General features: G+C 39.8%; 1 protein-coding gene across 1 annotated transcript; it reads left to right on the top strand.

Moving 5' to 3' along the window:
* Nucleotides 1–14843: 14843 nt before the first annotated feature.
* LOC132868777 (alpha-2,8-sialyltransferase 8F-like) lies at nucleotides 14844–44311 on the top strand. Its single transcript, XM_060901947.1, has 8 exons — nucleotides 14844–15043; nucleotides 23178–23210; nucleotides 31050–31106; nucleotides 32848–32928; nucleotides 38269–38413; nucleotides 38499–38611; nucleotides 38754–38846; nucleotides 41651–44311. The coding sequence occupies exons 1-8, from the start codon at nucleotides 14949–14951 to the stop codon at nucleotides 42120–42122; spliced, it is 1089 nt and encodes a 362-aa protein (XP_060757930.1). The 5' UTR covers nucleotides 14844–14948; the 3' UTR covers nucleotides 42123–44311.
* The last annotated feature ends 27778 nt before the right edge of the window (nucleotides 44312–72089 follow it).

The raw sequence follows: 72089 nt of genomic DNA, 5'->3' as shown, positions 1-72089 counted from the left end.
TAAAATTTTCAGAGTAGGAGTGACGTCACTCACTGTAGCTCTGAACATTCTGCTCCATACAGTCACATTGTTTAAAAAGAAACAGTCCAAAAAAAAGGATAAAACTTAAACTGTGATTTTGTAGAAACTGTAATAGCTACCAAAACACCGAGTTAACCCAAAAAAGTCTCAAGTCTTATGACCCTTTTAAAGTTTCAGCCACATCTTTTTGTTGAGTCATGACGCCACAGTGTGGCTCCAAACAGGGATGGGTTTGATCAATTTTGATGACGACTCCCCATTCATTCCTCTAGGAAATTAATTTTTGTGCTTTTTTTTGCCATTTACGTCAACATGGTTACTCGAAACGCTGGCATGGCACACCATTTCCGATCAAAGTGCACGTTTTGATATATAATTTGTGGGGGTTCTCTCAGCTGCGGGACTAGTTATGCGCTGAAATGCTGGCGGAAGGAAAAATCAGAAAAAGAAGACTGCAGAGCAGACACTTACTAATAAACCCGAGCGATTATAATATATGCCTTGCTTTGTATTGCAAAGCTGGGTGCATGCCTCTTTGAGAATATGACCAAAGTAGGCAACAAGATGTTATCTTTTCTAATACATCACAAAACCAACATTGTTTTCATGTTGTTTCTTCCTTCTTCTTTTTCTATTCATCAAAGGTAGTGCTGTAGTCAAGGCCAAGTCATGACCGAGACCAGAGTGTATCGAGACCAAGGCAAGACCACGACTTTAAGGGGTTGCGATCAAGTCAAGACCAGGACCAAGGCAGGGCGAGAGCGAGTTAAGACTAGGACCAGATCAGTGTGTGTGTGTGTGTGTGTGTGTGTGTGCGCGTGTGTGTGTGTGTGAGAGAGAAGTGGAATGAGGGAGAGGTGACGGCCATTAAAAGGGAACTGAAGGCAAGTTTTTTAAGATCAAAATTCTATTTCTCACATTTTATTAAATATTGGAATGCATTTTTGATCACTTTTATGTCACTGCTATGGCAAGTTATGAGTATATGAAATATGCTCTGTAATATACAACCCCGAGTCCAAAAAAGTTGGGACAAAGTACAAATTGTAAATAAAAATGGAATGCAATAATTTACAAATCTCAAAAACTGATATTGTATTCACAATAGATCATAGACAACATATCAAATGTCGAAAGTGAGACATTTTGAAATTTCATGCCAAATATTGGCTCATTTGAAATTTCATGACAGCAACACATCTCAAAAAAGTTGGAACAGGGGCAATAAGAGGCTGGAAAAGTTAAAGGTACAAAAAAGGAACAACTGGAGGACCAAATTACAACACATTAGGTCAATTGGCAATAGGTCATTAACATGACTGGGTATAAAAAGAGCATCTTGGAGTGGCAGTGGCTCTCAGAAGTAAAGATGGGAAGACGATCACCAATCCCCCTAATTCTGCACCGACAAATAGTGGAGCAATATCAGAAAGGAGTTCGACAGTGTAAAATTGCAAAGAGTTTGAACACATCATCATCTACAGTGCATAATATCATCAAAAGATTCAGAGAATCTGGAAGAATCTCTGTGCGTAAGGGTCAAGGCCGGAAAACCATACTGGGTGCCCGTGATCTTCGGGCCCTTAGACGGCACTGCATCACATACAGGCATGCTTCTGTATTGGAAATCACAAAATGGGCTCAGGAATATTTCCAGAGAACATTATCTGTGAACACAATTCACCGTGCCATCCACCGTTGCCAGCTAAAACTCTATAGTTCAAAGAAGAAGCCGTATCTAAACACGATCCAGAAGCGCAGACATCTTCTCTGGGCCAAGGCTCATTTAAAATGGACTGTGGCAAAGTGGAAAACTGTTCTGTGGTCAGACGAATCAAAATTTGAAGTTATTTATGGAAATCAGGGAAGCTGTGTCATTCGGACTAAAGAGGAGAAGGACGACCCAAGTTGTTATCAGTGCTCAGTTCAGAAGCCTGCATCTCTGATGGTACGGGGTTGCATTAGTGCGTGTGGCATGGGCAGCTGACACATCTGGAAAGACACCATCAATGCAACATATGCTCCCATCCAGACGACGTCTCTTTCAGGGAAGAACCTGCATTTTCCAACATGACAATGCCAAACCACATACTGCATCGATTACAGCATCATGGCTGCGTAGAAGAAGGGTCCGGGTACTGAACTGGCCAGCCTGCAGTCCAGATCTTTCACCCATAGAAAATATTTGGCGCATCATAAAACGGAAGATATGACAAAAAAGACCTAAGACAGTTGAGCAACTAGAATCCTACATTAGAGAAGGATGGGTTAATATTCCTATCCCTAAACTTGAGCAACTTGTCTCCTCAGTCCCCAGACGTTTACAGACTGTTGTAAAGAGAAAAGGGGATGTCTCACAGTGGTAAACATGGCCTTGTCCCAACTTTTTTGAGATGCGTTGTCATGAAATTTAAAATCACCTAATTTTTCTCTTTAAATGATACATTTTCTCAGTTTAAACATTTGATATGTCATCTATGTTCTATTCTGAATAAAATATGGAATTTTGAAACTTCCATATCATTGCATTCTGTTTTTATTTACAATTTGTACTTTGTCCCAACTTTTTTGGAATCGGGCTTGTATCAGTCCATATGTCAAAGTGATGGCTGTACACAAGATTCGCTGAGACCTGTGTGAGACATCGTAGGACGGAAGTAAAACGTACAGCGGAAATCAAAGTGACTGACATCTGCCAACGTTGTCAAAAAACGCACGCACCCTCTTTCGAATGCTGACGGAATCAAGCCGGAAGTTTTGTTTGTTTTGATAGCAATCAGGAAAGTTTGAAAAAAGTAGGCAGTAATCATCATTTAAACTTGTGTTTGTGCAATACTTCATTTGGAAAACAGTTTTCAAAATGACAGCACTGACACCTGGCTGACACTTCATGCTTCGAAGTCTCGCACAAGTCTCGTGAAGATCGTGCAGAAAAGCGACGCCTGCCGTGGACCAAACAAACTAAATTCAACATGGCTAAAAACCAAATAGGCCGATAAGTTATATTTAACTGGAATTAGTTCCCAATACGAGTCACGATATAAGGTTACTAAAATCGAAAACGTAATTGAATAACACGTTAATTAAGAAATAAAGCAAGTTTAAAAATGACTTCAGTTCTCCTTTAACAGGAAGAAAAATTTCAAATTAGGAACGAGTCACGTTACTGGTTGCATTTGAAGCAGGAAATTTTACATCCAGATCACAGTAACGATGTTAAGAAATAAATCAGACAATGCACAGGCAGTTTAGTGAAATCCCTACAGTTGTGGTCTTGACTGGACTTGAAATAAAATCCCACGTCTCTACGTCTGAGACTGAGACAAGACCGAGTAAAAATGCGGTCGATTCCGAGATGAGCCCAAGACCTTCAAAAAGTGGTCCGGAGACCAGTCTCAAGTACTACAACCGTAGCCAAAGGTATGGTTAAGGTTTTGGATATATTAGGAAAAGCTTTAAGTAATGTGAACATTTAGAAACTGTAGCACAAACTGCGGAAAAAGTTAAACAGAAAGGTGTCAGCAGTACTTTTTTCCGCAGTTTGTGCTACAGTAAGTCTTCTGTGAGATTGGACCATATGGACTAGCCTTCGTGCCCTATGCAAACCAATGAGCCTTCGACACCCATGACCTTGTCCTTCCTTGGACCGCTTTTGTTCGGTACGAGCCGCTGCATACCGGGAACCCCCTACAAGATGTGCCATTTTGGAGATGCTCAGTCGCAGTCATCTCGCCATCACAATTTGTCCCTTGTCAAAGTCGTTCACTTACACTTGCCCATTTTTCCTGCTTCCAACATATCAACTTCAAAAACTGACTGTTCTCTTGCTGCCTAATATATCCCACCCGTCAACGTGTGCCATTGTAATAAGACACTCAACGTTATCCACTTCACCTGTCAGTGTTTTTAATGTTATGTCTCATCAGCGTAGGTGAACATGAATAAATAAACAAACCCCTTCTGAATAAAAAACAAACCCCTCAGCTCGATTTTAACTTAACTACAATAAACTCTAAAAATGTTCTCACTCAGTTTGTGTTTTAATTCTTGCTTCTATGAATCTATATTTTTATACTACCGTTCAAAAGTTTGGGGTCACCCAGACAATTTTGTGTCTTCCATGAAAAGTCACACTTTTATTTACCACCATAAGTTGTAAAATGAATAGAAAATATAGTCAAGACATTTTTCTGGCCATTTTGAGCATTTAATCGACCCCACAAATGTGATGCTCCAGAAACTCAATCTGCTCAAAGGAAGGTCAGTTTTATAGCTTCTCTAAAGAGCTCAACTGTTTTAAGCTGTGCTAACATGATTGTACAAGGGTTTTCTAATCATCCATTAGCCTTCTGAGGCAATGAGCAAACACATTGTACCATTAGAACACTGGAGTGAGAGTTGCTGGAAATGGGCCTCTATACACCTATGGAGATATTGCACCAAAAACCAGACATTTGCAGCTAGAATAGTCATTTACCACATTAGCAATGTATAGAGTGGATTTCTGATTAGTTTAAAGTGATCTTCATTGAAAAGAACAAATGCTTTTCTTTCAAAAATAAGGACATTTCAAAGTGACCCCAAACTTTTGAACGGTAGTGTAAATGTAGATTACTGTAGTTAATCACAAAAATAGAAAGGTAAGCAAAAGCCATGACTCACGTGTCTGTCGATCTTCTTGCCGTCTCGGTAGCGTGTGAGCAACCTGCGCAGAACCCGCATCCGTCTCATCCAGCACAGCTTCTCTAGCATGCAAGCGTTTGCTGTGCCCTTCCTCTTACCTGTTCATTCCGCATCAAATCATATAGAAATATGCATTGTCAGACAAAGAGATACAATTCTTGGGTTTCAATCACGTGACGTTTCTTAGCTGGTGGTCGAGCAAACCAAAACAGCTGCCGTAGTGCAAAAACTAGCGATAACTTATCAGAGTACGCTTGTAATCTAGAAGCCACTGCTCATTTTAGATCTACTCAGAAGATCGCTATGTGCAATGGAATCAACCCCTACAGTCTGGGAAAGAAGGATCTCGAAAACTACCCTTCAGTCAAGTTCCCCGACATCTCAAACTATTTGGTGTTGCAGATGTCCTTCTACACCGCAAAACAGATGGAAGCGTGGAAGAGTATGGAGGCTTACAACTCTTTTTTTTTTTTTGCATGTGGCTGGGTAAGGCGACTCATTTTAGATTTTTCGGATCACGGATCCGCCAACGGCAGTTAAATACTACCGCTGAAAAAATAAAAAGTTTTTATTTGAACCGCCGAAACGTACAAAAAGAAATGACAACATTTTGGGGTCACATATTTTTCTTGTAACAGCATTGTATCCCCAGTACTAGATCCTATTTGTCACAAGTAAAAAGGAAAAATCGTAAATACAAACGACGTGTGTTGTATATATCCACTGCAGCCAAGTCAGAAAACGAAACTATTTACGACATTGCGTATTCACTTGAATGTTAGATTTGAATGTTGTAAATTCTACGGGGTGATTTATGACCGCTTTACAACAGTATAAACCTCGTGGCTGATGCTGACAGCATGGCTTCCGAGCCATCGACTCAACTCTATGCAAGCATAATGTGGTAAACAAAAATCTTTTCATTGTCTCACCGACCAAAACGTGGGGGATTTCGTCTCTCAAGTGTTGAAGATAAACAATGAAAAGATCAAAACGATCTTTGGTTCACAGAGAGAAGGTAGCGATTCAACCAGGGCCGTGCTGAACATGCCTGCAGTAACGTTAGTTCGAGATTTTGGCTGCAGGTATCTGACTGTAGAATTAGAAGAGGACGGTGCCGGAGAGAGTCCTATCGAACCGAGTATCACGAAGGTATCAGCCCTCGATGTGCTAATGAGAGCTCAACGGTCATATGACCACACACCTTCAGAGAAGTAAGTACTGGAATACTTATATATTACACACACACACACACACACACGTGTTGTGTGCCTACTTAGGATTTGCGCATTCTTAAGAATTGTCATTGGGAATGCCACGCTAGCACTAGGATTTCAAATTGATTAGCCACATTACAGTAAATCAAAAGAAGAAATATATTTTTGGTGAATTTGTATTATATTTTTCAAGATTTTCTTTAAGTGGCTGATGGCTAGCGATAGCCTCATGAGCATATGTATGGTACTTGTACAGGTATAAGTTGATGGTGTATAGAAAAATAGCTCTGATATATGTGGATCAATGTTTTTGAGATCAGACAAGTACATGTATCTGTGGTACAAAATATCTCTTGCTGTACGGTTAAGAAATGTTGAAACTGATTTTTTTGAAGGTGTTCGTTTAAAAAATATATAAATATACTATTCATGATAAATATTGATATGTAGGAAAACAGAAATTGGACAATATGGTCAGGTAGGTTTATTTTTTCTTGTATTGGTGATGGTAGCATTTCTATTTTGTGCTGGTAGCATGCAAGCTTGCCTGCAGATAGAATGAACTGATGATTTTGATTTTTTTTATGTCTATATAGAATGATGTGAACACGTATTTTATTCAAACAAATACATCTGATATAATGATAAGGCCATTGAAATTTTGCCATGCAAAAAAAAAGAAAAAATAGACAAGGACACTTTTATTTTTATTTCGACCGACATTATCAGAAATATGTTGAAAAAAATCCGTGAACCTAAAAATAAAAAATGGGTGGCGTAAAGGACCTAGGTATCAAGTCGCTGCCAAATGAATCCTGTATTGTTTTTGCCCGTGTAAGTCTGTTTTTTCGTTCGCGTCTTTACAACGAAGCGCTGCGAGTTGAAGTGTAAACAAACAACAGTTCACTTAATTCTCACTTGTGTTGGCTCTTACCTCTCGGGTAAATCATTCACAAAGATCATCAGAAACCCCTTTAAAGACCTGGATCTTAGTTAAACAAGACGGAGAAGTGATCACGGAGCATTGTAACTGTATGGCTGGGTAAGAATTTTGTCGTGACCGTCATGCATATGGACTTTGTGAGGAGTGAGGAGTAAACAAAGAAACAGCTGAGGACTTTAGCGCTTCGTGACTAAAAAAAAAAAGGACCGTAAAATAACGACACGTAGCAAGAAAAGTACTTGGAAAACACTAAGGACAGAGCTGAGAGGGAGAAGTGATGACTGCAAACTCGAGCATGCTTCGACTCGACTCCCTTCGATTTCACTGAGAGGTTCAAAAGCCACCTTTCTCGATGTCTTTTTGTGAAATCCTGTGTTCGTTCACCCTTTTTTATTCGTTCACAGGGAACCCTGAAGAAACTTTTATCAGTTTCATGGTTTGATCGATTCGAACAACCTAAGGCATTTTTCATGACAGCAATGCACCTTCTCCGTACAAACGCTTTGTCAACTGAGTTTTGGTAGACCACCAGCTAAAGCTTTGAATAACTAATGAGGCGGACGTGACGTCACGTGAAACCCAAGAATACAGACGAGACCGTCTTAAAATTGCAACAGCAACCATAATATGTTTACATTGTCAATAATATTCCTAATAATCCACTGGAATGCACTTGTGTGTGTTTTTCTGAACTATAAGGCCAATTGTATATAAGGTAGTTAAATATATCTGCATCTGACCCACATGGTCACCTGGTGATCTGCTTTCGCTTCCCAACAGTACAGGTGCTATAAAATGTCACCTGTACTTGCAGTTAATGACCACTAGATGGAGCACTGTGCTCTGAAGTTACGTAGCACGAAAGGCTACAACAAATGACAAAATCTGACGCGTATTTAATATGGAATTTTATTTATATTTTATGTCAAATACTGTCTACACCTTCCCATTTTGTTTTGGATCATCAATATGGAGGTACCACACTTACCGGCCACTTTATTCGGAACACCTGTACACTCTGTACGCTCAGATTCCACATCTATCAACCAAGAACAAGAATCTGACGCTATCATGAGCACAGAGTCACCCAAACTGAGTAGCTGAAGATTCGAAAAAAGAAAAAAAAAACCAAGGTCCAGTCCTCAGCTTGTCCAGGTCGGGTGAGTCCGTGCCGACGAGAGCCTCGTATTCTTGTTCTTGATTGATAGACGTGGAACCTGATGCGGTTCTGCTGTTGTAGCTCATCCGCCTCAAGGTTTGATGTAATGTGAGATGCTTTTCTGTTCATTACGGTTGTAAAGAGTGATTATTTGAGTTACTATCGATGTCCTGTCAGCTCGGACCAGTCTGGTAATTCTACTCTGCTCTCTTATATCAATCTCAAGACCCTCTGCTCACAGGATGTTTGTTTTTCGCACCATGTGTAATAGGGTGGTTCATAAAATTGACTTTCACCAAATTTTGCCAGATCACTTTTTGCCTTGTTCCAACTGATATTCTAAGCATCTGTACCAAAAATGGTCAATTGCTGCACATTTAGGGGTGGCACACTTTTTCACAATTTTGAAATTGTTAACGTTTTTTTCTATTTTCAGGAATAATGACATCAAGAAAGAAATGTAACTTGCTTGAGAAGCCCCCTCTACCTTCCGTTTTAGGAGCACACCTTCCCTCAAAGGAGCAAGTGCTTCTCCACCTCATCTGTCATATTGAAGAGGGGAAGGCTTTATCAGAGGCCACAACAGCAACTATGGTTGAAGTAAAGAAGATATGGGATAAAAGCATTGCAGATGCTGCACTGAAGAGCATTGCACAACATTTGTGGTATCTGTCAGAAGATCTCGTCGCCCTAGCATTTTTTGATGTTCGCATTGATGAAAAGGAGGCAATGCTGAGAAATCTTGAAAGACGCCCTGGGAAGATGCTCAAAAGACTTGATGCCAAGTCTTTCTTCCGCAAGAACAGTACAACTACCATCTCTAGCCTCGTCACTCGCCACTCAATCCACTTCTTTGAAGTTCTCACTGAAGGCCAAATTAACAGCACAAGTAACCCTGATGATGTGAGGTCCATTCTCACAGATGAGAATCTGCGACAAAAAGTTCATGCCTTGAAGGTCATCAATGACAGTGCAGAGAGAGGCATTGCCCTTATTAAACGCTGTCAACAATCTGTGCGAAATGAAGACCAAAAGCAGTTTTTGCTCCGCATTGTGCAAGGACACAGAGACAAAGTATCAAAGAGAACAAGGTCATCATATATGGAATATAGTGTTTGAACTGTTCTAATGTTCTAATATATGTAGCATAAGTACAGGGAGATTGGGAGAGATTATTATTGAGCACACTTATCGAGCATTCTGTTGAATAAAGGTGAGCAATGGGCCAAGGAACAATTGTTTAGATTTTGATGCAAATCTGAATATGTGGCTTGGTGGAGGTATGCACTCTACCGAATGTCCTTCTAGTTATTTATGTTAACGCTGGAGACACTTACATAATTTGCTTTAATAGGAATGACTAAAGAACCTAACCCTAACCTTTACCTCAGTAACAAAAAGGAAACATTTAGGCTGTTTTATTTGTTTGTTTGTTTGTTTGGTTGGTTGGTTGGTTGGTTGGTTGGTTGGTTGGTTGGTTGGTTGGTTGTCTGTTTGTCTGTTTGTTTGTTTATTCAATTTTTGTTAAAAAAAACACAACAGGAATTTCCTTGTGGGGACCATGCAAATGTCCCCACAAGGTCGAAATGGTCAGATTTTACTGTCCTTGTGGGGACATTTGGTCCTCGGTAGTATATAAAAACATGTGGGCGCTCACACACACACACACACACACACACACACACACACACACACACACACACAGTCACTTTGTATGAATTCATGCTCAGTATAATTGTGCCTGCACAATAAGAAGTTGTCCATAAACATAAAGAGGGGCAACCTTTCTGTTTGTCTTGTGTGTGTGTGTGTGTGTGTGTGTGTGTGTGTGTGTGTGTGAGAGAGAGAGAGAGACAGACTGAGTTCTGATGCAGCTGGAACCACGGAGTAACATTTTGAGGAACCTTTATTGATTTTTGTTCAGGAAGAGATTTATTTTCCTTGTGTTTGTATTGAGGCAGTTCCTTTTCTCACACACTCAGGATGAAACAGTGATGTGAACCAAACACCCGAGGCCTCGTCTGTCGTCAGTCACTTGGTTTTCTGCTAAGCAATACACGCTTCGAAGTGGGGCTTCATCTGACACGCCCCCTTTTACTCGATACACACTTCAGACCCTCGGCTTCAGAGAGACCATCACTACCTCCCATTCGAGAGTGTCTTCCATGAGCTAATTCAGATACAGTGGTGCTTGAAAGTTTGTGAATCCTTTAGAATTTTCTATATTTCTGCATAAATATGACCTAAAACATCATGAGATTTTCACACTTGTCCTAAAAGTAGATCAAGAGAACCCAGTTAAACAAATGAGACAAAAATATTATACTCTGTCCTTTATTTATTGAGGAAAATGATCCAATATTACATATCTGTGAGTGGCAAAAGTATGTGAACCTCTAGGATTAGCAGTTAATTTGAAGGTCAAATTAGAGTCAGGTGTTTTCAATCAATGGGATGACAATCAGGTGTGAGTGGGCACCCTGTTTTATTTAAAGAACAGGGATCTATCTAAGTCTGATCTTCACAACACATGTTTGTGGAAGTGTATCATGGCACGAACAAAGGACATTTCCGAGGACCTCATAAAAAGCATTGTTGATGCTTATCAGGCTGGAAAAGGTTACAAAACCATCTCTAAAGAGTTTGGACTCCACCAATCCACAGTCAGACAGATTGTGTACAAATGGAGGAAATTCAAGACCATTGTTACCCTCCCCAGGAGTGGTTGACCAACAAAGATCACTCAAAGAGCAAGGCGTGTAACAGTCAGTGAGGTCACAAAAGACCCCAGGATAACTTCTAAGCAACTGAAGGCCTCGCTCACATTGGATAATGTTAATGTTCATGAGTCCACCATCAGTAGAACACTGAACAACAATGGTGTGCATGGCAGGGTTGCAAGGAGAAAGCCACTGCTCTCCAAAAAGAACATTGCTGCTTATCCGCAGTTTGCTAAAAATCATGTGGACAAGCCAGAAGACTACTGGAAAAATGTTTTGTGGACAGATGAGACCAAAATAGAACTTTTTGGTTTAAATGAGAAGCGTTATGTTTGGAGAAAGGAAAACACTGCATTCCAGCATAAGAACCTTATCCCATCTGTGAAACATGTTGGTGGTAGTGTCATGGTTTGGGCCTGTTTTGCTGCATCTGGGCCAGGACGGTTTGCCGTCATTGATGGAACAATGAATTCTGATTTATACCAGCGAATTCTAAAGGAAAATGTCAGGACATCTGTCCATGAACTGAATCTCAAGAGAAGGTGGGTCAAGCAGCAAGACAACGACCCTAAGCACACAAGTCGTTCTACCAAAGAATGGTTAAAGAAGAATAAAGTTCATGTTTTGGAATGGCCAAGTCAAAGTCCTGACCTTAATCCAATCAAAATGTTGTGGAAGGACCTGAAGCGAGCAGTTTATGTGAGGAAACCCACCAACATCCCAGAGTTGAAGCTGTTCTGTACGGAGGAATGGGCTAAAATTCCTCCAAGCCGGTGTGCAGGACTGATCAATAGTTACCGGAAACGTTTCATTGCAGTTATTGCTGCACAAGGGGGTCACACCAGATACTGAAAGCAAAGGTTCACATACTGTACTTTTGCCACTCACAGATATGTAATATTGGATCATTTTCCTCAATAAATAAATTACTAAGTATAATATTTTTGTCTCATTTGTTTAACTGTGTTCTCTTTATCTACTTTTAGGACTTGTGTGAAAATCTGATGATGTTTTAGGTCATATTTATGCAGAAATATAGAAAATTCTAAAGGGTTCACAAACTTTCAAGCACCACTGTAATTGACGACGGACAACACATGGTGGCATAAGCGCATCACCTGTTGGCTGGATAAGCTAAAAATAATGCAATGTGGCAGAACACTGACATGATGTAGAAATTAAAACATGCTGTACATTTCTCTTAGCAGTAGGTGTTGCTAGTGAACTGTGTTGAGTGTGACTCTGACCCTCAAGCCTGAAAGACCTTAAGATTAGATTTAGATTAGATTAGATCGAACTTTATTGATCCCTTTGGCAGGTTCCTTCAGGGAAATTAAAATTCCAGTAGCATCATTATAGGATAAACAGAGAATAGAAATAGAGAAAAACTTCTAGATAAATTAAATTAAATTAAATTAGGCATTTGCATATACAAATATAAAAAAGAATAAGATATGGGGAAGAGGAAGGAGGGAAAAAAGGCCAACAGAAGAGGTATTGCATATTATATTGCATATTGTCCAGTATTCCTTTTTGTCGGGCTAGGCTACTGCTCCTTCCTATCTTCTGTCCTCCTGTTACCCCTCCTCCCCCCCAGAGAGGAGTTGTACAGTCTGATGGCGTGAGGGTCAAAGGAGTTTTTGAGTCTGTTCGTCCTGCACTTGGGAAGGAGCATTCTGTCACTGAACAGGCTCCTCTGGTTGCTGATGACGGTGTGCAGAGGGTGACTGGCATCTTCCATGATGTTCAGTAGTTTGTCCATAGTCTTCTCTGCCACCGTCACCAGAGAGTCCAGCTTCACGCCGACCACAGAGCCAGCCCGCCTGATCAGTTTGACCTTATTTATCTCTTAAAGAGATAAATAAGGAACAGTTCTGGTATGAAAAAGCTGGATATGTTGTGTACTATCCCATTTCCTGGTTGTCAAACTGTATTTCTAGATGACACTAAGAACATGCTAAGTGGCAGTCTTATGCAATTCTGACAAGCCTTCATAACTGGTTTTTAAACATTGCTATTATTTCACACTTCTGACATCTTGATACCATCTTCTACATGCATGAATAGCAAGAACGCACATCTCAGCTCATTTCATCTCATTATCTCTAGCCACTTTATCCTGTTCTACATGGTCACAGGTAAGCTGGAGCCTATCCCAGCTGACTACGGGCGAACGGCGGGGTACACCCTGGACAAGTCGCCAGGTCATCACAGGGCTGACACAAAGACACAGACAACCATTCACACTCACATTCACACCTACGGTCAATTTAGAGTCACCAGTTAACCTAACCTGCATGTCTTTGGACTGTGGGGGAAACCGGAGCACCCGGAGGAAACCCACGCGGACACGGGGAGAACATAAAAATTCCACACAGAAAGGCCCTCGCCAGTCATGGGGCTCGAACCCGGACCTTCTTGCTGTGAGGCGACAGCACTAACCACTGCACCACCGTGCTGCCTGAACACACAACAAAGTCACAAAAACAGTTCTCATGTAGTACTTGCAATAAATACCATCATGATTTCCCTTACGGTCAGCATGGTGGTGTAGTGGTTCGCGCTATCACCTTACAGCAAGAAGGTCTGGGTTCGAGCCCCGTGGCCGGTGAGGGCCTTTCTGTGTGGAGTTTGAATGTGTACCCTGCCTTTCGCCCATAGTCAGCTGGGAGAGGCTCCTGCGACCCTGTAGAACAGGATAAAGCAGCTAGAGATGATGAGATGAGAATTTCCCTTACTTCTTAAATTTGCATTTAGCAGATGCCCTTATGCAGAGCAATTTTTACCTCCGCCAGATTTGTTGGAGGAGGTTTTCACCTCTGTTTGTTTGTTTGTTTGTTTGTTTGTTTGTTCATCTGTTCCCAATGTAACTCAAAAAGTAGTCAACGGATTTTGATGGAATTTTGAATAAAAGTGGGCAATGGGCCAAGGAACAATTGTTTAGATTTTGATGCAAATCCGAATATGTGGCTTGGTGGAGGTATGCACTCTACCGAGTGTCCTTCTAGTTATTTATGTTAACGCTGGAGACACTTACGTAATTTGCTTTAATAGGAATGACTGAAGAACCTAACCCTAACCTTTACCTCAGTAACAAAAAGGAAACATTTAGGCTCTTCTGTTTGTTTGTTTGTTTGTTTGTTTGTTTAATTGGTTGTCTGTCTGTTTGTTTGTTCAATTTTTGTAAAAAAAAAAACACAACAGCAATTTCCTTGTGGGGACCATGCGAGTGTCGAAATTGTCAGATTTTACTGTCCTTGTGGGGACGTTTTGTCTTAGGTAGTATATAAAATCATGCGCGCACACACACGCACAGTCACTTTGTATGAATTCATGCTCAGTATAATTGTGTCTGCACAACAAAAAGGTGTCTATAAACATAAAGGGGGCAACCTTTCTGTTTGTCTTCAGTGTGTGTGTGTCATATTGTGAGTTCTGCTGCAGCCGGAACCACGGAGTAACATTTTGAGGAACCTTTATTGATTTTTGTTCAGGAAGAGATTTATTTTCCTTGTATTTGTATTGAGGCAGTTCCTTTTCTCACACTCAGGACAAAACAATGATGTGAACCAAACGCCCGAGGCCTCGTCTGTCGTCAGTCACTTGGTTTTCTGCTAAACGATACATGCTTCGAAATGGGGCTTCATCTGACACACCCCCTTTTACTTGATATGTGCTTCAGAACCTTGGCTTCAGAGAGACCATCACTACCTCCCAGTCGAGAGTGTCTTCCATGAGCTAATTCAGTCCCAAGCACTCATGTTACTGAAGTGAGAGATGGAGCAGTGGGCTAAAATGGGGTCAGGGGGTGCAACAGCTTGCTATTTCAACAGGAATAGACCAACACAGTACGGCAGGCCAAGCCATAAAAGAGGAAGAATAGAGACACTGTCAGAGAATAAAGGAAGAATGAGAGAGAGAGTGAGAGAAAGAAACAGAGAATAGATTAGGCTGGCAAGCTGAAAAGGAGTTTGCCTGAACATGAGGGTACACAGTGGACAGTTGGACAGAACTGTACAAAGAAGTAAACAGAGAGAGAGAGAGAGCGCTTCAGATATGAAAGACAGGTTGAAACTAATGAAAGCGAGAAAAGGGGGTGGTGTTAAAGAAAGAATTAATGGAATGAGCAAAAGGAAGACTGTCAATATAAGGGTGTGCAATTATATGCTGAGAACAAGTGATTTCAAGACCGTGCCGGTACAGATATGAAGTTGCTTTTCATCAGGCTCGTATACCTGCTATCTATCATCTTATTCGTGTCCTTCAGCAGTGTGCTGCTTTGGGACAACTTTTCCAAGAGGTGAGTGTCTGATCCTGATCTTTTTTAAAAGATTAAAACACACACACACACACAATGGCTGCTAACATTGAGTAGTTTATTTTTTGCAGTAATGCCTTAACACAGAAATTAAAATGAATAAATCAAAACATGGAGTGGCACGGTGGTGTAGTGGTTAGCATTGTCGCCTCACAGCAAGAAGGTTCTGGGTTCGAGCCCAGTGGCCAACAGGGGCCTTTCTGTGTGGAGTTTGCATGTTCTCCCCGTGTCCGTGTGGGTTTCCTCCAGGTGCTCTGGTTTCCCCCACAGTCCAAAGACATGCAGGTTAGGTTAACTGGTGACTCTAAATTGACTGTAGGTGTGAATGGTTGTCTGTGTCTATGTGTCAGCCCTGTGATGACCTGGCGGCTTGTCCAGGGTGTACCCCGCCTTTCGCCCGTAGTCAGCTGGGATAGGCTCCAGCTTGCCTGTGACCCTGTAGAACAGGATAAGTGGTTACAGATAATGGATGGATGAGTGTTTTGCTGGGAAATACACCACTCGTATTTTTCATATGAGCTCCACGTGGGACATGGAGAACCAAAATGGTGAAATAAATCTCTTTATTTTTTTTGCGGTCAAAATCCTGCTCTCTGATTGGCTGGCGAGCGGGTCCATATCCTACGATACGGACCCTGGTTACAGACCCCGGTTACGGACCTCTGGCGACTCGCTCGTTCACCATAACAATAAACATAGTAGCATTTTTTGTCAACATTTATCTTTTTTTATAAGATTTATTTATAAGATTATCAAAAATCTTATAAATATTTGCCAGCATTTCTCAGGAGAATAGCATTAATTTTACAGCATGGATAGTGATAATGACATTCTTCACAGCGAAAGCGAGTTTTACTACCCTGAGGGAGAAGAAATAAAAGAAAACATTTCAGGAGGAAGCTAAAAACCTGTAACTGTTGCTAACACAGAGCCAAAACATGGCTGAATCCTGAATGATTCTTATTTGTATAAATAGGGGACTACATAGGTGGCAAAATGTAGTTTTTTTCTGCCATGGAAGTGCACTTGTATACTGAGGAGGAAGCAATGTGCATTACAGCCGTGAATGAGAATTCAAAATGGCAGCTCGGCTCCGTTTTCCCTTTCGGGCGCTCTCGTTTTCTGTTAGAATTTGGCAAAGAAAAAAATATATATATTATTTACCAGCTTCAGGTCGGCCCATATGGTGAAATACCGTGACCTCGGCCTTAAATACTGACCTCGGCCCAGAGGGCCTCGCTCAGTACTTTCAAGACCTCGGTCACGGTATTTCACGATACGGACCTCCCAGCTGGTAAATAACATATATATGTATGTATGTTACTCATGAAGAAATCGATGAATTATTTTGATAAATTTGGGGAGTTTTTGTTTGTAAATGTGTCTATATAATCAAAAGAAAATCACACACTGGCCTGAAGATATGAAGTTTGTCTTCTAATGTTGAAAAAGTTGAGTTTTTCATATGAAATAAATCCTGGACCTGAGTAACATTCCTGATATTTCACTCTGATGATGTCACCGTTGGTGTTTTCCCACTGACTTGATCTACATTGTCAAAATGGCAAACAGGCTCAAAATTAAAATTCTTTTGATTAGCTTGCGTTTTTTGTGGGGGGTTTTGTGGATATGTCTATATAATAAAAGGAATATTACACAGTGATGCAAAGATATGAAGTTTATCTTCTGATGTTGAAAAATATTTCACTACACTCACTCGTGATATATCCATTCACCACTCGAAGATAAACTTCATATCTTTGTGCCACCATGTAATATATATCCCATTTCCAGTATCATGAACCTTGATTGGAAAAGTCCACCTTGAATTGAAAATCAGTTGTAAATGAATATGATGAATGTTGATGGAAGGGACCGGAGTGACCTGCTTAAGGGACATAATCATCTGCCAATTTATGATGTGTTTGTCTTGTCCCCTTCTCAAGGCTGCATCCCAGTCGTGCGTCCTAACCACTTTTCCTTGACCTTGATGGAAAACATCATGAGGTCAAGGAAAGATGTGAAGGAGAATTCATAAGGTTGTAGGTGGTATTAAGAGAATCTGACTGCACAGGATGGTCCGGTGTATCCGATGGTAAAGGAGATAGGAAAGGAAGCACTGAAGCACTTAACATAGCGCACTGGTTCTTAATCATGCTCATGGGGTCTCCTGCTCTGCATGTTTTCCAACTTTCCCTGCTCTACCTACACAGTTAGAAATAGGGGTACAGCAGGAGTCCATTTCTGTTCCCCGAGGTACAATCTACACTAATGTACCCCTACGGCTCATTATTGGACTTCAGGGTTACTATGTGTACCTTTTTAGGGCCAAAAAGGTACATATACTGTATGTTCTCAATCAGTATATAAAGAGTATAAATAAGTACCCGAGAGAGTACTGTGCTGGTGACAAGCCATTGTACCCATATGATGTGGTTTGTTTTTTGAGTGTACCTGACTGAACTCCTCAGTGGCATTTTCAATTTGGCATTTCAAAGAAAAATAAATCTTAAAGCGCTCATGGGTGGATTAATAACGTCTAGAGACATGAAAGAATGTGCTCACATGCATGACTTTGGTTCTTTTGTACGGTCTATTATTGAGCTAGTATCATATCATATCACCTTGGCACGGAACATGTTCATATGTACGTCCAAGGTACACTCACATGACTCATGGTTTAGTTCCTTCTCTTCCATTTACACAAGTATTTCCATTACAGGCATTCTGGTATGTTATTAAGACTAAACCTGCATGTCTTATTGTGCTTGTACTTTAAAACAGCTGACATTTAGCTTTGTAGTGTCATTATTTTATCAGTTTGTCTTGAAGTATTGAGTTGCAATAAGAGCATGCTATTGCAATATTCATTATTATGTGGCTCCTTAATGTTATTTATTCTATCAAGATTGCATCTTCAGGTGAATCTAGAAGTTGATCTAAATTTTATCGATGAAAATACATGCAAAGTCAAAACTGACCTGAATAAATTAAGTAAATAAAAAAATAATCATGTATTTCTTATGATATAACAGTTAGATGTAGAATAACAGATAAGCTTCTTATCTTTTCTATTCTTATCATTGAAATCAAATAGATAAAACCAGCCCAGCTTGGCAGGTTACCAAGAAAGTGGAAAGTGCAATGTCGTTCGTCCTGTAGATCTTCTTGTTTTGGAAAATCTACTGTTGTCATTGTTGTTTTACAAAGCTGACACTCTTTCATAAATGTTAAATGTCTCCTGACAGAAAGCTTCACCATTTCGAGAATGCTTCTTTGTTTAATAATAATGCATTATTTAATCCCTTTATTATTAATCTTCGATTACATGGCGCATCAACCACACCATGTAAATTAATTGTTGTTTCTAAAGAAATGATAATATACTGGAATGAGCACATTAATATAAACTTGTCATTTGAATCAGATCAGGAACGACAGTCAAAATCTGCTGTTATAGAAAATTAATCAACACCACCTGAATCAGAGTCGAGATTACAACAGTGCTGTGGCATAAAACACTTTTTATACTGCAGCAACTGTAGGTAATTTAGGTCAGTAAATAATTTATTCAGAAATATAACGGTAATTATTTTTAATTATTTCTAATTACGTTAACACACCACTGCGGAAAAACATAATGGAATAACATGGAACTGGAAAAAGAAACTTTTTCCCCTCAGGTAAGGCTGTATTGTAAGGTTTGCCTGTCGACATGGGGGAAAAATGTTTCATCATGTACGTAAAGAATAAAAATTTTATAGACTCCTTTTGAGATATGCCTTTGTTGTTTTACATCAAAAACATATAACTCTTACCACTGCTTTTTTTTTTGTCTTTCCTTGTTGCACCTACAGTGTATGGATTCATAACTTTGCAAAGCACATCTGTGGTGGCAAATAAGACAAAGCTCTGACACGTTTTCATTAGCAGCACTAAAGATTTTTATTTTTCACATTTCTTCTGCGTTTGAATGATTTGTCGTCTAAAAAAAAAATCATGTCAATAAAGCAAATAAATAATAAATTCACCAGGGGATATTTCCGCCTGTAAATATGTATACACTATAGAGGTAAATGAATATGAACACATTATTCAGAATGAACAGATCATGTGTTTGAATCAGATGGATGCGAATAGGGTGTGCACATGATTTTTTTTTTAATTATTATTAAAGAAAGCTTGCCATGGCATTTGGTTATTTGGTTGTGACTTTAGGTGTGGTTAGGGACTGGGATCCCACAGCATGCAACAAAAAAGTGAGGTAAGCAATAGGTTTTTGCTTTCTTGTAGTCAAAGTCTATATTTATGGTTATGTTTATTGGCATGTGTTTAGAGTATTCATTTATTCATCCCAGGTTACCGTTTGGTCAGGATGGTTTAAATTCAGCTACTGGTTTGTTCATAGATAGATAGACTGGGAAATTGTTTTGTTGCAGTAGATATTCAAAAAGAAAAAGACACACTGTACAACATAAAATAGAATTTAAAAAAAGATCCCAAGAACAAGCTGACGATTCAATATACAGATAAAAATGTAATGATAAAAAATATATATCTATATAGGTACTTTGAACATGTGAATGTGCATTAATAGAGCTAAAAACAAGAATTGTGATAAATGAAATAAAAACTGCAAAAGTGGCAATATTAAATGGAAGATAGATAGATAGATAGATAGATAGATAGATAGATAGATAGATAGATAGATAGATAGATAGATAGATAGATAGATAAAAATTAACTCTAACAGTGCAAATGACAGTAAATAAATAAGCTCTGGTGGTGCAAAAGTTACGGAGGACCAGGGTCATAAACAGGACTATACAGCAGAGAGGTCAGAGTTATTGTACAGGATGATGGCTTGGGGCAGGAAAGATTTCATGTTCGTATTTTGGAAAGTAGGCGTCATGGTGGTGTAGTGGTTAGCACTGTTGTCTCACAGCAAGAAGGTTCTGGGTTTCCTCCGGGTGCTCCGGTTTCCCCCACAATCCAAAGACATGCAGGTTAGGCTAATTGGTGGCTCTAAACTGACTGTAGGTGTGAATGTGAGTGTGAATGGTTGTTTGTCTCCATGTGTCAGCCCTGCGATGACCTGGCAGCTTGTCCAGGGTGTACCCCGCCCCTCACCCATAGTCAGCTGGGATAGGCTCCAGCTTACCTGACACCCTGCACAGGATAAGTGGCTAGAGATAATGGATGGATTTTGGAAAATAGAACCAACTAAATATCGCAAGTACGTACAAGCAAGGATCTCCTTGTGGTTCACGTTAGATTTACAGATCAATATTCTCCATACCACCATCTCATTTAATCTGTCTCTAATTGATGCTTCCCCTACCTATTATACGTTTTCTCATTTCTCTCTGTCCTCACTGAATTGCTTTGGGTCCAACACAGAACACAGTGTTATTTATGTCTTCAGAAACCTACTTATAGATCAGATATCCCCTCCATAAACCATCCATCCATCCATTATCTGTAGCCGCTTATCCTGTGCAGGGTCACAGGCAAGCTGGAGCCTATCCCAGCTGACTATGGGTGAGAGGCGGGGCACACCCTGGACAAGTCGCCAGATCATCACAGGGCTGCACATAGACACACACAACCATTCACACTCACATTCACACCTACGGTCAATTTAGAGTCACCAATTAGCCTAACCTGCAATGTCTTCGGACCGTGGTTATGTTTGGACTATGTGTTAATGTTAGCCGTGGACAAGGCTACGGCAACTTGGCAAGCAAATCCATAGAAAGTTATTTGACTAACCAGATTGTGTCGCTATCGCAATGTTATCACTAGCTCTAAAAGCACAGATAACTTTGTTGCAAGCTTTCTCTTGGAATAAAATGTTTGCAGACCTCAATATGCTTCCGCCGGTTGGATGGCGAGTTTTTGTAGGCCGTGATGTGGTTCGTTTTCGGCAGCATTTTGGCTGGCTTCATCCTGTTTAACCCTAAACATTAAAAAGACAAATTCTGTGTGTTTCTCTATAAAGAAACAACCAATAAACACCTTGGATATAAGAATTAACGGTGAGCCCATTGAGCAAGTCCCCGAAGTGAAATATCTGGGTATAATCATGGATTATCAGTTGAACTTTAAAAGTCATGTAAAGAAAATGTGTAAGACTATTAAGGCAAATCTAGGATGTTTTAAGATGATAAGAAATTGCTTAACTCTAAATTGTGCCTTTGTTTTTATGAATTCTATGATTTTCTCACATATATCTTACGGTTTGACCACATGGTCTCAGGCTCACCAGACAACAATAAAATGCATAGAATGCCTCTATAACCAAACCCTCAAAGTTTTAGACAAGAAAAGAATAAGGCATCATCATTGCCAAATTTTAAACAAATATAAGATTCTCAGTTTTACTAATTTTATTTCATTATACACAGTTAAATTGGTTTTTAAATGCCTCAATAATACTGCTCCTCAACTGCTCTGTGAGTCAATAACAAGACTGCAAAGTGGTACTAGATCCACCACCCGAGCAATGTCAAAAGGCAATTGCACTGTTCCATTCCGTAGAACTTCATTTGCACAAACCTCTTTTTCAATAAAAGGAACACAATTATGGAATTCTCTACCAGACAGTTTAAAATCCATAGCTACACTTCTCTCTTTCAAAAAACAAACAAAACAATGGCTAGTTCAACAGCAATCCTGCTCTCATATTTAGTTTGAATCACTAGTTTAGATACTTAGCTTGCTATTTGTCTTTTTATTTTTACTATTGCTATTGTTATTTTTAATTTTGTTATTATTATGACCATTATTTCTTATTTTATTTTATTTTATTTTTATGTATATATATTTTTTCTCATAGATTTTAAATATTCATTTTCTCTCTTTTTGTTTTGTTTAATTAAAAGCCCAACTAGGGACAAGTGTTGTGAATTAGCTTTGGCTACAAATACTGTGATGCATACATCAGATAACTGTTCCAGATATCTGTGTCTTTGTATCTGTCCCTATTCAAAAATAAACAATACAATACATGCAAACTCCACACAGAAAGGCCCTCGCCGGCCCCGGGGCTCGAACCCAGGACCTTCTTGCTGTGAGGCGACAGCGCTAACCACTACACCACCGTGCCGCCTACTTAAGTACAGTACTCAAGTAAATGTACTTCGTTACTGTCCACCTCTGGCTATAAGCTATGTACGACGAGATTGAGTGGAATAACTGTTTTATTCTATCCACATTCACTGGATTTTTATTTTTTTATTTTTTTGCAAATTCAATAAATAAATAAAAACTTTATACAAAACATTAGACGAAATAATTTCCGCTTAGAATGTAAACAAACCGGCGAAATGACAGTAGAAATCTGTGAAAAATGTGATAATAATAATTCTTGAAAAATAAATAAATAAAAAGATACATTTTTACCATCAAATACTTTTATTCCATTTTTTGTTGCTTTTTTAATTTTTATTTTTTGGGGTTTTGTTTTCGAGTCAAGTTTTTATTTCGTCCTCAGTTGGTTCAGCAACACGCTCCGCCATTTTGTTTCTCTACTCACGGTATACAAGCGGATATCGTAGTAGTAGAGTAGCCAATCAGAGCGCATGATTGCTCATATCCAGTGAACGTGGATAGAATAATAGTGATTACACTTTAACTTAAAAAAAATGAAACTGAGATTTTTAACAACGTAGACCCTATTACTGTTGCTTGATATTTCATTATTATTGCCGAATCTTCAAGTGATTTGGAAATAATAATGAAAGTTAAATGAAAGTGTCTCATATCCTCTTCTTCCATCGATCTTGTTACACCTCCAGCTCATTTGATTACCATGGGGTTTAGAGCCTTCAGTCATGTTACTACTCGCCTCTGGAACTCCCTCCCACTTTGTAATACTGATTCTCATCCAACCTTCAAATCTCACCTTAAACACACCTTTTCAGACTTTCCTATTCTGTCTGACTTCAGCGCAAATGACTTTTGCCATTTTATTTTATTATTTTGCATTGTATGCCTTGTTGCATTGTTGCTACTGTATGTTTGATTTTTATCATGTGTTGTAATGTGTCCTTGAGTGCCTTGAAAGGTGCCTATAAATAAAATGCATTATTATTATTTTTCTGTCTCCTCACAGTGCTTTGACTCTCAGCGGTCCACGCACCATACGGTAAGCAGGTCACCCAACTCAAATCCTACAAAGGACAAGTGAGAATGTAATACAGTTCATATATACAGTACATCACACCAACTGATGTTATACGAAACGTTCTTGAACATCCATTCCAACATTTTTCTGCTTATTTTATTAGTTAATTATAAAATATTTAATGAATTGAGAAATGAGAGAAATTACTTTTTTCTAATGGCACGTGAAAGTTCATTTCTGTCAGGCACAAAGGTAAAACTGGCATAATGTTTGTTTGTTTGTTTGTTTGTTTGTGTTTGCAGCAACTGTATCATTTTAACGTATTATCTAAAAAATTGACATCACAAATTTTGATTTATTGTCTCAAAACCTTAACTTATTGTCTCAATTTGTTTACTGATCTCAAGTGGGTTTCCAAAAAGCCTCTTAACACTAAAAGTATCTTAATTAGGAGAGGGAGTGTTCATTGTGATGGTCGCTGTCATTTAACGATGATCTTTGTGCTTCGATGCTTTTGGGAAACCCACCCCTCATCTTTTAGATACATAATGAGTTGACATTGCAGGTAATTAAAATCTTATGTATCTTGGTCTTAGTCAAATCCAGTGCATAACTAAGCTGTTTAGCAGGATAGTCTTTTCAGTTAGCTTTAAAGGTAGGAACTACTTATGGTTTATGGTTATTTAGCACAAGTCTTTTAGCACAAATCCGAAGTCATTTTAGGACAAATCCAAAGTGTTTTGGCACAAATCCAAAGTCTTTTGGCACAAATCCAAAGTCTTTTAGCACAAATCCAAAGTGTTTTGGCACAAATCCAAAGTCTTTTGGCACAAATCCAAAGTCTTTTGGCACAAACCTAAAGTGTTTTGGCACAAATCCAAAGTCTTTTAGCACAAATCCAAAGTGTTTTGGCACAAATCCAAAGTCTTTTAGCACAAATCCAAAGTCTTTTGGCACAAACCTAAAGTGTTTTAGCACAAATCCAAAGTCTTTTCGCACAAATCCAAAATCTTTTCGCACAAATCCAAAGTCTTTTGGCACAAATCCAAAGTCTCACACCATCTTGAAACTACCATGTTTGATGATACTTTTAGTGGAAGTTTCTTTCGTTTGTTTACATATCACAACTGTTAGTTACTAAGGAGACATGATTCTCATTTTTCTCATTGAATTTTTTTCAGTTAAAGACTCTGTAGCATTATTTGTCAAATACATATGAAAACACTAATCTTTGATATCAAATGGACTTTTAATAATTTGAGTACGTTTTTAGGAATAGATTCCGCTCTTAGTCGGCAAAACACATGTTGGCAAGCAGGGCAAGAGACATAATTTCTCGGTTAATTAATTAGGCAAGCACGTAATTATTGACAGTCAGTTGAATTTGTAATATGATCAGAAGTGACTGAAGTTATCTATGAAGGTGCCCACAATTCAAGGTTTGCTATGGCTTAACTACAAATATCCAAAAACACCAAAGAATCAGATTTTCAGTCTACGTTTCAGGGATCAACAACTGATCCTTAATATGCACAGCAGCAGAAATTCCGGCTTCCAGTCCCTAAGCAATTAATAATAAACCCCTTCATATATCAAAATGAGTAGGTTTTTTTTATTATTGTGACCATAATCCAGAGTTGTGCAAAAGAGCATAGAGTTATGCTAAGAGACTTCAGAACTTGTGCTAAAAGACTTTAGATTTGTGCTTAAAGACTTGTGCTAAAAGGATATGAACCTATATTGAACTGACAAAAGTATGAAGAAAAAATTTTCAGTAATTTTACTGGCCAACTTAATTGTATTTTGTAAATATAAACAAACTTAGAAATTGATGCCTGCAACAAGCTCAAAAAAGTTCAGACAGAGTCATTATTACCATTGTATTGCATCACCTTTCCTTTAATAAGACTTTTTAATTCTCTGGGAACTGAGGACACTAATAGTTACAGTTTTGCAATTGGAATTTTTGTCCATTCTTGCTTGGTACCAGACTTCAGCTGCTCAACAGTCCGTGGTCGCCGTTGTCCGATTCTCTTCTTCATGCTGCCACATATATTCTTAATAGGAGACAGAGCTGGACTGGCAGCAGGCCAGTCAAGCATGTGCACTCTGCATCTACGAAGTCACTCTGTTGTACCCCATGCAGAATAAGGCCTGGCATTGTCCTGCTCAAATAAGCATGAATTTCCCAGGAAGAGACATCGCCTTGACAAAAATGTCTCTCTAAAATCTGAATATATGCCCCAATATATCAATGGTATCTTCACATACACATGAAACTCACCCATTCTGCGGGCACTGATGCCCCATATCATCACAGATGCTGGCTTTTACACCTTTCTCTCATAACAAACTGGATAGTTGTGTTCACCTTTGGCATGGAGAACTCAACATCCGGTTTTCCCAAAAACAAGCTGAAATGTGGAGTCATTTGACTGCAGCATGTTTCTAAGGGGGCAGCACGGCGGTGTAGTGGTTAGCAGTGTTGCCTCACAGCAAGAAGGCCCAGGTTCAAGCCCCATGGCCAGCGAGGGCCTTTCTGTGTGGAGTTTGCATGTTCTTCTCATGTCCGCGTGGGTTTCCTCCGGGTGCTCCGGTTTCCCCCACAGTCCAAAGACATGCAGCTTAGGTTAACTGGTGACTCTAAATTGACCGTAGGTGTGAATGTGAGTGTGAATGGTTGTCTGTGTCTATGTGTCAGCCCTGTGATGACCTGGCGACTTGTCCAGGGTGTACCCCGCCTTTCGCCCGTAGTCAGCTGGGATAGGCTCCAGCTTGCCTGTGACCCTGTAAAACAGGATAAAGTGGCTTGAGATGAGATGAGATGAGATGAGATGAGATGTTTCTACTGTCTTCCAGTCTGAGATGAGTTCAGGCCCAGAGGAATCATCAGAGTTTCTGCATCGATTTGGTGAATTGCTTCCTGCTTGCGTAATACCGTTTCATGTTGCATTTCTGGATGCAGCAGTGGGCTGTGTTGAGTGATGACAGTTTTCCAAAGTACTCCCGAGTCCCTGTGGCTATATTTGTCACATTAGAATGACGGTTTCTCAGGCAGTGCCACCTGAGGGCTCAAAGGTCACGCACATTTAACAGTGGTTTCCAACCTTGCCCTTTATGCACTCAGATGTCTCCAAATTCCCTGAATCTTTTCACAATATTATGTACTGTAGATTTTGAAAGACCAAATTCTCTTCAACCTTGTATTGAGAAATGTTCTTTTTGAATTGACTAAAAATTCTCACGAATTTTGGCACAAAGGGGTGAGCCACATTCCATCCTTGCTTGCAAAGACTGAGCCTTTGGTGCATGCTCGTTTTATACCCAATCATGTTACTAATTAACCTTCTTATTGTGGAATCTTCCAAAATGGTGTTACTTGAATATCCTATAAACGTTTCAATATTATTTTGCCTCTGTCCCAACTTTTTTTGAGTGTGTTGCAGGCATCAAATTCTAACTTCATTTATATTTACAAAATATAATTAAATTGGTCAGCAAAACTATTGAAAAATCTTTTCTTTGTACTTTTGTCAGTTAAAAAAGGTTCACATGAATTAACAAAATCAAAGATTTTTGTTTTTACTGCATTTTGGAGAATATCCCAACTTTTCTGGAAATGGGGTTAGTAGAGAGGATCAAAAATTAGCAGATAGCACTGATTCACAACTATTCACAAATGTTTCTTTATGGAAAAAACCTGACTGTAAATCTGAATTTTGAGAAAATAAGCCAAAATTTTTAAAATAAAAAAAATCTGACACACTGCTGCTGCCATACATAAACTGAAAAACTGGTTTGCATTTTTCCTTTTTCTACCTAGTATAAATGGTCTTCCATTCAATCTGGATCTAATTTAATCTTTTTTTAATAATCATTTTTAAATCTCTCATCTCATCTCATTATCTCTAGCCGCTTTATCCTGTTCTACAGGGTCGCAGGCAAGCTGGAGCCTATCCCAGCTGACTACGGGCGAAAGGCGGGGTACACCCTGGACAAGTCGCCAGGTCATCACAGGGCTGACACATAGACACAGACAACCATTCACACTCACATTCACACCTATGGTCAATTTAGAGTCACCAGTTAACCTAACCTGCATGTCTTTGGACTGTGGGGGAAACCGGAGCACCCGGAGGAAACCCACGCGGACACGGGGAGAACATGCAAACTCCACACAGAAAGGCCCTCGCCGGCCCTGGGGCTCGAACCCAGGACCTTCTTGCTGTGAGGCGACAGCGCTAACCACTACACCACCGTGCCGCCATTTTTAAATCATTTATAGTAATTTTTTTTACTTACATTGAATTTAATACTGAGATTGTAGATTTGAAGATATGAGTTTTACCTAGAATGTATATTAAACATTTTAGTACAGAATTAACATTTTATCATGTATATATTTAATATTATAGATTTGAGTATATAGTTATTTGATATTTCCTTCATATCTATTTATATTCCATTCTAATCAAGGATCTTTTTTTTTTTTTTGGTCGAGAATAACAATTAAGACTATTCTTTAAATTCGTTTCTTAAGACAAGGATTTTTTAAGATGTTACCTTGACAGTTTCGGCGATAAACTTCCGCCTTCTTCAAAACAGTCACCAGATATCGAGTGGTGACGTGCCTTATCAGCTGATGTTACTCTAAGGAGGTGTGAACGTCCCGCCCAATTTGACAGGTAGTTCACGCCTCCTGCTGTCAGGTCGCTCCTCCAGGACGGCGCTCCAGGTGTGTGACAGCATGTATGCTCCCTCATCCTGGTTCATCGTTCTCTGCGCATGCTTTTGTATCTCCACTGCCTCTAAAATCCAACGCTGGAATCTATTTTCTTCAGCGCGAATGACTCTGGCCTCTTCCCAACATCAGCTGATGTTACTCTAAGGAGGCGTGAACTACCTGTCAAATTGGGCGGGACGTTCACGCCTCCTTAGAGTCTGTCAAGGTAATATCTTAAAAAATCATTCCAGCAAGCCTCTACATAAAAAATCCAATTCCAACAAGAAATGCGGAAAGGGCCATCGAAAAAGCGCAAATGACTCTGGTAAGAGAAAGAATTAGATGCACGACAAACAAAATCAACAACTAAGAATCAACACAAAGAACACAAGATTTCAAACGCCGGTACAAACTCAGCAGGGACATGGAAAAAAATATGGAAGAACATCTGAATATAATACAAGAACAAGAATTCTCAAAAACAAAAACACGCCATATTAAAAAACTAAATAGACACCAAAAAGAAACAAAATAAATGCAAGGACAAGCAAATAAATGAAAAATGGATTTGCAGCTGTCTAAACACACACTAACAACAGCAGAACACACTATACTCTCACGGGGACTAAACTATGCCATCACACCAAATAAAATCCCGAATGAAGAATTCATATTAGCCAAGGAACTAGCATGCAACATGTTACAGGACCAAGGACAGAAGGCCGCATTAAGAAACGAAATAGTAGGCATCCTCACCTCAGCTAAACCGCCACCCAGAAACACAACTAAACAGGAAATGGAAGCCATCAGAACACTCACAAAGAACAAGAAAATAACAATATTACCGGCTGATAAAGGGAGGACCACGGTCATGGACACTAATCAATACGAAAAACAAATGAATGAAATGCTCACGGACCCAAACACATATGAAATACTCAAAAAAGACCCGACGGAGGAAAAGAAAAAAGACTAAAACTATTACTCAAACCGTTAATGGACAACAATAAAATCGATAAACAAACATACAACCACCTCATCCCCACAGCAGACATCACCCCCCGGGTATACGGCACACCGAAAATTCATAAACCCGGAGCACCACTAAGACCCATAGTAGACAGTATAGGATCAGTTACTTACAACCTTTCCAAGACGCTGGCATACATAATTAAACCACTCCTCGGACTCACGGAATACCACTGCAAAAACTCAAAACAACTGGCGAAAGAACTAAAGGAAATCAAGATTAAAAAGGATGGAATTTTCGTATCACATGACGTCATATCCCTCTTTACAAAACACTGGTCACAAACACTCTCAACATAGTAGAAAACCGGTTAAAAGCAGACAGAACCCTGAAAAAACGTACAAAACTTACAGCACAGGACATAACAAAACTATTACATTTCATTTCCACTTCCACATATTTCCAATTCAGAGGAACAATTTACAGACAAAAAGAGGGATTTGCAATGGGGGACCCGCTATCTGCCACTCTATGCAACTTTTTTATGGAGGATCTGGAAACCCGAGCCATAGAAACAGCACCGGATGACTGCAAACCTATCTTCTGGAAAAGATACGTTGATGACATTCTTGAAATAACCAAAACAGGTCACACACAACAATTCACGGATCATCTAAACTCCATAGACAAGACAGGCAACATCAAATTCACACACGAAGAGGAAACGGACAAGACAATAGCTTTTCTGGACCTAAAAATACACCACACAGAAGAAGGGAACATTAAAATCACAACATACAGAAAACCTACACATACCGACCAATATCTACTCTGGACATCTGAACATCCCATCGCACACAAAATGTCAGTAATCAGAACACTATACGACAGAGCACAGAGCATCACGGAGGAGAAAAACAGACAGGAGGAGGAACAACACATCCAAAAGGCATTAAAAAAACTGCCAATATCCACCGTGGGCAATCCGAAAAGGGAAATTACAGACACAAACAAAGGAAAAAAAAACAAACAAACAAGGAAAAACACAGAAAAAACAAACCGAGGCTTTGTCACACTACCATACATAAAAGGAGTTACAGAACGCATCCAACGATCCATGAAGAAATACCACATCAACACCCCGGTCAAATCATACAAGAACCTCCGACAGCTGCTAGTTCACCCCAAAGATAAAATACAACTGGACAATAAATGCAACGTCATATATGAAATCCCTTGCCGTTCATGTAATAAAGTTTATATTGGCGAAACGGGCAAATGCTTCCATACTCGCAAAAAAGAACACCAAATAGAATGTGAAAAAGAAACAACAAAAAGACTCACAAGATCCGAAAAAGAAAAAGCACACCAAGAAAACTTAAAGTCAGCCATTTCAGACCACTGTAAACGGCAAAATCATATAATGAATTGGGAAGAGGCCAGAGTCATTCGTGCTGAAGAAAATAGATTCCAGCGTTGGATTTTGGAGGCAGTGGAGATACGAAAGCGTGCGCAGAGAACGATGAACCGGGATGAGGGAGCGTACGCGCTGTCGCACACCTGGAGCGCCGTCCTGGAGGAGCGACCTGACAGCAGGAGGCGTGAACTACCTGTCAAATTGGGCGGGATGTTCACGCCTCCTTAGAGTAACATCAGCTGATAAGGTATGTCACCACTCGACATCTGGTGACTGTTTTGAAGAAGGCGGAAGTTTATTGCCGAAACTGTCAAGGTAACATCTTAAAAAATCCTTGTCTTAAGAAACGAATTTAAAGAATAGTTTCAATAGGTAGACATAATGAACTTTCACTACATAATAACAATTAAGATTTTCTTCCTAAGTTTTATAATATACATTTAAGATTTAAAATTCATCATTTATATTTAAGATTATAGATACGTATAAGTATATATTTCAGATTTCATTAATATTTATTTATTTATAGCTAGTGTCCCCAATTAGTAGGCTACTTGTGTCCAGCTATAAGTTTGACACTTGAATAAAGTTGATTGTTGACTGATTGATTGATTGATTTTAATCCTAAAATGTCAAAATTGTTATCATCGTAATTAAGTTATTAATGTACTGTTAATACCAGCACTGTCTAAGTGCTTTATTTTTGGTCTTGGCATGCCTTCAAGTGATTCTTTGGATGTTCCTTCACAGTGATGCAGCTGCCACCAGCAAACAACTCAAAGTTAAGCAAAATCCTGCAAACAAAAAGTAAGAATGCAACATGGTTCAAAGAAACATCGCAACATTTGCTATTATATACAGTAGTGCTTGAAAGTTTGTGAACCCTTTAGAATTTTCTATATTTCTGCATAAACATGACCTAAAACATCATGAGATTTTCACACTTGTCCTAAAAGTAGACAAAGAGAACCCAGTTAAACAAATGAAACAAAATATTATACTTGGTCATTTATTTATTGAGGAAAATGATCCAATAGTACATACCTGTGAGTGGCAAAAGTATGTGAACCTCTAGGATTAGCAGTTAATTTGAAGGTGAAATTAGAGTCAGGTGTTTTCAATCAATGGGATGACAATCAGGTGTGAGTGGGCACCCTGTTTTATTTAAAGAACAGGGATCTATCAAAGTCTGATCTTCACAGCACGTTTGTGGAAGTGCACGAACAAAGGAGATTTCCAAGGACCTCAGAAAAAGCGTTATTGATGCTCATCAGTCTGGAAAAGGTTACAAAACCATCTCTAAAGAGTTTGGACTCCACCAATCCACAGTCAGACAGATTGTGTACAAATGGAGGAAATTCAAGACCATTGTTACCCTCCCCAGGAGTGGTCGACCAACAAAGATCACTCCAAGAGCAAAGTGTGTAATAGTCGGTGAGGTCACAAAAGACCCCAGGGTAACTTCTAAGCAACTGAAGGCCTCTCTCACATTGGCTAATGTTAATGTTCATGAGTCCACCATCAGGAGAACACTGAACAACAATGGTGTGCATGGCAGGGTTGCAAGGAGAAAGCCACTGCTCTCCAAAAAGAACATTGCTGCTCATCTGCAGTTTGCTAAAGATCATGTGGACAAGCCAGAAGGCTATTGGAAAAATGTTTTGTGGACAGATGAGACCAAAATACAATTTTTTGGTTTAAATGAGAAGCGTTATGTTTGGAGAAAGGAGAACACTGCATTCCAGCATAAGAACCTTATCCCATCTGTGAAACATGTTGGTGGTAGTATCATGGTTTGGGCCTGTTTTGCTGCATCTGGGCCAGGACAGCTTGTCATCATTGATGGAACAATGAATTCTGAATTATACCAGCGAATTCTAAGGGAAAATGTCAGGACATCTGTCCATGAACTGAATCTCAAGAGAAGGTGGGTCAAGCAGCAAGACAACGACCCTAAGCACACAAGTCATTCTACCAAAGAATGGTTAGAGAAGAATAAAGTTAATGTTTTGGAATGGCCAAGTCAAAGTACTGACCTTAATCCAATCGAAATGTTGTGGAAGGACCTGAAGCAAGCAGTTCATGTGAGGAAACCCACCAACATCCCAGAGTTGAAGCTGTTCTGTACGGAGGAATGGGCTAAAATTCCTCCAAGCCGGTGTGCAGGACTGATCAACAGTTACCAGAAACGTTTAGTTGCAGTTATTGCTGAACAAGGGGGTCACACCAGATACTGAAAGCAAAGGTTCACATACTTTTGCCACTCACAGATATGTAATAAATAAATGACCAAGTGTAATATTTTTGTCTCATTTGTTTAACTGGGTTCTCTTTATCTACTTTTAGGACTTGTGTGAAAATCTGATGTTTTAGGTCATATTTATGCAGAAATATAGAAAATTCTAAAGGGTTTACAAACTTTCAAGCACCACTGTAGAAACCTTAGAACTACCCAACAATCAGACTTCAGAGGCAGTAATATAAGGATTTTATACTACTGTAACATATCACTGCTTTCTTATTGTGCATTTGTGGATTTATGTTCCAGGAAAAATGCCGTTATTGATAAACTGCTGGCAAGTTACTCAACCAGCTGGGAAAAGCAGAAGGATACCTTTAAAAAATATAGGTAACAAAATCACAGGTCATAATACATGCATACTTGACAACCTCCAGAGAATGAAAAGCAGCTGATCAGACTGCATGACACATCCGTGCCCTACTGTGGGGGTCTGGGGGAAATTTAAAAAAAAAAAAGGTATAAAATGGTGGACTCTCCTGCATTTTGAGTGCCATTTTTGAAAAAAAATTGATTGAGAAATCGGACCGACGTACTTCACAAAATGCTGCCCTCGATGCTTTGATGATCCGATTACCAAGTCACCTTAAACTTGCTGGCATCACAAATCTTTTTTCCTTTGGAGTTTTCATTGGTCGCGATCACCAGAGCGTGCTTGGTTTTTACAAATGCTGGTGTGATTTTTTTGTAGTATGCGAGTTCTTTGCAAACTGGCTACAAGCCCAATTCCAAAAAAGTTACGATTATGTGACAATTTACAAACTATGGAAACCCTATATTCCATTTTACAATAGTATATTTAAAAAAAAATAAATAAAAATTCTCAGTTTCAACATTTGATATATTGTTTTTGTCCTATTTTCAATGAAAAATAGGGTTTCCATGATTTGCAAATTATTGTATTTTGTTTTTATTTACCGTTTACACAGCATCCCAACTTTTTTGGAATTGGGGTTGTAGAACTATAACGAGAACCATTGGAATGATACGATAGAGCGATACAATTTAGATTCAACATCATTATCGCACGGGGCGGCATGGTGGTGTAGTGGTTAGCGCTGTCGCCTCACAGCAAGAAGGTCCTGGGTTCGAGCCCCGGGGCCGGCGAGGGCCTTTCTGTGTGGAGTTTGCATGTTCTCCCCGTGTCCGCGTGGGTTTCCTCCGGGTGCTCCGGTTTCCCCCACAGTCCAAAGACATGCAGCTTAGGTTAACTGGTGACTCTAAATTGACCGTAGGTGTGAATGTGAGTGTGAATGGTTGTCTGTGTCTATGTGTCAGCCCTGTGATGACCTGGCGACTTGTCCAGGGTGTACCCCGCCTTTCGCCCGTAGTCAGCTGGGATAGGCTCCAGCTTGCCTGCGACCCTGTAGAAGGATAAAGCGGCTAGAGATAATGAGATGAGATCATTATCGCACCATTCCATTGGTTCTCAGCTTCACTTAATATGATTATTTGACACTATGTACTTGTATCCCCTGTGCTAAAAATAGCTGAAACGAGGTCAGAAGAGCGAATCCAACAGTGTTCACTGATTATTTTGTAATGCGGTAGTTTTTAGAACTAAAATCAACAGGTGGTTTTCACCTGTGGAAATGGGTAGACTACCGCATGAATCTGTAGAGTTGGCAAGTATGCACACGACAGCGATATCTGATAAATCGGGGTGGAAAAGTACTGAGAAATTACACTTAAGTGAACGTACGGTATAAATAATGTCAGGCTTTCTCAATTAAAAGTGAAAATAAAGAAGTCGCTCATTAAATGTACTCAAGTAGTATTGGAGTAAAAAGTAAATGTTTTTAAGTGATGAATTTTAGTTCATGTCATATTTTCATGTAAAAAGTTTTATTACTTATGCAAAACTGTTATAAGCAAGCTGTTTTGTCTTAAAACATAATTCAGTCTTTGTAGATTTGCTGGTCATATGCATAACTTGACACTTATACTGTATTAGCTTTCTAATGAATTGATTGGAAGTAAAATATCCTGTAAGTAATCAATATTTACCATTCAGTGAAATTTGGCATGCTGCCTAACCAACTTTGTTAGTTAATAGAGTTGATGCTAGTCTAACCAATTAGCAAAGAAAACAGGCTAACTTACTTCAACAGAGCCAGTTAACCAGTGTTGTAGTCGAGTCACTAAACCTCGAGCCCAAGTCCAGTCTTGAGTCCCCAGTGTTCAAGTCCAAGTCATTAAAGAAAATTTCAAGTCAAGTCCAAGTTGAGTCCACTATTGAGCCAAGGCAAGCCTGAGAACAAGACCCCAACCGCACCATTTGATGGTGGCTGTTACTGCCTTTATGTGAAACAGTCTCTGCTACTGTGTTAGACTAACGTTCCTGCTCGACTGCCCCATTTTAGTTGATAGGCTACAGATAAAAAGCTTGTTCATCGCTCAGCAAGCCCCGCCCACTATCAACAGGGCAAATAACATGAGAGAGGGTTAACACTAGCTAGTTCATCGCTCAGCAAGCAAGCCCCGCTATCAACAGAGCAATTAACATAGCATGTCTCTTCCTTCTCTGGGTGGAGTCTTACCAAATGACGATTGAAGTTTGAGGTTGTCCCCGTCGTCTCCTCGATAGTTCTTCTACATATGGAACACATAGCAGTGTATTTTTCCCCACTGCACGAAAAGTCGGTATAAGCAAAGCAGACAATCCTAGGGGCTTCTCTCCAGGCATTTTAGCGCCATTAACGTTAGTTTGTTCCTGAACATGATGTATGAACAGGTGAATATGCATTCTCTTGCACAAAATTAGTATACAAATTAATGTAGATATAAATATCTTATGCCAAATTATTATGGCATGTTACAAAAAATAAAGAAAAAAATCCAAATCCTCGTGTCTAGTTTACAAGTCCGAATGCAGTTCATGCACAAGTCCGAGTCATCAGTGCTCAAGTCCAAGTCAAGTCACAAGTCCTTAAAATTAGGACATGAGTCGGACTCGAGTCCGAGTCCTGGACTTACCATTAGCAAAACTAGTTAACATTAGCAAAACTTGCCTCAGCTTGCTTTTTCAAATTAGATGGAGTTCCTGCCTCCAAGGGAAGCAAAGGAGACGCTGCATTTTCTATGAGTCTTTGCTTACTTGACCAAAATGAAACATTACTGAGGGCCAGGGGCACTCACACTGCAGTCCAGTGGCTTATCCATATTCAGATGCACACAAATGGCTATAGCATTAATGAATACACTGCAGCCCATGCAATTGATGTATAGTACAAAGACCTATGGCCTAGTGGTTAGCGTGTCTGCCTCTGTATCAGGAGATTGCGAGTTCTACTCCCAGTCGGATCATACCAAAGACCGTTGTAAAAATGGTACCTTCTGGCAAGGTATGCTGCAATACAGATCAAACCCTCATGGTTACCAAAGGACTAGCCTCCCACTGTAATTTTAGCTGTATAGGCAAGAGGCCGAGGGCTACAGAAATCGGCACCGCACCCATACACCTCAAAGAGCTGGTTAGTACTGGGACAGGAGACTACCTAGGAAGATCAGATCCTGGCGTGGGAGGGACTTTGACTTGACTTGACTTGACACAGTCCTATACATAGCAGGATGAGAGAAAAGACCTTTGAGGTTATTTAATGAGTACTGATGTTCAAAATAAAAACATAGAAGTGAACACACCCCGCTAAAATGATAGGTTTTTTTGATGAAAAAAAAAGAGATCACAATAAATAACTTCAAAACATTTCCCACCTTTAATGTAATCTATAACCTCATCTCATCTCATTATCTCTAGCCGCTTTATCCTTCTACAGGGTCGCAGGCAAGCTGGAGCCTATCCCAGCTGACTACAGGCGAAAGGCGGGGTACACCCTGGACAAGTCGCCAGGTCATCACAGGGCTGACACATAGACACAGACAACCATTCACACTCACACCTACGGTCAATTTAGAGTCACCAGTTAACCTAACCTGCATGTCTTTGGACTGTGGGGGAAACCAGAGCACCCGGAGGAAACCCACACAGACACGGGGAGAACATGCAAACTCCACACAGAAAGGCCCTCGCCGGCCCCGGGGCTCGAACCCAGGACCTTCTTGCTGTGAGGCGACAGCGCTAACCACTACACCACCATGCCACCACACAAACAAATCTGTTAGGGGGGAAAAAAATAAAAACCTACAATAAGCTGGTTGCATAAGTGTGCACACCCTTAAACTAATACTTTGTTGAAACACCTTTTGATTTAATTACAGCATTCAGTCTTTTTGGGTTGGTGTCTATCAGCCTGCCACATCTAGACGTGGCAATATTTGCCCCCTCTTCCTTGCAAAAGCGCTCCAAATCTGTCAGATTGCAAGGGCATCATTTGTGCACAGCCCTCTTCAGGGTCACCCCACAGATTTTAAATTGGATTTAGGTCTGGGCTCTGGCTGGGCCATTCCAAAACTTTTTTGGGGGTCATTGTCATCCTGAAAGATGAAATTCCTCTTCATCTTCAGCTTTCTAGCAAACACCTGAAGCTTTTGGGCCAAAATTGACTGGTATTTAGAACTGTTCATAATTCCCTCCACCTTGACTAAAGCCCCTGTTCCAGCTGAAGCAAAACAACCCCAAAACATGATGCTGCCACCACCATGCTTCACCCTGGGTGTGGTGTTCTTTTGGTGATGTGCAGTGTTGTTTTTAAGCCAAACATACCTTTTGGAATTGTGGCCAAAAAGTTCAACCTTGGTTTCATCAGACCATAACACATTTTCCCACATGCTTTTGGGAGAGTTTATGTATTTTTTTGCAAAATTTAGCCAGGCCTGGATGTTATTCTTTGACCCTACCTCACAGTCCAGACATATGAAGAAGATTGTCACATGTAGTACACAACCAGTACTTGCCAGAAATTCCTGCAGCTCCTTCAGTGTTGCTGTAGGCCTCTTGGCAGCCTCCCTGACCGGTTTTCATCTTGTCTTTTCATCAGTTTTTGGAGGGATATCCAGTTCTCGGTAATGTCACTGTTGTCCCATATTTTCTCCACTTGATGACTGTCTTCACTGTGCTCCATGGTGTATCTAATGCCGTGGAAATGTTTTTGTACCCTTCTCCTGACTGATATCTTTCAACAATGAGATCCCTTTGATGCTTTGTAAGCTCTCTGTGAACCCTGGCTTTTGCTGGAGGATGCAACTGAGTAAATGTCTGAACTTTATTTGGGGTTAATCAGAGTCATTTTAATTGATGGTAGGTGTGAACCCAAAAAGACTGAATGCTGTAATTAAATCAAAAGGTGCTTCAACAAAGTATTAGTTTAAGGGTGTGCACACTTAGGCAACCAGCTTCTTGTACGTTTTTTATTTTTGATGTTTTTCCCCTGAACAGATTTGTTTGTTTTTCAATTGAATTGTACAGGTTATAGGTCACGTTAAAGGTGGGAAAAGTTTTGAAATTATTTATCATGGTCTCATTTTTTTACATCAGAAAAACAGATCATTTTAGCAGGGTGTGTACACTTTTTATATCCACTGTATGTTTTTAGTCTTGGAAAAGTAAATGAAATTACGAAAGAGTATAAGTATTCTGTTTCAATAACACTCAAGTTATTTTCCACCATTGATGATCAATGTGTATGAATACAAGATTCAGAATTCATATTTCAACCAAAAAAAAAAATACAACCACAAAAGTGATTTTGTTGTTGTTTTTGTTGTTCTCAGGTCATTGCTCGGGAGTACTTGCAATGCCATTTCCAATGCAGTGGTTACACAGAGTAACTCACCTGTCGGGACAAATTTTACTTATGATGGACTAAAAAAAAAAATAAAAGTGGTGACACCAGACCTGTTCAGTATATTTCCCAAGGTATGATGTGCACAATATGCACAATATGCAGAAATAAGTTAATATTAGTGCTAATACTCTCTGTACTGTGTGTACGTGTGTGTAGGAGAGCCCTTTTCAAAAAGCACCATATGGCACGTGTGCTGTCGTGGGCAATGGAGGCATCTTAGCCAACAGCAGCTGTGGAAAACAAATCGACTCTGCTACATTTGTCATCAGGTCTGATTCTGATTTCACACAACAGACAAAACTAGAAAAAAGAATTTGACTGAATAATCTAAAACACACACAATGACACACAATAAACATCGACTCGCTCCTAATGTTTCACTGGGTACTACTTCTCCATTTTGTTTTGCAGGTGTAATCTTCCACCACTGACCGATGTACATAAGCTAGATACAGGACAAAAAACAAACCTTGTCACAGCCAATCCAAGCATCCTCTTTCAAAAGTGAGTCTGTTGTGTGTGTGCACACTTATGGAAATTATGTGAGACAGGTAGATGCAGGCAGGAATATCATCATTTCATATGTATTTCAATACTGCTGGTATAAATGGTTATTAGTATAAATGCGGAGGTGATTATAGAAAATCATGCTCGCTGATTGGTCAAGAAATTCAGACTATTTCTCGATAATTACCTCGAGTAACTCGGCAAAATGGCGCCCAAGTGCTTCATCAACGTAAGTGAGGAAGAATTACAAATGATGAAAGAAAATGCTGTTCCTAAAAGCACTAAAGATGCTACGAAGTTTGGTCTAAAACTACTCAAAGGTAAGGTGGAATTGTGATTTATTTTATCCATTTCAAAACAAAGTATTTTATGTGACTTGGCACAGATAAGTGACACAAGTCTGTGCATGCTGTTATTACATTTACATGCCGCTTCTGAAGTTTGAAATCAATTATTTTTTTAACCCGAATTTTTACATTTTTTTAAATAATCACCTGTGTATTTATACTCAAACAATTATCCACCTCAGGCTCAGTGAATACTGGTGAATAATAAACTCAATTTCGTCTCGCTTATCATTCACCGATATTCACTTCGCCTTCAGTGAATAATTATTATTCTATCCACATACACTGGATATGAGCAATCTCATGCTCTGATTGGCTACTCTACTACTAGGATATCAGCTCATATACTATGAGTAGAGAAAAACAAAATGACGGAGCGCATCAAATCAGATATATCACTTTATCAAGTATTTAAAAGAAACAGAAATAGCTAAAAGAATATAGTGTCGTCATTCCCCCCACCCACAAATATCTCCTGTTCCACACTCCAGCCCAGTCAGTGGCAGTAATGCACCATTAAGTTGGTTTGCCAACCACCAAAAAAAAAAGACAAAAGAAGAAGAAAATGGCGAAAATGAAGAAAATTACTGAACCACCTGAGGATGAACTAAAAACTCTACTTGAAAACAAACCCCCAAAAATTCAAAAAACAAACAACAAAAAAAATATGGAATGAAAGTATTTGATGGAAATAACTTTTTTTCAAGAATTATCACATTTTTCACAAATTGCTCCTGTCATTTCTATGGTTTGTTTACATTCTCAGCAGAAATGATTTTGTCTGATGTTTTGGATAAAGTTTTTATTTATTGAATTTGCAGAAAATAAAAATACTCCGTTTCTCAAAATCCAGTGAATGTTGATAGAGTAAAACAGTTATTCCACTCCATCTCGTCATACATGGCTTATAGCCAACTTGGTGCAACACGCCTCATTGGCTATCAGCTCATGTATGACTCGATTTCATGGAATAACTTAAATATTCAGATGATGCCATGGGTGGCATGGTGGTGTAGTGGTTAGCACTGTCGCCTCACAGCAAGAAAGTCCTGGGTTCAAGCCCAGCGGCCGGCGAGGGCCTTTCTGTGTGGAGTTTGCATGTTCTCCCCGTGTTCGCGTGGGTTTCCTCTGGGTGCTCTGGTTTCCCCCACAGTCCAAGGACATGCAGGTTAGGCTAATTGGTGGCTCTAAATTGACCGTGAGTGTGAATGGTTGTCTGTGTCTATATGTCAGCCCTGTGATGACCTGGTGACTTGTCCAGGGTGTACCCCGCCTTTCGCCCATAGTCAGCTGGGATAGGCTCCTGTTATGAATGACGAGATGTTGTGAGTTAGGATCCAGAAACACAAACCAGAAAATCCAATGAAATAAAAAAAAGATTTAATTGAAGTCCATAAAAGTAAATGAACAAAATTAGCAAAATAGTCCAGACAAAAACAAGGTAGGCAAAGACAAAACGCTGGTATGAAAAACAGTCCTGACAAAAACTGGAGACAAAAAAACATGAAGAAAAGATAAAACATGAGTGCAAAAAAACTGTGGCAAAGACTGGGCAAAACAGAGAGCAAAAATCCAGGAAGCAATAATGGCACAGAGACAGCATGAAAAACAGGCAAGACGTTCTGACAAATTCCCCTTCTGAGAAGGGCCTAGTTATACACAGCAGACCAGACCAGGACCTGAATGCTGGAAAGATGGAAATCCCGTCCCGGATCCAGATTGCGCTGAACTGGGAGATAATAAATCTCTGGAATGGAAGTCTGGGGTGGATCATGACAGGCTCCAGCTTGCCTGCAACCCTGTAGGACAGTATAAGTGGCTACAGATAATGGATGGATATTCAGATGATCTGATAATAAAAGTATGGATGACACTAAGTGCATGAATTAACATGAACGTTGTCTCTCAGTCTCTGATAAACTGATAGTCCATTCAGGAGTGAGCTAAGTGTGGAAGGTAGCACAATAGTTTGAATTTGGGGGGGGAACACTTAGCTTACAAGCTCAATTTTCCAGTATGACTGCAATCAAACTCCTTAAAATCTTCCAAAATCCTTTAAGAAACAGACAGAATTAAAGAATATATAAATGATGCCATCTTGTAGTGATGGTGGATGGATGATATTCATATAACTATTGAACAACATTTAGAATCATCAGTCCATGGCAACAAAGTGTTTCCTTCACACAGCGTAAATGTATGGCTGGGCAAAGCAAGATCGATGAGAATGGTAAACCAAATAGGCATGACACTGAAAAGACTGGTTTGTCGAGTTAGGCATGGCAAAGTTAATATTTGGATCTAGACATGGTAGATGCTATACCATGAACAATGTACTTTCTTCTTTTACCTGCTCAAAACCAACAAACCCAAATAATCTCTGCTCATCAACAAGTATTTCAGGAGAACACCAAAGGCATGCAGCTCCTTATTTCTCTTTCTAATGCTCTGCAGGTACCAAGCACTAAATGAGCGCCGGCGGTCATTTGTGGAGGATGTGCAGGTGTATAGGGATGCTCTACTCCTGTTGCCTGCCTTCTCATTTCAGCGGAACACAGCTGTGTCCCTGCGTGCTCTCTACTCACTGGAAGACCTCAAGAAGTCTTGCCCAAGACCCATCTTCTATAACCCGACGTATCTAAACAACCTGGCAACCTTTTGGCGTAACCAAGGAATTCGGGCAAAACGCCTCAGCACTGGTATGATGATGGTCAGCTTGGCACTGGAGCTCTGTAACAACGTCCACCTGTATGGTTTCTGGCCCTTTGAAACACACCCATACACCCACCAGGAACTCCCCAACCACTATTATGATAACCGTCCCGCAAACAAGGAAGTACACGCCATGCCAGCTGAGTTTGAGTCCTTGCTAAATCTTCATAACAAGGGTGTGATCCATTTGCAACTAGGGGAGTGTGCAAATTAAACTAGGTGGCATGTTCACCAATACTGTCCCTCAATTGAATGAATGAATGAACCCTTTATTGTCACTAGTCACAAGTACCAGCGAAATTGGCCATCAACCCGTCCGTACATATACACATACATACAATTGACACAGGGGGAGTAGACAGGACAGGAAGACAGGGATGAAAAATACAGAGTAACATGAGGGGAGGGGAGGAGAAAAAACCAACCCCCACACTATGCTCCTGTGGGGAGTACAGTGTGGGAACATAAAAAAAAAAACACCTCAGCACATAAGCACAAAATAACACAGTACACTTTACAACATGAAAACTCGGGACTCGGGGGGGGGCATCATGGGAGGGGGGAAAGGGGGGAGGGGCAGAGGTATAGGTAACCCAGCGCAAACAAGCAGTCCGGTCTGCAGCCATGACGGCGCTCCCCCAGCTTGTCACACTGGGGGTAAAAAGCGGCGACCATGGGAAGTGGGGGAAGGAATGCAAGAGCGTCTCACTGCAGTGATCTTCAGGGGGAGTTGTTGTTCCAGCAACGGCCTTGGCCAAGGCCAGTGCTGTCTGAGGGAGCCGAAAGCAGATAAGATTGGGATTGTTTGGTCTTGGGGCGAGTAGATGCATTCTTTTACACGACTACTCTATTTGTCCATTCTGGTCTCCAAATCGATCCAGATTGTATAACACCCACAACTTGTAATGTAGCACCAATAACCTGTTTGTCGTTATATTTGCACTACTTCACCACTACTACCTCTGCCATCTGTCATCGATGCAATTATTATGTGCAGTAATACAGGCCTTAAACTATTTTTATGCATACTTTTTATTTATATATATATATACTGGGTGCGATTTGTTGGGGGGGGGGATGGTGGGGATCATCCCCCCCTCTGGTTTTTATCTCTGCTGAAAAAAAATCCTCGGGGACAACCCCGTCAATAAAACAAACAAACCAAAAAAAAATTTGACATGACAGGCATGTTGTGACACAGTTTTCTATGGTCTACATTGCACTCACTTTCAAAATGACCCGAAGTGGCAGCTTTGATGTTCACAAACGTCCCCAGCAAATAGATACATTGTAGATAATAACAATACCCAGAGTGTGAACGTGGATTTAGCGCCATGAATCACATCCTTACTGATGAGTGCAACAGAATGAATGTATCCACACTGACAGCCTTCTTTTCCTCGCTGTCAATGGACCAGACGTGCATTCCTTCCCTGCTGAGAAATTCGCAGAATTGTGGATTAAAGAAGGACGAAACGCGGCGGATCCGCACCGACGGGAAAGCAGAAAAGGCCACATGAACTGCGCCATCAGAGCAAACTGTTCATTTAGTATTCATGTATTTTAGTGATTTTCGAGTCACTGTCCATTTAATCCGGAGGGAGAGAAACATCACAGCAACGCGACAAGCAATGCGAACTTTGTTGTGTGTTAGTGTTCGTGTATTTAGTCAGAGAGATAGGAAGATGAATTTACTATCTCTGGTTTGTTTTCATTTAGTGTTTGTGGCAGCGGGGGCGTGGTCAAGCATCGGTCTGTGACAGAAGGACGGCAGGACAGAACTGATTTCACACAACTCGCTTTTATTCAGCTTTTCAGCTTCTATCTGCACACACATCAGTCGTCGAGTTGTGGAGAGAGCTCCCTCTGCTCTCTCTCCTTAAATAGGGCGCGGTCACTGGGAAGACACACAAACACATTAATTAACGACAGGTGTAGTGATTCTGCCACTTACCTTCCCTGACTCCGCCCTCCTGTCACAGACCGATGCTTGACCACGCCCCCGCTGCCACAGTGTTATTCATTTGATAACATCGGATGTTATTGAGCTGTTAGCCTATTGTTACCTTAGTTTTGTGACGTTTCATGATTAAAAAAAAAAAACATCCCCCCATCTGTTTTTTTGACAAATCGCACCCGTATATATATATATGTTATTTATGTGTATATATACAGAGTCTACCTGTAATGTGCGATTTTTCCAAGCCTCTCAATAAGGCAATTTTTTCTTTTCTATACTTTTTCATGGTAGAGGATGCAAACAGCCCTCTGTATTTAATCTTTTGTTTGTCTAATTTTTATTTTAGTTTTATTTGTTATCTGTTTGACTTTTTCTTGCTACTGTAACACATGAATTTCCCCGATGTGGGATGAATAAAGTGAATCTAATCTAATCTAATTTAATCTAATCTAAATACATTCCTTTGCTTTCTGTTGCCAAGAAAAACAATCAGCTTCCTTGTTGTCATACTTAATGTTGCAGTCTCGAATTACCCAGCAACACGAAGTACGCGAAAAGGTTTTACGTACAACAACAAGCAGTACACTTTGCAAACATGATCCAGAATAAATCCAGAAGAGATTATTCAACTTATTGAAATACAGTGCTGTGCAAAAATCTTAGACAAATGCCATAGACCAAAAATGGATTAAAAAATATTGAAATGAAGTGTTTTAACATAAAAAATAATAATGTAAACAGTAAGGGCTTTTCTGTGTGGAGTTTGCATGTTCTCCCCGTGTCCGCATGGGTTTCCTCCGGGTGCTCCGGTTTCCCCCACAGTCCAAAGACATGCAGGTTAGGTTAACTGGTGACTCTAAATTGACCGTAGGTGTGAATGTGAGTGTGAATGGTTGTCTGTGTCTATGTGTCAGCCCTGTGATGACCTGGCGACTTGTCCAGGGTGTAACCTGCCTTTCACCCGTAGTCAGCTGGGATAGGCTCCAGCTTGCCTGCGACCCTGTAGAAGGATAAAGCGGCTAGAGATAATGAGATGAGATGAGAAGTCAATATTTGGTGTAACAGAACCAGAATCGACATCTGTGTAAAAGGGACAGTCAGAATGGCGCGGTGATGTTTCTGACATTTGCCATTCTTCTTTCTGAGACCAGCACAAATTCAGACATCTCCATTTACGCTGTCAAAGGTCTGCACACCTTTCTGCCTCAAACCGCTTTTTACTTCTCTTCACTTTCTCCTCCAACATGATTCTGATCGCACAAACATGTTGCTCTCCTCTCACGAGTCTCTCCTCTTCCTTCTTACCTTTCATTCTGATTCACTCTCTCTCTCTCTCTCTCTCTCTCTCTCTCAAAAGTCTTGGGCACATGTAAAGAAATGCTGTAGACCAAAAATGGCTAAAAACTAATGAAATTAAATGTTTTAACATAAAAAAAATTATAAACAGTCAGCCATAATAAATGAAACAGTCAGTATTTGGTTTGAGACGAAATTCCCTTTGCTTTAAAAAAAAAAGTAGTCTGAGGTACAGTGAGTGCAGTTTTATAAGGAAATGAGCTGTAGGTTTTACTGAGCATCTTCCAGAACCAGCCACAGTTCTTCTGGACACTTTGTCACACTCGCTGCTTCATTTTGCCGCAAAACCCAGCAGCCTTCATTATGTTTTCTTTTATAATCTGAAAAGTGCTCTCTTATGTGGGCGATGTACCGGTCCGTTGTGGTAAAGAAAGAGCTGAGCCAAAAGGCAAAGCTTTCGATTTACCAGTCGATCTACATTCCAATCCTCACCTATGGTCATAAGATTTGAGTAGCAACCGAAAAGATGATGAGATCGCAGATAAAAGCAGCTGAAATGAACTCTCTCCATAGGGTGGCTGGGCTCACCCTTAGAGATACGGTGAGGAGCTCAGACATCCGGAGGGATCTCAGAGTAGAGCGGCTGCTCCTTCGTGTCGAAAGGAGTCAGCTGAGGTTTTCCAGGCACATCTAACTGGGAGGAGAGCTCGGGGTAGACCTAGAACACGCTGGAGAGATTATATATATCTTATCTGGCCTGGGAGTGCCTTGGGATCCTCCAGAAGGAACTGGAAAGCGTTGCTGGGGAGAGGGACGCCTGGAATACCCTGCTGCCACTGGGACCTGACTTCGGATAAGTGGAAGAAGATGGATGGATGTGGTCGCTTATGTAATATACTGCTCAGATACAAACATTTTTTTTCTGTAACTTTTAATTTTGTGCTGGAAAATGAACGTTTGGACTCTAAAATGTTTTTGTACTGACTCGATAATGTAGAAGTCATAAAACAGAAATCTAACAAAGTTTGTATGAAAATAAATACTGTGTGTATGACTTTTCCACAGTACTGTATATCAATAAGGTTCTGGGATTTCATAGTGAGAGCAATTATCTCCTAAACAAACTAAAATCTCAGGCACTGAAGACCTCGTTCACTTCAGATAAGATCAGCGTTCATGGTTCCACCATTAGAAAGAGCAAAAATGGTATCTGTGGATGAGTTTCAAGGAGAAAAAAAAAAACTCTGCTGACCCAGAGGAACATAATAAAGGCTCGTCTCACACCGACCAAAAAACGCATCTTGAAGCCTTTTGAGATCATATTCTGTGGACTGAGGAGTTGAAAGTGGAACATTTTGGAAGACCTGTGTCCCATTACAACACAGCATTTGACAATAAGAGCATCATTCTAAAAGTCATATACGCTAATCAGTCCATGAGTTGCATGACCTTCCTTCAATAAATAAATATAAAATGATCTTATAAAACCTGTGCTTGGTGCTTACTCATGTTCTGCCTATCCTGTCATTATTTCTTATAAGAACCTGAAAACATTTCCTGTCACAAATGTGCCAAAATGGAGGAAGTCAGGCAGGATGGGGAAAACCCTTTTTCATGGCACTGTACAACAATTTACAGGACAAAGGGAGGAAAAAAGTCAAGCAAAGAAGCAACAAAACTTGTTTCAACTATCTATTTGTAAAATCTGACCGTTTTTCTACCACAAACACTTGCTAAAAAGAAAACAGCAGTGTTTTTATTATAGAAGCGTGAGACATTTTAACACAAAATAAGCACAAAATAACACAGTACACTTTACAAAATGAAAACTCGGGACTCGAGGGGGAGGGAGGGAGGGAGGGTGGGGGCAATCATGGGAGGGGGATAAGGGGGGAGGGGCAGAGGTATAGGTAACCCAGCACAAACAAGCAGTCCGGTCTGCAGCCATGACGGCGCCCCCCCAGCTTGTCACACTGGGGGTAAAAAGCAGCGACCGTGGGAAGTGGGGGAAGGAATGCAAGAGCGTCTCACTGCAGTGATCTTTAGGGGGAGTTGTTGTTCCAGCAACGGCCGTGGTCAAGGCCAGTGCTGTCTGAGGGAGCCGAAAGCAGATAAGATTGGGATTGTTTGGTCTTGGGACGAGTAGGCGCATTCTTTTACATGACTACTCTGTTTGTCCATTCTGGTCTCCAAATCGATCCATTTTCCTTTGCAAAGCCAAAAGCTTCTCCCTGATGTTATCCATGTTGCGGTTCAAGTTCTGAATAGCCACAGTCTGAGTGCCGACAGCTCTGCCCACCGCTTCAATCATGTCGGGCAGCTTTATGGGGCTTTGGACAACTGTCACCGTTTTCTGATTTCCTCGATACACCAGGGCAATGCCTAATCCAATCAACAAAAGTCCTGTAATCATGGTTCCAAATAGGTAGATGTCTTCAATGTCCTCCACAGAAAGGACCGCCAGGCACACGACCCACCACCACTCCCACCCATCCATCGTGTAGCCAGCTGCGAACGTTCCGGCAGGGCAGGCCGGTTCCCCCAAACCCAGATTTCTCGTCGAGAAAATTGTGTCAATTGCGTGAAGAGACCAGTTTATCAATTCCATGATTTTTAGTTTGGAAAGCAGTGCGGAGTCTCTCAAAAGTATAGACAATAGACAGATGAGACAGAGAAGCAGAAGCAGGAAAGATAAGGGAAGGAGAGCCAGAGAAATGCGACCGCCTTCCGTGAGAGCACGGAGCAAAAAAAAAATTGTATTGTATCAGAAGCTCACATACGGTAAATTGTTTTTCAGGTTAACTATCCCAAGTTTTTAATCTACCATCAATAATAACAACAATAATAATAATAGTAATAATAACAATGAGACTGTCAATGATGGCGTAGCTGACTCTGGCCCTGTCTAGTCCAGAAGGAACGATCTAAAGTGGGCCACCTTGCGCAATAAATGTCGCAACCTATATACACTATATACAGGCGATATCCACCCTAGGAATACCGATGTATTTGCCAGAAGGAATCCAAAACGGCGAGGAACTGACCAAGAAGAAGCGATATTTGTTGAACTGCTCATTAAGGCTTAATTAGTCCATTACTTCATTAATAATTGTAATGAAGCAAATCTGGGTAGACGTTATAGGCACCCTAGGTGCCCCTACCTTCATGCCAGAAAGAATCAAAATCGGTGAAGAATTGAGGGAGAAGAAGCGATTTGTTTGGAAACTGCTCATTAGGGGGTAATTACTCCATATCTTCATTATTAATTGCAATTATGCAAATTTGGGTAGAAGCTATATACACTCCAGGCAGACCTACCTTCCTGCCAAAAAGAATCAGTGAAGAATTGAGAGAAGACGCGATTTTCATGAAATGTGAACGACGCTGGACAGACGACGGACGACATATGATGGCATGAGATGATAATAATAATAATAATAATTATTATTATTATTAACAGTTTGCAAGACTAACACCTTATTAATTAATTAACTAAGTAATTAATTAATCTCATCTCATTATCTCTAGCTGCTTTATCCTGTTCTACAGGGTCGCAGGCAAGCTGGAGCCTATCCCAGCTGACTACGGGCGAAAGGCGGGGTACACCCTGGACAAGTCGCCAGGTCATCACAGGGCTGACACATAGACACAGACAACCATTCACACTCACATTCACACCTACGGTCAATTTAGAGTCACCAGTTAACCTAAGCTGCATGTCTTTGGACTGTGGGGGAAACCGGAGCACCCGGAGGAAACCCACGTGGACATGGGGAGAACATGCAAACTCCGCACAGAAAGGCTCTCGCCGGCCACGGGGCTCGAACCCAGACCTTCTTGCTGTGAGGCGACAGCGCTAACCACTACACCACCGTGCCGCCTTAACTAATTAATTATTAATTAATTAGTTAACAAATGCTGGAGAAGGTACTTCTTAGTATAAAGAATCTGAGCTCAAAGCCATATGGCTTTGTTTCTCAAAAGCACTGTGACCATTAGAGAGGAAATACTACTTTTATGTCCTGTTTAATGGTGATCATGTTGTGGGAAAACATGACATCCCTTGGAGTTGTAAATGACTGAATGTTTCCAGTTAGTAGAAAGTAGCCGAGGTGGTAACTGTGTGATAATCTAGCTGCTGGATAACTCTTGCATTCTGAAAAAAGGAGATCTTTAATGGATTATTTATCTAGTTAAGGGTTCTTCGCTTCCTGAGAAGGTTCAAACTTGGAAAGCTTTCTGATGGTGAAACTCACTGGACATAATGAAGTAGCATTTAATGATTAAAGAAATGTTTTGGCCAATTAATTTTCTCAAGGTGCTTGAATCCAAATCCCAGAAGACCATAGCACTGAGTAATGTTTTTCATATTGGAACAGTCATTACTGTATAAAATATCCGTCAGTGAGTGGATTTGTCAGACTGTATGTATTACTGACTGAGTATGTTAATCTTTGTATGAATGAATATGGCTATTTTAGTAAAATGTTACTAAAACATTAAACCATACACACTCTATTAAAAATGTATCAGCATGAAGCGTTTTTGCTTTTTGTTTTTTTTTGAGAATGCTAGTCACCCTGTCACCTCAACATAGGGTAGACATTATTGCTAGATAAAATAAAAGGATAGCTAGTTGTGATAAGTCAAATAATAAGTATTCTATCCACATTCACTGTATATAAGTAATCGCTCACTCTAATTGGCTACTCTACAACTAGGATATCAGCTTAAATATCGTGAGTAGAGAAAAACAAAATGGCGGCGCATGTTGCTGAGCTGACTGAGGATGAAATAAAAACTCTACTTGAAAACAAAACCCAAAAAATTGTTATCAAGTATTTAAAAGAAACAGAAATAGCTTTTTTTTCTCCCCCCCAATATTGCTTGCTCCACACTCCAGCCCAGTCGATGGCAGTAATGCACCTTTTAGTTGGTTTGTCAACCGCCAAAAAAACCCTAAAGAAGAAAAAGAAAACCCCCAAAATACCAAAAAAAGCAACAAAATATGGAATAAAGTATTTGATGATACTTTTTTGTTTTAAAATAACTATTCTTATAGCATTTTTCACAAATTGCTCCTGTCATTTTGCCAGTTTGTTTACATTCTAAGCGGAAATGATTTTGTCGGATGCTTCGTTCAAAGTTTTTATTTATTGAATTTGTAAAAATATAAAAATGCTCTGTTTCTCAAAATCTAGTGAATGTGGATTGAATAAAATAGTTATTTCACTCAATCTCGTTATACACTACCGTTCAAAAATTTGGGGTCACTTTGAAATTTCCTTATTTTTGAAAGGAAAGCACTGTTCTTTTCAATGAAGATCACTTTAAACTAATCAGAAATACACTCTACACATTGCTAATGTGTTAAATGACTATTCTAGCTGCAAATGTCTGTTTTTTGGTGCAATATCTACATAGGTGTATAGAGGCCCATTTCCAGCAACTATGACTCCAGTGTTCTAATGGTACAATGTGTTTGCTCATTGCCTCAGAAGGCTAATGGATGATTAGAAAACCCTTGTACAATCATGTTAGCACAGCTGAAAACAGTTTAGCTCTTTAGAGACGCTATAAAACTGACCTTCCTTTGAGCAGATTGAGTTTCTGGAGCATCATATTTGTGGGGTCGATTAAATGCTCAAAATGGCCAGAAAAATGTGTTGACTATATTTTCTATTCATTTTACAACTTATGGTGGTAAATTAAAGTGTGACTTTTCATGGAAAACACAAAATTGTCTGGGTGACCCCAAACTTTTGAACGGTAGTGTACATGGCTTATAGTCGTATGACTCAACTTTGTGGAATAATTGTTAAATAGCTTGCCATAATATGAAACTCTTCCATTATGCAGAAGGAACTGACTTGTTGCTAAAGATTGTATCCTGTCACAGTTAATTGTAGTGTGCCAACCAGAGGCTCAGTTGTACAAGAAGCACTGTACTCTCTGAAAGGCTTTCATTTTAAGCATACATTGTATGTACCAAGGGGCCCAGGTGTTACGCTTGATGTACGCACCAAGGGGCCTGGGGCCCGTAGTGGTCAGCGTTAAGCGCCAGGGGGCCTCACGTTAGGCATTTTCAGTCCAGAGGAATGTTTTCAAAGTTCTTAGAACTGCAGGAACTCTGAACAATTGTCGTTTTTAGAACACTTTTGATGGACTTTTTTAGCTCCTACTTCAGAGTAGGTGCTCTCCCAAGCACAAGAGGAACCATGAGTGGCATAAGTGTACACTGATTGGTCCAGATGATGGTTCGAACACCTGAGGCAAAGGAGGCTGCAGTATGCAGCACTGGCAACCAGCAGTTTTAAAAAGTTGTGTAAAATGTGAGCCAACAGCTCTTAATGTCAACATTAAAAAATAGAGGGGGAAATGGACAAACAGTTTACTGACAAAAAGCTTTACTGAACTGATACGCAATTGAGGGAAAACAGTATCTCAGTGAAATATAAACATCTTAATTAAACTATGGTCTTGTCCCTGGATTTTTTAGCCGTCACGTAAGAAAACCCTTAGTCTATGAAATAATAATTCACACCAACATGTTAGGTAAACATATATTAAGCAATCACCAACTATGGATTTGCTCTTTATAATGTAAAATAAAGAATTTACTGTGGCATGAAACACTTCCTTATCTCCTCCATTCTACAGCGCAGTGGAATGATCTGTTTCTATAGAAACATATCTGAAATACAACACATGGAACTGGACAAGTTGATATCTTAATGTTGTTCGTTTGCTGTTTTCACAGCAAAACAAGAACACTGATGGACAGGACACACACAAGTTCGTATGAAAGCTAGTGACATCACTATAGCGAACATCGGCCAGCTTGCATCTCTTCAGCCTTCTTTCTGGGGTGCAAATACGAAAAGAAAAAGCCCTTTAAGATATATATTTTTCAGGGGAGCTCTCCAGGAGGTGGCTTCTCTCAGTGAATTCTGAGAATTGTTTTGTCTGAAAGTGCCTATTGTAACACTGTGAGGGCTCCTTCAACACAACGATAGCACGACAATATTTAGTTGCGCTAACACAAGTACACAAGGGTTTTCTAGCTTTTCATCATGATAAGATTAACTAATACAATGTGCCACAGGAACAAAGGAGTGATGGTTGATGAGAATGGGCATTTGGTATGCCTATGTACAACCCCGATTCCAAAAAAGTTGGGACAAAGTACAAATTGTAAATAAAAACGGAATGCAATGATGTGGAAGTTTCAAAATTCCATATTTTATTCAGAATAGAACATAGATGACATATCAAATGCTTAAACTGAGAAAATGTATCATTTAAAGAGAAAAATTAGGTGATTTTAAATTTCATGACAACACCACATCTCAAAAAAGTTGGGACAAGGCCATATTTACCACTGTGAGACATCCCCTTTTCTCTTTACAACAGTCTGTAAACGTCTGGGGACTGAGGAGACAAGTTCCTCAAGTTTAGGGGTAGGAATGTTAACCCATTCTTGTCTAATGTAGGATTCTAGTTGCTCAACTGTCTTAGGTCTTTTTTGTCGTATCTTCCGTTTTATAATGTGCCAAATGTTTTCTATGGGTGAAAGATCTGGACTGCAGGCTGGCCAGTTCAGTACCCGGACCCTTCTTCTACACAGCCATGATGCTGTAATTGATGCAGTATGTGGTTTGGCATTGTCATGCTGGAAAATGCAAGGTCTTCCCTGAAAGAGACGTCGTCTGGATGGGAGCATATGTTGCTCTAGAACCTGGATATACCTTTTAGCATTGATGGTGTCTTTCCAGATGTGTAAGCTGCCCATGCCACATGCACTAATGCAACCCCATACCATCAGAGATGGAGGCTTCTGAACTGAGCGCTGATAACAACTTGGGTCGTCCTTCTCCTCTTTAGTCCGAATGACACGGCGTCCCTGATTTCCATAAAGAACTTCAAATTTTGATTCATCTGACCACAGAACAGTTTTCCACTTTGCCACAGTCCATTTTAAATGAGCCTTGGCCCAGAGAAGACGTCTGCGCTTCTGGATCATGTTTAGATATGGCTTCTTCTTTGAACTATAGAGTTTTAGCTGGCAACGGCAGATGGCACAGTGAATTGTGTTCACAGATAATATTCTCTGGAAATATTCCTGAGCCCATTTTGTGATTTCCAATACAGAAGTATGCCTGTATGTGATGCAGGGCCGTCTAAGGGCCCAAAGATCACGGGCACCCAGTATGGTTTTCCGGCCTTGACCCTTACGCACAGAGATTCTTCCAGATTCTCTGAATCTTTTGATGATATTATGCACTGTAGATGATGATATGTTCAAACTCTTTGCAATTTTACACTGTCAAACTCCTTTCTGATATTGCTCCACTATTTGTCAGCGCAGAATTAGGGGGATTGGTGATCCTCTTCCCATCTTTACTTCTGAGTGCCACTGCCACTACAGGATGCTCTTTTTATACCCAGTCATGTTTCAAATTGACCTAATGAGTTGCAATTTGGTCCTCCAGCTGTTCCGTTTTTGTACCTTTAACTTTTCCAGCCTCTTATTGCCCCTGTCCCAACTTTTTTGAGATGTGTTGCTGTCATGAAATGTCAAAGAAATTTTGCAGAACTTTGCAGAAACTCCTACGGATTCTTTAAAAAAACTTCAATATTTATTTAGAGCTATAATCAATTCCCACGATGATAAAAGAGTGCATAACATTTACAAACGTACTGTACACCACAGAAAGCACAGACAGCCAGTAAAGAGTCTTATGAAATCGCGCGTTATCTTGTGGTAGCGAGACTTCGTTCCACTTTTGATCATGCGCACACCGCATTGCGAGAATCCCGCCAACCGTGAAGTAACATTTTGTTTGAAAAGTCTATTTCCACCTAAGCCGCGACTGAAAAGATTCTGAATGGGCACTCCGGCAAAGAAATTCAAAACACAATACAGCGGTAGGTTTCTCCCTGAATGGAAGGACTTTTTCAATGGCATAATCCAACCGGCAGCCTCCAAAAACAAAGAATACGCACACTGCACACTGTGTTTGCGTGACATCAAAGTTGCAGCGTCGGGAGTGTATGATGTGAAAGAACATTTCAAATTGAAACTACATCAGCAGAATGCAAGCCAAAGGCAAAATCAGCCACTGATGACAGTATTTGCACGCTCAAAAACTGATATGCCAACAACTGGAAAAGACAGAAAACACAAGGTAGTGGGCGTTTTAGTTCAAGTTAGACAGTGCTCTGTTTACCCCCCCCCATACAAAAAAGAACAGTAAAGAACTTATAAGAGTTTACCACTGTCTTAGTAGTAAATCCTTATAAATATAAGGATAAATCCTTATAAGGATTTATAAATAAATATATATGCCATGTATGATTTACTCCTGAAAGTGGCCCATTTTGCATTTTCCTCATACAAATTTGTGAAAATCTAGTATGTATGAAGTGAACATTGTGCATGGTTTTTACAGATAATGTGTATGATGAATTACACCGTCTTTGTATGCTTCATGTAATGTTTGTAGTTTTAAATTATATTTTACAGTTTAAAATGTATATGCCTTTTATATGTAAATCCACATATGTTTGTGTTGGATTTACATATAAAAGGCATGTACATTTTAAACTGTAAAATATAATTTAAAACTACAAACATTACATGAAGGATGCAAAGACGGTGTAATTCATCATACACATTATCTGTAAAAACCATGCACAATGTTCACTTCATACATACTAGATTTTCATAAAAAATTTGTATGAGGAAAATGTAAAATGAGCCACTTTCAGGAGTAAATCATACATGGCATATATATTTATTTATAAATCTTTATAAGGATTTATCCTTATATTTATAAGGATTTACTACTAAGACAGTGGTAAACTCTTATAAGTTCTTTACTGTTCTTTTTCGTATGGGCCAAAGTAATGCTGACTGTGAGAGAGTTTTCTCTCAAGTCAGGAAGATACACACAGAGAGCAGAAAGAACCTGAATGCAGACACACTGACCTGGCCTACTGCAGTGTAAGATCAACACAGACACTTGCTGTGGCATGCAGCCTAGTGAGGTATTGGTGCAGAGTGCTAAAAAGCTGTCATGGAGTACAATTCAGAACATTAGAGTGACACTTTGTGTTTTTGTCAAACTTGGAACTTTGTATTCATTCTGAAGGTTTATTGTTATTAATATTGAATAAAAAGTAACTGGGATATATCATTGTTAATTATCATTCAAATTTTAGGTAAATTATTTTAATTTGCATCTTATAATGATTTTATGAGGGAAATAAGGATTTTGGAGGTTGGTTATGCAGGTCTGATTGACCAAAGGTTGACATGTATGTTTTGGCATCTTTCCTTATATTTTTTCTATTGTTGCAACTAATCTTATGTCTTGAATATAATTTGAGACAGTACAAAAGTATAAGCCTGTGGCTTCTTTTTGAATACTGTCTCACCATTAGAGATGCATTACATTTGAATTACATTTAACTTTAATGAAAATTACAGATTCATTGATTCATAAAAATATTATACCTTGTCGAGAATTTGGGAGGAATTTGGGTCGTTTAAAAAAAAAATCAAAACCATTTCACGGCACCCAAGAGGAAGTTTTAAATACTCCTCCTGGAAGGTTCATTCCATTCAGGTCAGGTCAGGTTAGGATGATGGCAAGATATAGTTGATATCTCATCTCATCTCATTATCTCTAGCTGCTTTATCCTGTTCTACAGGGTCGCAGGAAAGCTGGAGCCTATCTTGGAAAGGAAATTTTGAAACAGTGCTGTCATTGTGATCTATTGAACCACCACACAACCAAGAAACAAAGACCTAATTCCACTGCATATTGTATACATGCTTGTTTTTTTCCGTAAGTAGACAAGGTTATAAATTTCAAGGTCGGCGGTGCATGGCTCAGGGAAATTGGAACAAAATCTTTAAATGTGATTTCCTTCTTTTTCACTTTTAAGCATAACCAGACTTGACAACGCTCGAACTTTACTTCTGGTTATGATCCACACACACCCCTACATACACAAGAATCACAGTTCAGTTCAGGCCTGAATTTTTTTTTTTAGAACTATACACAGTAGAAAATATTGATTATGGAAAGGTGTTTCTCGGCTGCCAAACACATTTTCCAGTACTGATGTGATAATTATGAATAAGTATGCAACAGTGGCCTATTGTTTATTGTAAAATCTCATCTCATCTCATTATCTGTAGCCGCTTTATCCTGTTCTACAGGGTCGCAGGCAAGCTGGAGCCTATCCCAGCTGACTATGGGCGAAAGGCGGGGTACACCCTGGACAAGATAATAATAATAATAATTCTTGAAAAATAAAAAAAAACGATATGTTCTTACCATCAAATACTTTCATTCCATATTTTGTTGCTTTTTTTGTATTTTTGTGGGTTTTGTTTTCGAGTAGAATTTTTATTTCGTCCTCGGTTGGTTCAGCAACACACTCCACCATTTTGTTTTTCTCTACTCACGGTATATGAGCTGATATCCTAGTAGTACAGTAGCCAATCAGAGCGCACGATTGCTCATATCCGGTGAATGTAGATAGAATAATATCCGTTTATTGCTCGGGAATTTGCTTTAGACTGGCTTCTTATACGGTATTTGTTCAAAAGTGTACTGTATCAGCTAGTATTACAGCATTTAGCTACATGAGATCCAACATGTAAAATAAATGTGACAATAAAATAAAAATTAAAAGTAAAATAAATGATACACAAAAACACAACACTACTGAATCAATCAATCAATCTAATCACTGAATGGTAGCATCATGAAGTGTTTGGGAGCTGTTGAGAGTACTTGTGTGCCTTACACGTTTACATTTACAGTAGCAGTCAAAAGTTTGGGCACCTCATGCAATTTTTTTTCTATATTGTTTTTATTCATTAAAAGACACTTCATGTCTGAAAGTAATGATGGATGCTGTTTCTGTTTACTTCGTTGAGAGGTTCTTGGCATAATATGGATTACTACAGGTATAGTATGAATAGGGCTATTGACTGTGTTTTCATTATAATTATCATTTACTGTTTGATCTCAAACACGGTAACAATGCAAGAAATTGCACTAGGTGACTCCCTCATGAAGCTGGTTAAGATAATGACGATAAAGCTTCATCAAGGTAAACGCTAGGTGCTTTGAAAAATCTAAAGTATGAAAAATATATATTTTTAACACTTTTTTGTTTACCACATAATTCCTTATATGTTCCGTATGTTATTTCATAGCTTGTTCGTTCTACAATGTAGAAAGAGTCAAAATACAACAAACCTTAGAAATTAGTTGGTGTGTCAACACTTTTGACTGCTACTGTACGTGTAATCTTATCAACTTACAGAAAGCGATAACAGCTGAACAGGAACCATGCACAGGTGCCAAATAATGGATTTGGAAGACAGGGATTACTGCTGCTTCCTCTATATGCAAATTCAGGAACTGTCTGTTAAGCAGGATGTTTGAGCAGCGTGACTGAACTTATACTATGACTAGAAAGAATATGGCAGAGGCATCGTGGCTCAGGTGGATAAGGCGCCATACCATAAATCCGGGGACCCGGGTTCGAGTCTGACCCGAGGTCATTTCCTGATCCCTCCCTGTCTCTCTCTCTTGCTCATTTCCTGTCTCTACACTGTTCTATCCAATAAATGTGAAAAAAGCCCAAAAAATATCTTAAAAAAAACAAAACAAGGAAGAATATGGCAGTAACTGATAACAGGGAGAGTGTACGGACTGTCTCACGCCTGCAAGTCATATTTTATGGTTGTTTAACTATATACCTGTATATACAGTGTTCTAAAGTATTCATCCCCCTTGGTGTTTGTCCTGTTTCGGCGCATTACAAGCTGCGACACTGTACACACACACACACAAAATTCAATGCTCTGTAGAGCCACCTTTTGCTACGATTACAGCTACAAGTCTCTTGGGGTATGTCTCTATTAGCTTAGCACATCTAGCCACTGGGATTTTTGCCCATTCCTCAAGGCAAAACTGCTCCAACTCCTTCAAGTCAGATGGGTTGCGTTGGTGTACAGCAATCTTCAAGTTATGCCACAGATTCTCAATTGGATTGAGGTCTGGACTTTGATTAGGCCATTCCAAGACATTTAAATGTTTCCCTTTAAACCACTCCAGTGTAGCTTTAGCAGTATGTCTAGGGTCATTGTCCTGCTGGGACGTGAACCTTCATCCCAGTCTCAAAGCTCTGGCTGACTCAAACAAGTTTTCCTCCAGAATTACCCTGTATTTAGTGCCATCCATCTTTCCTTCAGTCCTGACCAGCTTTCCTGTCCCTGCAAATGAAAAATATCCCCACAGCATGATGCTGCCACCACCATGCTTCACTGTAGGAATGGTGTGTTCTCAGGGTGTTGGGTTTGCACCACACATGGTGTTTCCCATGATGGCCATAAAGTTCAGTTTTAGTCGCATTTGACCAAAGAATCTTCTTCCATGTGTTTGGGGAGTCTGCCACATGCTGTTGGGCAAACTCCAAACAGGTGTTCTTTAAGCAATGGCTTTTTTCTGGCCACTCTTCCATAAAGCCCTGCTCTATGGAGTGTACGGCTTAAAGTGGTCCTATGGACAGATGCTCCCATCTCCGCTGTGGATCTTTGCAGCTCCTTCAGTGTTATCTTTGGTGTCTTTGTTGCATCTCTGATTAATGCCCTCCTTGCCTGGTCTGTAAGTTTTGGTGGGTGGCCTTCTCTTGTCAGGTTTGTAGTGGTGCCATATTCTTTCCATTTTGCTATAATGGATTTAATGGTGCTCCCTGGGATATTCAAAGTTTGGGATATTTTTTTATAACCCAACCCTGATCTATACTTCTCCACAACTTTGTCTCTGACCTGTTTGGAGGCTCGTTGGTTTTCATGTTGCTTGTTTAGTAGTGTTGCAGAGTCAGGGTCCTTCCAGAACAGGTTGATTTATACAGACATCATGTGATGGATCATGTGACACTTGATTGAACACAGGTGGATCTTAATCAACTAATTATGTGACTTATGAAGTGAATTGGTTGGACCAGCTCTTATTTAGGAGTTTCATACGAAAGGGGGTGAAAACCTATGCACTGTCCAGATTTCTGTTTTTTGATCTTAATTATTGTTTGTGTCACAAAAAAAAAAAAACAATTTTCACCTTTAAAGTGGTTGGCATGTTGTGTAAACCAAATTGTGCTAACAGTCCAAATATCCATTTTAATTCCAGCGTGTAATGCGACAATTCAGGACAAACACAAAGAGGAATGAATACTTTTGCAAGATGCTATTATCATGTTATACTTTCCCTGACAACATGTTAAACTTCAAACTTAATTTTCCACACTGGACGCTTGTTCCTTGCGCCACAGGAAGTGGCTGTAATTCACACTTACGCCAGGAGTTTCTTGCGAGCCAGGTCGGCTTTGAGCTTGTGAATATGTTCCATCAGCATCCGCTTGTTCTTGAACACGTTTCCCTTTACCTTTAAATACAGGATGTGGTACCTGAGAGGAGAATTACACAGACAGGAGTGTCCACATATTATAGTCTCGCTGGGAGCAAAGCAGGTTAGAAAAATATTCAGAATCATTGCGTTACCTGAAAATAAATTCCATAAGGAACATTATTCTTAAGTCAACAAGCACAAGACAAGACAGACTGTCTCATCACATTCTAATCATTCAAAACAAACGTGCATTCATGACATCATGGCAAATGAGTTGAATCTCTTTTTCAACAGATTTGACTGTGCCACCCCACCCTCCCCCACTCACCATAGTCCTGACCTATCTGTGTTATCACTCCACCACCCCCCCTCTCCCCTCATAATACCTCTGACACCAACAGCTCCCTCCTCACATCACACCACCCCCCTCCGCTCCCTGCCAGACCAAGCCACACACTCCACCCCGACCTCACTCTACAGGGAGTCACACCTCGGCTACACCCCTCGCCTCTCCATAACAGCTGATCAGGTGTTGAAGGAGCTGAGGAGGATCAAGACGAGGAAAGCTGCTGGCCCTGATGGTATCAACACCAGACTGCTTAAGGACTGTGCAGATCAGCTCTGTGGGATTCTTCTGTACATTTTCAACCTGAGCCTCAGTCTGGAGAAAGTTCCACTTCTGTGGAAAACATCATGTGTGGTTCCAGTTCCCAAGACTGTGTACCCCAGGGAGCCCAACCACTTCCGGCCAGTAGCTTTAACATCTCACCTCATGAAGATCATGGAGAGGATTGTTCTCTCCCACCTGCAACACCTGGTGAACAGTGAGATGGACCCCCTGCAGTTCGCATATCGACCGGGCATTAGTGTGGATGTCGCTGTCATTTACCTGCTACACCGGTCACTGTTGCACCTGGAGGGCACTGGGAGCATTGTGAGAATCATGTTCTTTGACTTCTCCAGTGCTTTCAACACAATCCAGCCATCACTGCTTAGGGGGAAGCTGGAGGGAGCTGGTGTCGACTGCCACCTGGCTGCATGGATCATCGACTACCTCATTAACAGACCACAGTATGTGAGGCTCTGCGACTGCGTGTCTGATGTGGTAGTCTGCAGCACAGGGGCTCCACAGGGTACAGTGCTCTCTCCTTTCCTCTTTACACTTTACACATCTGACTTCAGCTACAACACGGACAGCTGCCACCTCCAGAAGTTCTCTGATGATACAGCCATCGTTGGATGCGTGTCAGAGGGGGACGATCTGGAGTACAGAGAGGTCATCGCCAAATTTGTCGCCTGGTGCGAACTGAACCACCTGCGCATCAACGCCAGCAAGACAAAGGAGGTGGTGATCGATTTCAGAAGGACGGTTTCCCAAATTGCACCAGTGAACATCCAGGGTTTGGACATTGAGATCGTGGAGGAGTACAAATACCTGGGTGTTCACCTCAACAACAAACTGGACTGGACTAACAACACAGATGTCCTGTACAAGAAGGGCCAAAGTCGTCTCCACCACTTGAGAAGACTGAGGTCTTTTGGTGTGTGCAGGACACTGCTTAGGACTTTTTATGACTCTGTGGTAGCATCAGTGATTTTCTACGCTGTGGTCTGCTGGGGCTGTGGAAGTTCAGAGAGGGACAGGAAGAAACTTAATAAACTGGTCAGAAGGGCTGGCTCAGTCTTGAACTGTCCTCTGGACTCCATTGAGGTGGTGGGTGAGAGGAGGATGTTAGCCAAGCTGACCTCAATCATGGATAACCCCTCTCACCCCCTACATGAGGCTGTGAGGGCTTTAAGCAACTCTTTTAATAGTAGACTGCTACACCCACGGTGTAAGAAGGAGAGATACTGCAGGTCATTCATACCGGCTGCTGTCAGACTGTATAACACCCACAACTTGTAAGGTAGCACCAATAACCTGTTTGTCGTTATATTTGCACTACTTCACCACTACTACCTCTGCCATCTCTCATCGATGCAATTATTATGTGCAATAATATAGGCCTTAAACTATTTTTAGGCATACTTACATTATATATATATATATATATAATGTATGTTATTTATAAAATGTATGTTATTTATATATATATATATATGTGCGTATATATACAGAGTCTACCTGTAATGTGCAATTTTTCCGAGCCTCTCAATAAGGCAATTTTTTCTTTTCTATACTTTTTCACGGTAGATGATGCAAATAGCCCTCTGTATTTAATCCTTCGTTAGGCCTAATTTTTATTTCAGTTTTATTTGTTATCGGTTTGACTTTTTCTTGCTACTGTAACACGTGCATTTCCCCTATGCGGGATGAATAAAGTGAATCTAATCTAATCTAATTTAATCTCATCTAAATACATTCCTTTGCTTTCTGTTGCCAAGAAAAACAATCAGCTTCCTTGTTGTCATACTTAATGTTGCAGTCTCGAATTACCCAGCAACACGAAGTACGCAAAAAGGTTTTACGTACAACAACAAGCAGTACACTTTGCAAACATGATCCAGAATAAATCCAGAAGAGATTATTCAACTTATTGAAATATAGTGCTGTGCAAAAATCTTAGACAAATGCCATAGACCAAAAATGGATAAAAAAAAATTGAAATGAAATGTTTTAACATAAAAAATAATAATGTAAACAGTAAGGGCCTTTCTGTGCGGAGTTTGCATGTTCTCCCCATGTCCGCATGGGTTTCCTCCGGGTGCTCCGGTTTCCCCCACAGTCCAAAGACATGCAGGTTAGGTTAACTGGTGTCGCAAACCTATATACACTATATATAGAAGCTATATACACCCTAGGAATACTGACATATTTGCAAGAAGGAATCCAAAACAGCAAGGAATTGCCAAGAAGAAGCGATTTTTGTTGAACTGCTCATTAAGGCTTAATTAGTCCATTACTTCATTAATAATTGTAATGAAGCAAATCTGGGTAAAAGTTATAGGCACCCTATACACCCTAGGATTACCGACATATTTGCAAGAAGGAATCCAAAACAGCAAGGACTTGACCAAGAAGAAGCAATTTTTGTTGAACTGCTCATTAAGGCTTAATTAGTCCATTACTTCATTAATAATTGTAATGAAGCAAATCTGGGTAGAAGTTATAGGCACCCTAGGTACCCCTACCTTCATGCCAGAAAGAATCAAAATCGGTGAAGAATTGAGGGAGAAGAAGCGATTTGTGTGGAAACTGCTCATTAGGGTGTAATTACTCCATATCTTCATTATTAATTGCAATTATGCAAATTTGGGTAGAAGCAATATACACTCCAGGCAGACCTACCTTCCTGCCAAGAAGAATAAAAATCAGTGAAGAATTGAGAGAGAAGACGCGATTTTCATGAAATGTGAACGACGCTGGACAGACGACGGACGACACATGATGGCATAAGATAATAATAATAATAATTATTATTATTATTATTATTATTATTATTATTATTATTTACTGTTTGCAAGACTAAGACCTTATTAATTAATTAACTAACTAATTAATTTTTAATTAATTAGTTAACAAATGCTGGAGAAGGTACTTCTTAGTATAAAGAATCTGAGCTCAAAGCCATATGGCTTTCTTTCTCAAAAGCACTGTGACTATTATAGAGGAAATACTACTTTTATGTCCTGTTTAATGGTGATCATGTTGTGGTAAAACATGAAATCCCTTGGAGTTGTAAACGACTGAATGTTTCCAGTTAGTAGAAAGTAGCCGAGGTGGTAACTATGTGATAATCTAGCTGCTGGATAACTCTTGCATTCTGAAAAAAGGAGATCTTTAATGGATTATTTATCTAGTTAAGGGTTCTTCGCTTCCTGAGAAGGTTCAAACTTGGAAAACTTTCTGATGGTGAAACTCACTGGACATAATGAAGTAGCATTTAATGATTAATGAAATATTTTGGCCAATTAATTTTCTCAAGGTGCTTGAATCCAAATCCCAGAAGACCACGATACAGCACTGAGTAATGTTTTTCATATTGGAACAGTCATTACTGTATAAAATATCCGTCAGTGAGTGGATTTGCCAGACTGTATGTATTACTGACTGAGTATGTTAATATTTGTATGAATGAATATGGCTATTTTAGTAAAATGTAACTAAAACATTAAACCATACACCCTCTATTAAAAATGTATCAGCGTGAAGCGTTTTTGCTTTTTGTTTTTTTGAGAATGCTAGTCACCCTGTCACCTCAACATAGGGTAGACATTATTGCTAGATAAAATAAAAGGATAGCTAGTTGTGATAAGTCAAATAATAAGTATTCTATCCACATTCACTGGATATAAGTAATCGCTCACTCTAATTGGCAACGCTACAACTAGAATATCAGCATAAATATCATGAGTAGAGAAAAACAAAATGGCGGCACGTGTTGCTGAGCTGACTGAGGATGAAATAAAAACTCTACTCGAAAACAAAACCCCCAAAATTATCAAGTATTTAAAAGAAACAGAAATAGCTTTTTTTTTTCTCCCCTCAATATTGCTTGCTCCACACTCCAGCCCAGTCGATGGCAGTAATGCACCTTTTAGTTGGTTTGTCAACCGCCAAAAAAACCCTGAAGAAGAAAAAGAAAACCCCCAAAATACCAAAAAAAGCAACAAAATATGGAATAAAGTATTTGATGATACGAACGTATTTTTTTTGTTTTAAAATAATTATTCTTATAGCATTTTTCACAAATTGCTCCTGTCATTTTGCCAGTTTGTTTACATTCTAAGCGGAAATGATTTTGTCGGATGCTTTGTTCAAAGTTTTTATTTATTGAATTTGTAAAAATATAAAAAGGCTCTGTTTCTCAAAATCTAGTGAATGTGGATTGAAAAAAATATTTCACTCAATCTCATTATACACTACCGTTCAAAAGTTTGGGGTCACTTTGAAATTTCCTTATTTTTGAAAGAAAAGCACTGTTCTTTTCAATGAAGATCACTTTCAACTAATCAGAAATACTCTCTATACATTGCTAATGTGGTAAATGCCTATTCTAGCTGCAAATGTCTGGTTTTTGGTGCAATATCTCCATAGGTGTATAGAGGCCCATTTCCAGCAACTATCACTCCAGTGTTCTAATGGTACAATGTGTTTGCTCATTGCCTCAGAAGGCTAATGGATGACTAGAAAACCCTTGTACAATCATGTTAGCACAGCTGAAAACAGTTTAGCTCTTTAGAGAAGCTATAAAACTGACCTTCCTTTGAGCAGATTGAGTTTCTGGAGCATCACATTTGTGGGGTCGATTAAATGCTCAAAATGGCCAGAAAAATGTCTTGACTATATTTTCTATTCATTTTACAACTTATGGTGGTAAATAAAAGTGTGACTTTTCATGGAAAACACAAAATTGTCTGGGTGACCCCAAACTTTTGAACGGTAGTGTACATGGCTTATAGTCGTATGACTCGACTTTGTGGAATAATTGTTAAATAGCTTGCCATAATATGAAACTTCCATTATGCAGAAGGAACTGACTTGTTGCTAAAGATTGTATCCTGTCACAGTTAATTGTAGTGTGCCAACCAGAGGCTCAGTTGTACAAGAAGCACTGTACTCTCTGAAAGGCTTTCATTTTAAGCATACATTGTAATGTACCAAGGGGCCCAGGTGTTACGCTTAATGTACGCACCAAGGGGCCTGGGGCCCCTAGTGGTCAGCGTTAAGCACCAGGGGGCCTCACGTTAGGCATTTTTAGTCCAGAGGAATGTTTTCAAAGTTCTTAGAACTGCAGGAACTCTGAACAATTGTAGTTTTTAGAACACTTTTGAAGGACTTTTTTCGCTCCTACTTCAGAGTAGGTGCTCTCCCAAGCACAAGAGGAACCATGAGTGGCATAAGTGTACACTGATTGGTCCAGATGATGGTTCGAACACCTGAGGCAAAGGAGGCTGCAGTATGCAGCACTGGCAACCAGCAGTTTTAAAAAGTTGTGTAAAATGTGAGCCAACAGCTCTTAATGTCAGCATTAAAAAATAGAGGGGGAAATGGACAAACAGTTTACTGACAAAAAGCTTTACTGAACTGATATGCAATTGAGGAAAAACAGTATCTCAGTGAAATATGAACATCTTAATTAAACTAAATGGTCTTGTCCCTGGGTTTTTTAGCCGTCACGTAAGAAAACCCTTAGCCTATGAAATAATAATTCACACCAACATGTTAGGTAAACATATATTAAGCAATCACCAACTATGGATTTGCTTTTTATAATGTAAAATAAAGAATTTACTGTGGCATGAAACACTTCCTTATCTCCTCCATTCTACAGCGCAGTGGAATGATCGGTTTCTATAGAAACATATCTGAAATACAACACATGGAACTGTGGGTGGTAGAAATGCGCAACTGGACTTGCTTGAAAATTCTTGAAAACGTTTCACCTCTCGTCCAAAAGGCTTCCTCAGTTCTGAATCTCCACAAACACATGGAACTGGACAAGTTGAAATCTTAATGTTGCTCATTTGCTGTTTTCACAGCAAAACAAGAACACTGATGGACAGGACACACACAAGTTCATATGAAAGCTAGTGACGTCACTATAGCGAACATCGGCCAGCTTGCATCACTTCAGCCTTCTTTCTGGGGTGCAAATACAAACAGAAAAAGCCCTTTAAGATATATATTTTTCAGGGGAGCTCCCCAGGAGGTGGCTTCTCTCAGTGAATTCTGAGAACTGTTTTGTCTGAAAGCGCCTATTGTAACACTGTGAGGGCTCCTTCAACACAACGATAGCACGACGATATTTAGTTGTGCTAACACAAGTACACAAGGGTTTTCTAATGATGAATTAGCCTTTCATCATGATAAGATTAACTAATACAATGTGCCACGGGAACAAAGGAGTGATGGTTGATGAGAATGGGCATTTGGTATGCCTATGTACAACCCCGATTCCAAAAAAGTTGGGACAAAGTACAAATTGTAAATAAAAATGGAATGCAATGATGTGGAAGTTTCAAAATTCCATATTTTATTCAGAATAGAACATAGATGACACACCAAATGTTTAAACTGAGAAAATGTATCATTTAAAGAGAAAAATTAGGTGATTTTAAATTTCATGACAACACCACATCTCAAGTTGGGACAAGGCCATGTTTACCACTGTGAGACATCCCCTTTTCTCTTTACAACAGTCTGTAAACGTCTGGGGACTGAGGAGACAAGTTGCTCAAGTTTAGGGATAGGAATGTTAACCCATTCTTGTCTAATGTAGGATTCTAGTTGCTCAACTGTCTTAGGTCTTTTTTGTCGTATCTTCCGTTTTATGATGCGCCAAATGTTTTCTGTGGGTGAAAGATCTGGACTGCAGGCTGGCCAGTTCAGTACCCGGACCCTTCTTCTACACAGCCATGATGCTGTAATTGATGCAGTATGTGGTTTGCCATTGTCATGTTGGAAAATGCAAGGTCTTCCCTGAAAGAGACGTCGTCTGGATGGGAGCATATGTTGCTCTAGAACCTGGATATACCTTTCAGCATTGATGGTGTCTTGCCAGATGTGTAAGCTGCCCATGCCACGCACTAATGCAACCCCATACCATCAGAGATGCAGGCTTCTGAACTGAGCGCTGATAACAACATGGGTCGTCCTTCTCCTCTTTAGTCCGAATGACACGGCGTCCCTGATTTCCATAAAGAACTTCAAATTTTGATTCGTCTGACCACAGAACAGTTTTCCACTTTGCCACAGTCCATTTTAAATGAGCCTTGGCCCAGAGAAGACGTCTACGCTTCTGGATCATGTTTAGATACGGCTTCTTCTTTGAACTATAGAGTTTTAGCTGGCAACGGCGGATGGCACGGTGAATTGTGTTCACAGATAATGTTCTCTGGAAATATTCTTGAGCCCATTTTGTGATTTCCAATACAGAAGCATGCCTGTATGTGATGCAGTGCCGTCTAAGGGCCCGAAGATCACGGGCACCCAGTATGGTTTTCCAGCCTTGACACTTACGCACAGAGATTCTTCCAGATTCTCTGAATCTTTTGATGATATTATGCATTGTAGATGATAATATGTTCAAACTCTTTGCAATTTTACACTGTCGAACTCCTTTCTGATATTGCTCCACTATTTGTCAGCGCAGAATTAGGGGGATTGGTGATCCTCTTCCCATCTTTACTTCTGAGAGCCGCTGCCACTCCAGGATGCTCTTTTTATACCCAGTCATGTTAATGACCTATTGCCAATTGACCTAATGAGTTGCAATTTGGTCCTCCAGCTGTTCCTTTTTGGTACCTTTAACTTTTCCAGCCTCTTATTGCCCCTGTCCCAACTTTTTTGAGATGTGTTGCTGTCATGAAATTTCAAATGAGCCAATATTTGGCATGAAATTTCAAAATGTCTCACTTTCGACATTTGATATGTTGTCTATGTTCTATTGTGAATACAATATCAGTTTTTGAGATTTGTAAATTATTGCATTCCGTTTTTATTTACAATTTGTACTTTGTCCCAACTTTTTTGGAATCGGGGTTGTACTTGTATTATGGCAATATATTATGGGGATCTACTTATAAAACAAATCTTAATAGACTGATTGTTTTGCAAAAGCATGTCGTACAAATTATCACTAAATCCTCATATGAAGCACATACTGGTCCTTTATTTTATAGATATACAGTGGTGCTTGAAAGTTTGTGAACCCTTTAGAATTTTCTATATTTCTGCATAAATATGACCCAAAACATCCTCAGATTTTCACACAAGTCCTAAAAGTAGATAAAGAGAACCCAGTTAAACAAATTAGACAAAAATATGATACTTGGTCATTTATTTATTGAGGAAAATGATCCAATATTACATATCTGTGACTGGCAAAAGTATGTGAACCTCTAGGATTAGCAGTTAATTTGAAGGTGAAATTAGAGTCCGGTGTTTTCAATCAATTGGATGACAAATCAGGTGTGAGTGGGCACCCTGTTTTATTTAAAGAACAGGGATCTATCAAAGTCTGATCTTCACAACACATGTTTGTGCAAGTGTATCATGGCACGAACAAAGGAGATTTCTGAGGACCTCAGAAAAAGCGTTGTTGATGCTCATCAGGCTGGAAAAGGTTACAAAACCATCTCTAAAAAGTTTGGACTCCACCAATCCACAGTCAGACAGATTGTGTACAAATGGAGGAAATTCAAGACCATTGTTACCCTCCCCAGGACTGGTTGACCAACAAAGATCACTCCAAGAGCAAGGCGTGTAATAGTTGGCGAGGTCACAAAGGACCCCAGGGTAACTTCTAAGCAACTGAAGGCCTCTCTCACATTGGCTAATGTTAATGTTCATGAGTCCACCATCAGGAGAACACTGAACAACAATGGTGTGCATGACAGGGTTGCAAGGAGAAAGCCACTGCTCTCCAAAAAAACTTGCTGCTTGTCTGCAGTTTGCTAAAGATCGCATGGAAAAGCCAGAATGCTATTGGAAAAATGTTTTGTGGATGGCTGAGCCCAAAATTGAACAATTTGGTTTAAATGAGAAGCGTTAAGTTTGGAGAAAGGAAAACACTGCATTCCAGTATAACAACCTTATCCCATCTGTGAAACATGGTGGTGGTAGTATCGTGTTTTGGGCCTGTTTTGCTGCATCTGGGCCAGGACGGCTTGCCATCATTGATGGAGCAATGAATTCTGAATTTTACCAGGGAATTCTAAAGGAAAATGTCAGGACATCTGTCCACGAACTGAATTTCAAGAGAAGGTGGGTCATGCAGCAAGACAACGACCCTAAGCACACAAGTCGTTCTACCAAAGAATGGTTAAAGAAGAATAAAGTTCATGTTTTGGAATGGCCTAGTCAAAGTCCTGACCTTAATCCAATCAAAATGTTGTGGAAGGACCTGAAGCGAGCAGTTCACGTGAGGAAACCCACCAACATCCCAGAGTTGTAGCTGTTCTGTACGGAGGAACGGGCTAAAATTCCTCCAAGCCAGTGTGCAGGACTGATCAACAGACACCGGAAACATTTAGTTGCAGTTATTGCTGCACAAGGGGGTCACACCAGATACTGAAAGCAAAGGTTCACATACTTTTGCCACTCACAGATATGTAATATTGGATCATTTTCCTCAATAAATAAATGACCAAGTATAATATTTTTGTCTCATTTGTTTAACTGGGTTCTCTTTATCTACTTTTAGGACTTGTGTGAAAATCTGAGGATGTTTTATGCCATATTTTTGCAGAAATATAGAAAATTCTAAAGGGTTCACAAACTTTTAAGCACCACTGTAATTTGCTAAATTTGAATAACATTCACTCTTTACAAGTAGGACTAGTCATGTACTCTGTTCATTTTAATACTATACCAGAAACATTTAAAAGTATTTTTTGTAAAAAAATTTCAAATTAATCAACATGCTACTAGATACTCAAGCAATTATAGAGTTAAGCTTTGCAGAAACTCCTGTGGATGTTCTATCAGTCTTGACTTGAAGTCGCCAGTGTCCTGTTTTACACTGTGGTGTGTGTGTGTGGGGGGGCAGCACATCCAAGAAGGACCCATCCAGGCTGGACAAACTGATCAGGCCGGCCGGCTCTGTGGTTGGCGTGAAGCTGGACTCTCTGGTGATGGTGGCAGAGAAGAGGACTAGGGATAAAACTCCTTTGTCCATCACGCCATCAGACTGTACAACTCCTCTCTGGGGGGGGGGAGGGGTAACAGGAGGACAGAGGACAGGAAGGAGCAGTAGCCGAGCCTAACAATAAGCAATACTGGACAATGTGCAATATAATGTGCAATATCTCTACTGCTGCCCTGCCTGTTCCTCTCTTCCCAATATCTTATTCTTTTTTATTTGTATATGTAAATACTTAATTTAATTTATCTAGAAGTTTTTTCTCTAATTTCTATTCTCTGTTTATCCTGTCATGATACTGCTGGAATTTTAATTTCCCTGAGGGAACCCACCCAAAGGGATCAATAAAGTTCTATCTAATCTAATCTAATCTAATCTCTACAAATTTACTCTTGCCGCTAATGGGCCTAAATTATGGAATTCCCTTAGTCTGGTTAACACCAGACCATATCACAAGTGAAATATGGTCTGGAATCCGCCTATTGAATTTCTCGTAGGGGAGGTGTGGTTTACGATTGTCAACGGCCATTTATTGGACTTTGCGAATGTCTATCATTTGGCGTATACGTAGCCCATGGCCAATCATGGCAGTTGTACCCGGTGACGTAGTTAGAGCGACGAAGAAAGACTGTAACGCCAAACGCTGTTCTTTTTTAAAAACAAACTTTTGCTCTAAACTATTCAGAACAGTGTCTAAAGCTTGATCAAAAGTTTGGTTCGTATCGCTCACCGCCATGTTAAATATGATCCGTAAACAGTCAAACTACAAGCTTCCGTTTGTCGAGTAGTACGCGTCACCGTCTTTCCACCCCTCCCCACTCTCTGATTGGCTCCCTAACTCTTGCGAGCCTTTAGACCATAGTTTCCAGGCTGTCTTTTCAGATCGGAACGATTGTGCAAAGCAGCATGGGATTTCCCAGGCTAGAATTCCCTCCTGAAGGAACTTAAATCTGAGTCAACCATCATTAAATTAAAAAAAAAAAACTTGAAGCAATATTTACTCAGTTTAGCAAAACCTTAGGAAGTTTGTATTTAAAGTGTCAAATGTTATTGAAATTGTTGTTTTACTGTTTACAGTTTATTTAGCAATTGTTACTCAGTTAATTGAGGATTACTTATTTTTGGCATACATGTCAACCTATACGGAATGTCCGTATTTTATACGGATTTGATTCAATAAACGTAGTATATGGGCGTACAAATAAAGTTATATGGATTCTTTAAAAAAACTTCAATATTTATTTAAAGCTATAATCAATTCCCACAATGATAAAAGAGCGCATAACATTTACAAACGTACTGTACACCACAGAAAGCACAGCCAGCCAGTAAAGAGTCTTATGAAATTGCGCATTATCTCGTGGTAGCGAGACTTCGTTCCACTTTTGATCATGCGCACACCGCATTGCGAGAATCCCGCCAACCGTGAAGTAACATTTTGTTTGAAAAGTGTATTTCCACCTGAGCCGCGACTGAAAAGATTCTGAATGGGCACTCCGGCAAAGAAATTCAAAACACAATACAGTGTTTTTGTCGGGACTTTCTGTCAACACCATAAGATTTTTCTAAAAACGCAAAAAATCAGGCATTATAGTGGCCAACTCACATTCTAAGGACCCCTTTTCTGCTCCCTGTGTGGTGGACATGCCATGAGGGCTCTGCTCTGGTAAGTTAATATTTCACATATTTGTCTTAAATTATCTTCTTTTACAAAACCACCTATGTCACAACCATAGAGTGTCAACACCATGGTCGATAAAATTCAAGGTTTATGTGATTTTATTCAGAAATAAAAGTTTAATCTAACTTTATTTTGGAGGCCATAAGCAGCTGGTGAAAAACAAGATGGCTCCTGCAAAGAAAACACATGTTATGATGAAAAGTTGAAGATTTCGTCAACT

Source organism: Neoarius graeffei, chromosome 20, assembly GCF_027579695.1.
Source record: "Neoarius graeffei isolate fNeoGra1 chromosome 20, fNeoGra1.pri, whole genome shotgun sequence".
In the NCBI taxonomy this organism is placed as follows: domain Eukaryota; kingdom Metazoa; phylum Chordata; class Actinopteri; order Siluriformes; family Ariidae; genus Neoarius; species Neoarius graeffei.
Note: the sequence above shows the minus strand (reverse complement) of the source record. Positions and strands in the feature narration are given on the sequence as shown.

Bases quoted from the DNA above. Each gene is read 5' to 3' on its own strand.
- LOC132868777 (XM_060901947.1), top strand. From the start codon at position 14,949: ATGAAGTTGCTTTTCATCAGGCTCGTATACCTGCTATCTATCATCTTA. The intron at 15,044-23,177 runs GTGAGTGTCTGA...GTCTCCTCACAG, and splicing joins TGGGACAACTTTTCCAAGAG to TGCTTTGACTCTCAGCGGTC. The intron at 23,211-31,049 runs GTAAGCAGGTCA...GTTCCTTCACAG, and splicing joins AGCGGTCCACGCACCATACG to TGATGCAGCTGCCACCAGCA.